Source organism: Hyperolius riggenbachi, chromosome 5 (assembly GCF_040937935.1).
Source record: "Hyperolius riggenbachi isolate aHypRig1 chromosome 5, aHypRig1.pri, whole genome shotgun sequence".
Classification (NCBI taxonomy): domain Eukaryota; kingdom Metazoa; phylum Chordata; class Amphibia; order Anura; family Hyperoliidae; genus Hyperolius; species Hyperolius riggenbachi.
In genome coordinates, this window is record NC_090650.1 from 52,362,671 (window position 1) to 52,434,759 (window position 72,089).

General features: G+C 44.9%; 1 protein-coding gene across 1 annotated transcript; it reads right to left on the reverse strand.

Moving 5' to 3' along the window:
- Window positions 1-22,444: 22,444 nt before the first annotated feature.
- LOC137519311 (patched domain-containing protein 3-like) lies at window positions 22,445-46,632 on the reverse strand. Its single transcript, XM_068238258.1, has 6 exons — window positions 46,306-46,632; window positions 45,422-45,850; window positions 42,542-42,663; window positions 31,255-31,400; window positions 29,163-30,344; window positions 22,445-23,100 (listed from the first exon to the last, which is right to left on the reverse strand). The coding sequence occupies exons 1-6, from the start codon at window positions 46,630-46,632 to the stop codon at window positions 22,445-22,447; spliced, it is 2,862 nt and encodes a 953-aa protein (XP_068094359.1).
- Window positions 46,633-72,089: the final 25,457 nt, after the last annotated feature.

The window sequence follows — 72,089 nt, forward strand, 5'->3', positions numbered from 1 at the left end:
CATTATGAGGCTCATCACACATGAAAATCACTCATATATACACATATAAACTAAGTTTGGGAAGTTGCAGCTGTAAATAAGTAATACGTTTGAAATGTGTTCTGTACTATTGCGTCATCATTAAGCATGCATAGGTGTCTTAAAGAGGAACTTTAACCCAGGATTGAACTTCATCTCAGTCAGTAGCTAATACCCCCTTTCCTGCAAGAAATCTTTACCTTTCCTCAATTAGATCAGAGGGGTCTGTATGGCTGATATTGTGGTGAAACCCCTCCCACAGTGTGATGTCAGGACCATGGTCCTGACAGTTTGCTCTCTTTGAACCTCGTTGCATTGTGGGAAATAATGTCTTTTTCTACCTGCCAAGCAAGCAGTATCTCCCTCTGTGCATAGAGACTCTCAGTGATGAACGTACTCTCAGTGATGAACATTCAGTACTGATTACCTGGCTGGACTTAAGATGTCGCCACCAGTGATAAAGTTCAGAATGTAAATCAGGAAGAGGAAAGATTTTACAATGGACAAACACTGACTAAATAAGTTATAAATGAATCTTTTAAAATTGCATTCATTTTGTTATTTTTACCACAGTTCCTCTTTAAGTCATTGTGGTATTTTTGTTTTTTGTCTTAAGTAAAAAATATTTTAAATAAAGCTATATAAAGATTATATCATCAGATACTTGTACTGATTTTACGTTGTAAATACACGTTAGTGAACAATTTAACTTAACATTATCAGATATCTATTTATAACTGGGTTATAAAAAGATTAAAAAGGAATTCCTGATTGGCTTACAGTAACTATGGTGTATAAAGGTCAAGAAATTAGAGGAATTTAGAATTACTATGCTGTATAAAGGTAACATGGTTAAAGGAGAGCATTACAACAGTGTACAGAGGTCAGCGTAATAAGCGTCTGGAAACACAGCTATAGAAGCAGTTTATTTATTTATTATGATTAGTCCCAGGTTTCAATATCCTCCTGTTGGATTTACACAAAATACTTCTTAAAAACGGGTTGAAATAAAATAGCACAAAAATAAACTACTAGGTTATATTAGCTTTAATAATGTTTTTTTACAGACTTAAAGGACAACTGAAGTGAGATAAATATGGACGCTGCCATATTGTAACGATCTTACCTGTCAGCAGCTCCAGCGAGGTCGCAGCCAGTTCTGGAAACGGAGCTTCGTCCTGCAGCGGCATCCCCGGCTCCCCTGCGGTAGTGACTGAGCGCTCCTCCAGTTTCCCCAAGCAAACGCGCGCATCTCTCAGAGGCTCTTATACTCTCAGACGGCCTTGTGTAATTAGAGTCAGCTGACATGATTGTCAGCTGACACCTTGCTTGGAGATTGCATTTTGTCAGCTGGTTCTGTTATGCTGCTCTGATTGGTTGTTTCCTTTTGGGGGTTGGTCTATGTTCCTTTCTGTCTGTATTTAAAACCCCTTGCTGCAGTCTCTCGCTGCCCGTGATAGCAATCAGTACGCTGGTTTTGCTGGCCACTTTGTCACTCTGATAAACGTATTATTGAATTTCAATGCGACTTTCATTACTCAATTGTTGTATTTCAATGTGACTTAGATTTGACTTTAGCTTTACTGACCACTCTCTCGTCTAGTCCATTGTACTGCAGCCATGTGATCAAACGTGTATGACCTTAACCTGTTACCGACTCTGATTCTGCCTAGTCCTCTGTACCGCAGCCATCTGATCACACGTGTATGACCTTAGCCTGTTACCGACTCTGATTCTGCCTAGTCCTCGGTACCTCAGCCATCTGATTTTACTGTGTATGACATCAGTCTGTTACTGACTACGTCTGTCTCTTTCTTGTGTATTTCTCCACATAGCACCTAGCGTGATACATATTTATTTCCTTTTAAACAACATCTGTTGCCTGGCAGCCCTGCTGACCTATTTGGCTGCAGTAGTGTCTGAATCACACCAGAAACATGCATGCAGCTAATCTTGTCAGATATTACAATAATGCCTGAAACACCTGATCTGCTGCATGCTTGTTGAGTGTCTATGGCTAAACGTATTAGAGGCAGAGGATCAGCAGGACAGCCAGGCAACTGGTATTGCTTAAAAGGAAAAAAATATGGCAGCCTCCATATCCCTCTCACTACAGTTGTCCTTTTAACTGAATGTCTCATGGCCCTACAAAATAGTAAATTAACATTAATTTCAAATCTTCTTAAAGGACCACTATCATAACAAATTTTAAATACATATTATGCATATAAAATGTGCATTTCTCCCAGAGTAAAGTGCACTATATATGGCTCTTTTCCTATGTTGCCATCACTTCCAGAAGGTATTAAAAATGGACAGATCTGACAGATTTAAGGCTAATCCATCTCCTCAGGGGGAATTCTTTGTATAGATCCTTTACAGGTATTGCTATTGTAAAGAATAAAGGAAATACTAACATTCCTTCATATATATATATATATATATATATATATATATATATATATATATATATATATATATATACATAGATATATAGATATATGTATATATATATATATATATATATATATAGTGTACGATCCTCCCCATAGAGAAGACCGGAGCTGTATGGCTGTATGGGGAGGCTGCGGCGATAGCTGGATAGAGGCTTGGTACAGTATGTAGATAGCTGTGACCCAGCCAGGTTGGAGCTTTTAAAGAGGGGCCACAGCAGCATTTAGGAAAGAAAGAAAATTATATTGAATGTTCACTTAGATTATAGTGGCCTTGAAGAAGCCCAAGGTATGCCTTATTCTTGTTTTTTTTTTCCCCAAAGTTCAGGTGAGCTTTAACCACTTAATGACAACTGGATGTTTATAAATGTCCAGTGTATTTGTGAAGAGTGCACCACCAGTTTGTTACTAAATGAGGCACATATGGTATAATTTTAACCGTGACAAGTTGTAGAATACATCTTGGTGTGTCTTAAAGCTTGGACACACACCACATAAAAATAGAGGTAGGGACAAACTCAATCCATCATAAAAAAAGTCATTTTCAAAATTATGATCAAATTTGTGAAAGTTTTAGCAAAACTACAAGAAACATATGTGGTAAGATTTTAACCCTGATAAGTAGTAGAATAGAGTTTAGAGTGTTTTAGGGTTGAGGCCCATGTCTTGTGTATTCTTTTTACTCACAAACTGAATCAAAGGCAAATACATTTTTACTTATTCTGTACCTAAATAAAAGACTTGTAAAATGAAAACAAAGTGACAGAATATGAAAGAAACAACATATATTGTTACCATAGGAACTTGGCTTTTTAAATATGTATGCCATACAGGTATATTACTATTATTTTTGCAAATAAGGTCTCGTAATCATCAATAGTGTACAATGAGAAAGCAAAAAATGAAAACAGAAAAACACACCTTTATTTCCAAATACAATATTGTCGCCATACATTGTGCTTGGAACATAATCTAAACTTTGTTATAACCAGGATGAATAAGCAAACAAAATGTGTGGGTTTAACTTATAGTTAGCTCTGTTTATCGTAAAGCTATAATGGATGTAAATGGAGAAAGTGTGTTTCTATGGTTTTTTTCCCCCTTTCTTTTCCCTTTAAAATGCCCTGAAAATAAGGTAATTACTAAACAAAATTATCACACACCAAAAAGCCTAATTTGTCTTGAAAAAAAACAATATATAGATCATTTAGGTGTGATTAGTAGTAATAAAGTTATTGGCGAATGAATGCGAGCAGTGCTGATATGTGAAAATTCGTTTGGTCCTGAAGTGGTTAAAGGACCACTAAAGTAAAAAAATAACTTTTATAATGTACGTGAATGTATATGTGCAAAATGTAAATTTTTTTTCCTGATTAAAATTAACTATACATTACTCTTCTGCTATGTTGCTGTCTCTTAGAGTAGGAATAAAAAATCTGACAGATGTGAGTAACTCAGTTATAAACTAAGGGACTCATTTAATCTCCACCATTGCCCTGGTTGACACACTGGTCCTGCTGCCAGTCCCGCTACCACACTTGTCCTCTGATCTTCCCTTTCCCCATGGTTCTGTAGTCAACGGTCCCCCGCCAACCCACCCTATGGTGTAACTATAAGGGAACAGCACCTGCAGCAGGGGTCAGCAGCAGGGGGCCTAGAGCAGTGAGGGGCCCCCAACTATTACTTTAGTTACAATTTACATCATTGGATAGCTAATTACAATCTGGATACAGAAAGGAACTCACTCTGGATTGACTCACTGTTACTATGGTGTTTGAAGGCCTGAGGGTAAATTAACTCATTATTACTCTGATGTATAAAGGTAATGCGGTTAAAGAGATCATTACTACTGGGTGCAGGGGTCATGGTAAAGAGAGTCTGGAATGACACAGCCTTAGTGTAGGTAACATTGATATGCATTGCTATTTAGTTATTACCATGACAAGTCACACACAAGATTAAGTTGTCATTATATATGTTACGGCCAGAACCTGAAGTCTGGCCACTTTGGGCTCTGGCCGGTCTAAACTATAAGTGTCCGTCTTACTGCGGTCAACGTCAAAAATGAATTGAACCCTGCCGGAACCCTGCTCCTCTCTGCAGCTATGGATCCTCCCCCTGCCCCCCCCCCCCATTGACTTCTGGCAGTCGGGGCCACACACATGCACACAGAGTCGTTTGTCGCAGCAGGGTAACACAGCAGGAACACTGCAGACATTGCTTCTGCCAGCACCTGCAGTGACGAACGACTCTGTGTGCATGTGTGTGTCCCCAGCTGCCAGAGGTAAATGGGGATGGGGGGAGGCAGTGGCCAGGGGGAAGAGCCAGAGCCAAGGCGAGGAGCACAGAGCCGCCCGGCAGTGTTGCCAACCCCCCGTAAATTTACGGGCATACCGTAAATTTTGGTAGAAATTTAGCTGCCTGTGAATTCCGTAAGGAATTCATCAGCGTCCGTAAGGGCAGCCGCCCTGTGAGAAAGAGGGGAGCAGTGCAGAGAAGAGGGAGAGCTGTGGGCACAGTGGGGAAGGGGGGACATCTCCCCCCTCCTTCCCTCACCTTAGGGCTCTCCCCCTTTCGCTCTCCCCTCCAGAACGAAGTCTTGTGTGGCGGCTGGCAGCGGGCGGAACTTAACTCCGACTCGTTCCAAGCGCCGGAAGTTCTGGTGCCGCTGCTCTGGTCTGGACCAGACCAGACTAGCGGCAAATCAATTAGACCATCCCGCGCCTGCAACGAGATGGAGGTAAGTTCCGCCAACTGCCAGCCGCCGCACAAGACTTCGTTCTGGAGGGGAGAGCAAGGGAGGAAGAGCCCTAAGGTGAGGGCTCTCCCTCCCCACTGTGCCCACAGCTCTCCTTCTCTGCGCTGCTCCCCTCCTGCTGGGAGCACACTTGGCTACCTATTCTGGGGACATATACCCCTGCCTACATATACTGGGGACATATACCCCCGACTACATATACTGAGCACATATACCCCTGCCTACATATACTGGGGACATATACCCCCGACTACATATACTGGGCACATATACACCTGCCTACATATACTGGGGACATATACCCCTGCCTACATATACTGGGGACATATACCCCTCACTATACAGTATATACTGGGCACATATACCCCTGCCTACATATACTAGGGGCTATATACCTCTGACTACATATACTGGGCACATATACCCCTGCCTACATATACTGGGCACATATGCCCCTGGCCCTGCCTACATATACTGGGGACATATACCCCTGCCTACATATACTGGGGACATATACCCCTGCCTACATATACTGGGGACATATACCTCTGACTACATATACTGGGGACATATACGTCTGGCTATATATACTGGGCACATATACCCCTGCCTACATATACTGGGGAGTGGGGACATATACCTCTGGCTACATATACTGGGCACATATACCCCTGACTACATATACTGTGCACATATACCCCTGACTACTTATACTGGGCACATATACCCCTGCCTACATATACTGGGGACATATACCTCTGGTTACATATACTGGGGACATATACCCCTGTCTACATATACTGGGCACATATACCTCTGGCCCTGCCTACATATACTGGGGACATATACCCCTGCCTACATATACTGGGGACATATACCCCTGCCTACATATACTGGGGACATATACCCCTGACTACATATACTGGGGACATATACGTCTGGCTATATATACTGGGCACATATACCCCTGCCTACATATACTGGGGAGTGGGGACATATACCTCTGGCTACATATACTGGGCACATATACCCCTGACTACATATACTGTGCACATATACCCCTGACTACTTATACTGGGCACATATACCCCTGCCTACATATACTGGGCACATATACCCCCTGCCTACATATACTGGGCATATATACCCCTGCCTACATATACTGGGGACATATACCTCTGGCTATATATACTGGGGACATATACCCCTGTCTACATATACTGGGCACATATACCCCTGGGTCCTGGCTACATATACTGGGCACATATACCCCTGGCTACCTGTTCTGGGGACATCTCTACCCCTGGCTACATGTTCTGGGGACATCTCTACCCCTGGCTACATGTTCTGGGGACATCTCTACCCCTGGCTACCTGTTCTGGGGACATCTATACCGCTGGCCACCTATTCTGGGGAAACCTATAGACCTGGGGCTACCTATTTCTGGGGAACCACTGCTGTCAGATTAAGTGTATTTTGGGGAACTGCTGCCAGATTATGTGTATGTTGGGGGAATCGCTGCTGCCAGAATACATCTATTTTTAGGGAACCACTGCCATATTATCTGTATTTTGGAAGAACCTCTGCCAGATTACGTGGATTTTTGGTGAAATGCTGTAAGATTACATGTATTTTGGGGGAGAGGGGGGACACTATGGCAGAGCTCAAACTTCCCCGGCAGACCTTTTATAGCCCTACTAAAATCATGTATATTAGGCCCCACCCATGACCACGCCCACATTCTGTTGCGTGACCACAGCCATTTTTCGTGGCACAGGGGTTTTTATCAGTAAAAACAATCTTTTGTCAGTAAATTTTTAGGTATTTGTCAGTAAAAAAAATAACGTGAAAGGTTGGCAACACTGCCGCCAGGATTCAATTCATTTTTCACACTGGCTGCAGTAAGACAGACACTACTAGTTTTGACCAGCCAAAATTCGAAGTGGCCAGACTTCGGGTTCTGGCCGTAACATATACAGTATAAATATCTGATGATGTTATTATGATTTGGAGGGGGGATGTGGATTATCTGGGTCAATACCACACCTCCTTGAATGAGAGTGATCTGGGAATTAGAGTTATACCAGAGTGGGGTCAGCATAGGTTCAACTTTTTTTATTTTTTAGAGCTTTGTATCTATAGTGATGAAGGTGTGCTTAATACATGCACACTGTAAAACAGTTAAGGTAGCCATACACTGGTCGATTTGCCATCAGATTCGACCAACAGACAGATCCCTATCTGATCTAATCTGATCAGAGAGGGATCGTATAGCTGCCTTTACTGCAAACAGATTGTGAACCAATTTCAGCCTGAAACCGTTCACAATCTGTGGTGGTGGTGGTGCTGCCGCCGCTTCCCCCCATCCCGCATACATTACCTGCTCCGCCGGCGCAACTCCCGGGTCTCCGCTCTTCTTCTCCGCTCTGGTCTGGTCTCCGTCATGCTTCCCTTCTTCCTGTCTGGGGGAAGTTTAAACAGTAGAGCGCCCTCTACTGTTTAAACTTCCTGCCGGGACAGGAAGAAGGGAAGCATGCCGGAGACCAGACCAGAGCGGAGAAGAAGAGCGGAGACTCGGGAGTCGCGCCGGCGGAGCAGGTAATGTATTGCAGCTCTATTGCGTCGGTCGTCGGGCACTCGAACGCCGCTAGCGATGCGCTCTTTACCCGCGGGCGATCGACGGTTATTTTCCGCACTGCACGATCGACGGGATCGGACGGAATGGATCGAAATTCGGCGTGTAGTGCGAACGATTGGCAGCAGATTCGATCCCAGTGATCGAATCTGCTGTCGAAACGGCGGCAAATCAGGCCAGTGTATGGCCAGCTTTATGTCTTAAAGGAGATCTGCCACTTACCCATGTGGTTGCAGAATATTCCCAGTGGCCAACTGTTCCAACATCATTGTAACTGCAGGAGGCGGGAGCAGGCTGAAGAGGTAGTAGGGGAATTTGTGGATTAGGGGTATTATTATTATTATTTAGTATTTATATGACGCCGACATCTTCCGCAGCGCTGTACAGAGTCTTGTAACTTAACTGTCCCTCTGAGGAGCTCACAATCTAATCCCTACCATAGTCCTATGTCTATGTGTGTATCGTTTAGTGTATGTATTGTAGTCTAGGGCCAATTTTAGGGGGAAGCCAATTAACTTATCTGTATGTTTTTGGGATGTGGGAGGAAACCAGGAAGTACCCGGAGGATACCCATGCAGACAAGGGGAGAACATACAAACTCCTTGCAGATGTTGACCTGGCTGAGATTCGAACCGGGGACCCAGCGTTGCAAGGCGAAAGCGCTACCCACTACGCCACCGTGCTGCTGGGTACAATGAGGCATACGTATATGTACGCGGCCGGTAAGCAGGGCGCGTCGAATGATGGTTCACTTTGCTGCCGTTCAAATCGCCAGTGGCGTTAATTACTCTCCCTCCTCCAAGTTGAAGCAACGCAGAGGAAGGAGTAATTCGGAGTCCGGAGATCACCGGAACCCCAAATTAACTTTACGCGCGCCACAAAGTATAACATCAGTGCTATGGCGACGCCTAATATTAGTGCTCAGCAATGAGCGTTGTGCAGCATCATGACGCATTCCGGCGTGCTTACGCCATCTGATGAAGGTGTAAGCATGTCGAACCGCGTCATGATGCTGCAGGCACTGTGAATGAGGCCATTTCTACCCTACCCCGACCCGATGGTCTGTTGTAAACCTGGACACCCTTGCTATTGGCCACAGCTACAGGAATCGGAGAGAGAAGAAGGGATTTCTGAGTACGCTATATAGGAGACATGCTTTGAAATCATTTGCATCTTGTAAGTGCCATTTTTATCCTTTTTTTATGTACACTAAAAGGTTAATGCACCATAGAGCGCTTTTCTTTTATCTTGTAAACTAGTGGTCAGGTTTATTAAAGCACCAAATTTGGGTTTGACGGTGCCTTCTATTGTACCAAAGCCTTGGCAAGTCTCCATTGCCAATGACCTTGGGTTGGAGAATGGCTTTCGGATGCGGTAGTTGTGTGAAATGCAAAGCACAATGAGACAACCAACTTTATCTACTTTTTATTGTGCAGTAAATCGTAAACAGTTTCAAATTGAATCAGTGATTATTTGTAACACCAAGAGTTGTCATATAATGTGTTCAATGCCCATGCAATAAACAATATATACAAGAGATTATTGCAGGACAGATTGGGGTAGTATGTCAGGTACAACATGAAAGGATGGGATAACATCCACTATGCAAAATTTTGGTTTCAAGATTTTTTATACATTTTTGTATACAATATATTTAGTGAACATTTTTTATGGTTTAATCAGTGCAACATAACCTGGCACCCCACCTGATTACACTGTGTGCAGTAGCGTAGCAATAGGGTATGCAGAGGTTGTGACCGCACAGGGGCCCTGCCTCAATGGCAGTATTAGCTCTTTATTGGTCCTTTGCTGATAAATTATAATTATCACTTCTATAAATGCTTTGAATGGTGGTAATCATTAAAAAATGGTTCCCCATCCCCTTCTTGCACCTCTAATACTGTGATTGTCCTTGGCAGGTTTTGCTGCCCCAAATCAATTGCTGTGTATAGAGTGCTTGGGGGTGGGGCAATGTAAAATTTGTATTGAGCCCAATGCTCCCTAGCTACGCCACTGACTGCGTGTGTGTGTGTGTTGTGTGTTGTGTGTGTGTTGTGTGCGTGTGTGGTGTGTGTGTGTTGTGTGTGTGTTGTGTGCGTGTGTGGTGTGTGTGTGTTGTGTGTGTGTGTGTGTTGTGTGTGTGTGTGTTGTGTGTGTGTGTGTTTGTTTTGTGTGTGTTTTGTGTGTGTGTTTGTGTTTTGTGTGTGTGTTTTGTATGTGTGTGTTGTGTGTGTGTTGTGTGTGTGCTGTGTGTGTGTGTGTGTGTGTTGTGTGTGTATGTGTTGTGTGTTGTGTGTGTGTGTATGTGTACGTGTTGTGTGTGTGTGTGTGTTGTGTGTGTGTGTGTGTGTGTGTGTGTATGTGTTGTGTGTGCATGTGTGTGTAAGTGTGTATACCAGCACTGGCAGGACCAGTAGGGAGAGGGGGGGAAGGATGCTCTGCAGTCAGTATATAATAGGGAAGGAGTAAGAAGGCAGTGGCTGCAGAAGCAGTGGAGGGAAACAGCCTAGTGCCCACTCTACATTAGCCCAATATACTTGATTACAAAGTATCACACTTTTAGAGATGATAATTATTTTGGCCCAAGTAACATTTTTTACATTATCTCATCTAAAGATTATATAACACTAGTGACCTTAGCCCGTTTAAAAACGGTCTAGGTCTGTCATTACTCCGCCGCGCACGCCAGTGACGCTCACACACCTGCCGCCTGCCGCACGCACGCACGCCCGCCCCTTCCGGCCCCGTCCTCTTTCAGCTCTCGGCAGTGTCTCTGCGTCTTGTCCCTGCACATGCGCAGTGCAAAAAAGCACTGACACAGGGACAAACGCAGGGACACTTGCAAATTATATACAGAGATTGGACATTTGGACACTTGTGTTTGTTTACATTATAATTAATCAGTGGTGTCAGTGTTCAGCTTAACTTATCAGATAAGTAATTACTGCAAAGTCTGGTTATAAAAAGAGTTAGAAAGGAACTCTGGACTGGTTCACCGTTACTATGGTGTATAAAGGTCATGAGAGTAAAGGCATTATTACTATTATGTATACAGTCATTAAAGTTAAAGGAGACAGTTAGTACTGGGTACAGAGGTCATGGTAATAGAGTCTGGAATGACACAGCCTTAGAAGCACGTGTCATTGATATGCATTGCTATTTATATACTATTAAAGAGAATCTGTACTCTAAAATTCTTATAATAAAAAGCATACCATTCTATTCATTATGTTTTCTTGGGTCCCTCTGTGCTGTTTCTGCCACTCCCTTAGAGTTGAGCCGAAATTTTAGTAATTTCGCATTACTATAATTACGCATGCGAAATTTGCGATTACGATGCGAAATTACGGTAGCGTAATTGCCATTAAAATCGTAATTGAAAATACCGTAAGCGTAATTTTCAACGCGTAATTTCGCGTTTCGTTCATGCCGTAATTTCGCATTAAACGCTACCGTAATTTCGCGTTAAACCGTAACGCTCCGTATAATGTAAAAAAGCCGCAGATTTTAAGGGTTAATAGCAAAGCCCCGTTAAATGCCAAGAGCCTCAAATTTGGAGAATATATTAAGGAGATCAGGAGGAATAAGAGGGAATTTTTTTTTTTCAAAAAGACCTTATAGTTTTTGAGAAAATCGATGTTAAAGTTTCAAAGTAAAAATGTATACATTTAAAAACCCGCCGACTTTAACGGTTAATAGCAAAGCCTGCTTAAAGTTTAGGAACACCAAATTCCCAGGGTATATTAAGGGGATCAGTGGGAATAAGAGGAAAAATTTTTTTTTCAAAAAGACCTTATAGTTTTTGAGAAAATCGATTTTTAAGTTTCAAGGGCAAAAATGTCTTTTAAATACGGAAAATGTCAGTTTTTTTTGCACAGGTAACAATAGTGTATTATTTTCATAGATTCCCCCAAGTGGGAAGAGTTTTACTTACTTTGTTCTGAGTGTGGGAAATATAAAAAAAACGACGTGGGGTCCCCCCTCCCAGACCTCTTTAACCCCTTGTCCCCCATGCAGGCTGGGATAGCCAGAATGTGGAGCACCGGCCGCGTGGGGCTCCGCACCCTGACTATACCAGCCCGCATGGTCCATGGATTGGGGGGTCTCGGAAGGGGAGGGGCAGCCAAGCTTTCCCCTCCCCCTCCGAGCCCTTGTCCAATCCAAGGACAAGGGGCTCTTCTCCACCTCCGATGGGTGGTGGAGGTGGAGGCCGCGATTTCCTGGGGGGGGGTTCATGGTGGAATCCGGGAGTCCCCTTTAAAAAGGGGTCCCCCAGATGCCCACCCCCCCTCCCAGGAGAAATTAGTATAGAGGTACTTGTACCCCTTACCCATTTCCTTTAAGAGTTAAAAGTAAATAAACACACAAACACTTAGAAAAAGTATTTTAATTGAACAAAAAACATAACCACGAAAAAAGTCCTTCAATATTCTTAATTAACCATTAATACTTATCTGTCCCTTTAAATAAATGATCCCTCGAAATAGCCTCGGAAATGTTCTATCAGTTACAATGTAACAAAGTTATTACAATGTAACAACTTTGTTACATTGTAACTACGCCGCACCCGACGTCACTCGCCGCTCAGCCGCCGCATACGCGTCTGCGCTGCACAGACCCGACAGAGCTCTGAGCTATATAGCTCAGAGCTCTCTAAGCATCTTTGAATTTGGGCTCCAAGGAGCCCCATTGGTCCTTAGCAGACCAATGGGGTTCCTTTTCTTAATTAACCATTAATACTTACCTGTCCCTTTAAATAAATGATCCCTCGAAATAGCCTCGGAAATGTTCTATCAGTTACAATGTAACAAAGTTATTACAATGTAACAACTTTGTTACATTGTAACTACGCCGCACCCGACCTCACTCGCCGCTCAGCCGCCGCATACGCGTCTGCGCTGCACAGACCCGACAGAGCTCTGAGCTATATAGCTCAGAACTCTCTAAGCATCTTTGAATTTCGCGTTAAACCGTAACGCTCCGTATAATGTAAAAAAGCCGCAGACTTTAAGGGTTAATAGCAAAGCCCCGTTAAATGCCAAGAGCCTCAAATTTGGAGAATATATTAAGGAGATCAGGAGGAATAAGAGGGAAATTTTTTTTTTCAAAAAGACCTTATAGTTTTTGAGAAAATCGATGTTAAAGTTTCAAAGTAAAAATGTATACATTTAAAAACCCGCCGACTTTAATGGTTAATAGCAAAGCCTGCTTAAAGTTTAGGAACACCAAATTCCCAGGGTATATTAAGGGGATCAGTGGGAATAAGAGGAAATTTTTTTTTTTCAAAAAGACCTTATAGTTTTTGAGAAAATCGATTTTTAAGTTTCAAGGGCAAAAATGTCTTTTAAATACGGAAAATGTCAGTTTTTTTTGCACAGGTAACAATAGTGTATTATTTTCATAGATTCCCCCAAGTGGGAAGAGTTTTACTTACTTTGTTCTGAGTGTGGGAAATATAAAAAAAACGACGTGGGGTCCCCCCTCCCAGACCTCTTTAACCCCTTGTCCCCCATGCAGGCTGGGATAGCCAGAATGCGGAGCACCGGCCGCGTGGGGCTCCGCACCCTGACTATACCAGCCCGCATGGTCCATGGATTGGGGGGTCTCGGAAGGGGAGGGGCAGCCAAGCTTTCCCCTCCCCCTCCGAGCCCTTGTCCAATCCAAGGACAAGGGGCTCTTCTCCACCTCCGATGGGTGGTGGAGGTGGAGGCCGCGATTTCCTGGGGGGGGTTCATGGTGGAATCCGGGAGTCCCCTTTAAAAAGGGGTCCCCCAGATGCCCACCCCCCCTCCCAGGAGAAATTAGTATAGAGGTACTTGTACCCCTTACCCATTTCCTTTAAGAGTTAAAAGTAAATAAACACACAAACACTTAGAAAAAGTATTTTAATTGAACAAAAAACATAACCACGAAAAAATTCCTTCAATATTCTTAATTAACCATTAATACTTACCTGTCCCTTTAAATAAATGATCCCTCGAAATAGCCTCGGAAATGTTCTATCAGTTACAATGTAACAAAGTTATTACAATGTAACAACTTTGTTACATTGTAACTACGCCGCACCCGACGTCACTCGCCGCTCAGCCGCCGCATACGCGTCTGCGCTGCACAGACCCGACAGAGCTCTGAGCTATATAGCTCAGAGCTCTCTAAGCATCTTTGAATTTGGGCTCCAAGGAGCCCCATTGGTCCTTAGCAGACCAATGGGGTTCCTTTTCTTAATTAACCATTAATACTTACCTGTCCCTTTAAATAAATGATCCCTCGAAATAGCCTCGGAAATGTTCTATCAGTTACAATGTAACAAAGTTATTACAATGTAACAACTTTGTTACATTGTAACTACGCCGCACCCGACCTCACTCGCCGCTCAGCCGCCGCATACGCGTCTGCGCTGCACAGACCCGACAGAGCTCTGAGCTATATAGCTCAGAACTCTCTAAGCATCTTTGAATTTGGGCTCCAAGGAGCCCCATTGGTCCTTGGCAGACCAATGGGGTTCCTTGAAGGAACCCCATTGGTCTGCTAAGGACCAATGGGGCTCCTTGGAGCCAAAATTCAAAGATTTAGTATAGTAGTAGTTAGTATAGCAGAGAATGCGTCCTCGGAAGGAAGTGAAGCTGCTGGCTCCCGCTGCTGTCTCTCCCCACCTGCCTGCACCTGTCAACCCCGACCTAGGCTGGCACCCAGCGCACCCATGGGTGCACTGGGTGCCAGCCTAGGTGGGGGTTGACAGGTGAAGGCAGACAGGTGGGGAGAGACAGCGGGAGCTAGCAGCTATGCATCCGAAAGGACGCATTCTCTGCTATGTGGGTGGGGGGCTTCGGAGATCTTCAATCAACTTAATAGAACATCGCAACATAAGAGGATACAGTTCGTTGGATCAATTACCGTGGATATTGGCGTGGGAATTTTTTTTAAAATGTACAGGTAAGTATTTCTGGTTAATTAAGAAAATTAAAGGACTTTTTTCGTGGTTGTGTTTTTATTTCATTTAACCCTTTGTGGATATGGGTAGGGGTACTTTGTACCTCTATACTCAATTCTCCTGGGAGGGGGTGGGCATCTGGGGTCCCCTTCTTAAAGGGGACTCCCAGATGCCACCATGAACCCCCCCCCCCCCCAGGGAGTCATCGACCCCACCTCCTCCTGGGGCACCGGAGGTGGGGAAGAGCCCCTTGTCCATGGATTGGACAAGGGCTCCGGGGGGGAGGGGAAGGCTTGGCCGCCCCTCCCCCCCCCGGAGCCCCCCATACCATGTACCATGCGGGCTGGTATAGCTCAGGGTGCGAAGCCCCAGTCGGCCGGGGCTCCGCATTCTGGCTATCCCAGCCTGCATGGGGGACAAGGGGTTGCAGAAGCTCGGGAGGGGGGACCCCACGTCATTTTTTCAGATTTCCCACACTCAGCACATAAAAATAATAGATGCGATTGTGGCTGCACAGCTCTAGGTCCTCCTCCCGATGCGTCCGATGTATGCACACATATTGATGATGCGGCAGGAGGAGGCCCTAGAGCTGCGCAGGTGCAATCGCGTCTGTGCGGACTGCGCAGCTGCGGCAATCTGTGGCGGCCATATTGAGGAGGGAATGAGAACCCGACCTGTTCGGAGGGGTCGGGAGTCGGGACCCGACCGGGGCCGGTATTACTGCGGGAGCCATGGGGGAATGAACGGGAGGGCGCGGATGGCGTCCTCCATGGATCTGGATTATGAAAAGGTATTAAACTTTTTCACATTTGTGGCCTAGGAAGTCCGTTAAATATTGTTTCCTGCTATCTTTTTAACATATCCTGCAAATTTGGTGTTGCTAGGATGTAAGGGGCCTTTGCTATTAACTGCTAAAGTCGGCGGGTGATGATAACCAACCAGAATTATAGGGGTGCAAAAGTGCTGAATTCTGCTAAGGCTTCCATTAGGCTCCCTATTTCACTTTCCAAAATCTCACAACTTTTCAAAGGGCAATTGCTCAGCAGTGGCAAATTTTCTAGCATTGTAGGAACTGTTAGGGGGATCATAGCTGGTGAGTTTCGGGTCCCTAGGCCGAAGAGGTCATAGCCTAGGGTCACAAAAACCTGTTTATTTGGGCAATTTCAATGGTGGCGAGTCTGACGTACATAAATCGCAGCCATGGCCGTTAGCAACGTCTGAATCTCACGAAATGTCTCATGCAGGTAGAAGACATATTGTTAGACTTGGGCTCCAAAGATGGGTTCCATACATCTCTGCAAACCAGAGTTACAGGGGTCCAAAACTGGTAAAATCCCCCATAAGCTTTCATTGGCTCCCTATTTCACTTTCCAAAATCTCACATCTTTTTAAAGGGCAATTGCTCAGCAGTGGCAAATTTTCTAGCAGTGTAGGAACTGTTAGGGGGATCAATACTGGTGAGTTTCGGGCCCCTAGGCCGAAGAGGTCATAGCCTGGGGTCACAAAAACCTGTTTATTTGGGCAATTTCAATGGTGGCGAGTCTGACGTACATAAATCGCAGCAATGGCCGTTAGCAACGTCTGAATCTCACAAAATGTCTCATGCAGGTAGAAGACATATTGTTAGACTTGGGCTCCAAAGATGGGTTCCCTACATCTCTGCAAACCAGAGTTACAGGGGTCCAAAATTGGTAAAATCCCCCATAGGCTTTCATTAGGCCTCCTATTTACAGTTCCAAAATCTCACATCTTTTCAAAGAGCAATTGCTCAGCAGTGGCAAATTTTCTAGCATTGTAGGAACTGTTAATGGGATCATAACTGGTGAGTTTCGGGCCCCTAGGCCGAAGAGGTCATAGCCTAGGGTCACAAAAACCTGTTTATTTGGGCAACTTCAATGGTGAAATTGTGACGTACATAAATCGCAGCCATGGCCGTTAGCAACGTCTGAATTTCACGAAATGTCTCATGCAGGTAGAAGACATATTGTTAGACTTGGATTCCAAAGATGGGGTCCCTACATCTTTGCAAACCAGAGTTACAGGGGTGCAAAATTAGTAAAATCCCCCATAGGCTTTCATTGGCTCCCTATTTCACTTTCCAAAATCTCACATCTTTTCAAAGGGCAATGGCTCAGCAGTACCACATTTTCTAGCATTGTAGGGACTCTTAGGGGGATCATGACTGGTGAGTTTTGCCACTGCTGAGCCATTGCCCTTTGAAATGGTGTGAGATTTTGGAACGGTAAATAGGAGGCCCAATGAAAGCCTATGGGGGATTTTACCAATTTTGGAGCCCTGTAACTCTGGTTTGCAGAGATGTAGGGAACCCATCTTTGGAGCCCAAGTCTAACAATATGTCTTCTACCTGCATGAGACATTTTGTGAGATTCAGACGTTGCTAACGGCCATTGCTGCGATTTATGTACGTCAGACTCGCCACCATTGAAATTGCCCAAATAAACAGGTTTTTGTGACCCTAGGCTATGACCTCTTCGGCCTAGGGGCCTGAAACTCACCAGTCATGTTCCCCCTAAGGGTCCCTACAATGCTCGAAAATTTGCCACTGCTGAGCAATTGCCCGTTGAAAAGATGTGAGATTTTGGAAAGTGAAATAGGGAGCCAATGAAAGCCTATGGGGGATTTTACCAATTTTGGACCCCTGTAACTCTGGTTTGCAGAGATGTATGGAACCCATCTTTGGAGTCCAAGTCTAACAATATGTCTTCTACCTGCATGAGACATTTCGTGAGATTCAGACGTTGCTAACGGCCATGGCTGCGATTTATGTACGTCAGACTCGCCACCATTGAAATTGCCCAAATAAACAGGTTTTTGTGACCCTAGGCTATGACCTCTTCAGCCTAGGGGCCCGAAATTCACCAGTTATGATCCCCCTAACAGTTCCTACAATGCTAGAAAATTTGCCACTGCTGAGCAATTGCCCTTTGAAAAGATGTGAGATTTTGGAACTGTAAATAGGAGGCCCAATGAAAGCCTATGGGGGATTTTACCAATTTTGGACCCCTGTAACTCTGGTTTGCAGAGATGTAGGGACCCCATCTTTGGAATCCAAGTCTAACAATATGTTTTCTACCTGCATGAGATATTTCGTGAGATTCAGACGTTGCTAACGGCCATTGCTGCGAATTATGTACGTCAGACTCACCACCATTGAAATTGCCCAAATAAACAGGTTTTTGTGACCCTAGGCTATGACCTCTTCGGCCTAGGGGCCTGAAACTCACCAGTCATGTTCCCCCTAAGGGTCCCTACAATGCAAGAAAATTTGCCACTGCTGAGCAATTGCCCTTTGAAAAGATGTGAGATTTTGGAAAGTGAAATAGGGAGCCAATGAAAGCCTATGGGGGATTTTACCAATTTTGGACCCCTGTAACTCTGGTTTGCAGAGATGTATGGAACCCATCTTTGGAGTCCAAGTCTAACAATATGTCTTCTACCTGCATGAGACATTTCGTGAGATTCAGACGTTGCTAACGGCCATGGCTGCGATTTATGTACGTCAGACTCGCCACCATTGAAATTGCCCAAATAAACAGGTTTTTGTGACCCTAGGCTATGACCTCTTCAGCCTAGGGGCCCGAAATTCACCAGTTATGATCCCCCTAACAGTTCCTACAATGCTAGAAAATTTGCCACTGCTGAGCAATTGCCCTTTGAAAAGATGTGAGATTTTGGAACTGTAAATAGGAGGCCCAATGAAAGCCTATGGGGGATTTTACCAATTTTGGACCCCTGTAACTCTGGTTTGCAGAGATGTAGGGACCCCATCTTTGGAATCCAAGTCTAACAATATGTTTTCTACCTGCATGAGATATTTCGTGAGATTCAGACGTTGCTAACGGCCATTGCTGCGAATTATGTACGTCAGACTCGCCACCATTGAAATTGCCCAAATAAACAGGTTTTTGTGACCCTAGGCTATGACCTCTTCGGCCTAGGGGCCTGAAACTCACCAGTCATGTTCCCCCTAAGGGTCCCTACAATGCAAGAAAATTTGCCACTGCTGAGCAATTGCCCTTTGAAAAGATGTGAGATTTTGGAAAGTGAAATAGGGAGCCAATGAAAGCCTATGGGGGATTTTACCAATTTTGGACCCCTGTAACTCTAGTTTGCAGAGATGTATGGAACCCATCTTTGGAGTCCAAAGTCCAAGTCTAACAATATGTCTTCTACCTGCATGAGACATTTCGTGAGATTCAGACGTTGCTAACGGCCATGGCTGCGATTTATGTACGTCAGACTCGCCACCATTGAAATTGCCCAAATAAACAGGTTTTTGTGACCCTAGGCTATGACCTCTTCGGCCTAGGGGCCCGAAACTCACCAGTTATGTTCCCCCTAACAGTTCCTACAATGCTAGAAAAGTTGCCACTGCTGAGCAATTGCCCTTTGAAAAGGTGTGAGATTTTGGAAAGTGAAATAGTGAAATAGGGAGCCAATGAAAGCCTATGGGGGATTTTACTTCAATTAAGTTGATTGAAGATCTCCGACGCCTCCCACATAGCAGAGAATGCCTCCTTTTGGACGCATAGCTGCCGACTCCTGCTGTCTCTCCCCACCTCCTCACCTGTCACTCTCACCTAGCCTGGCATCCATGGGTGCGCTGGGTGCCAGGCTAGGTGAGGGTGACAGGTGCAGGCAGGTGGGGAGAGACAGCAGCGAGCCGGCAGCTTCGCGTCCTGCTCAGGACGCATTCTCTGCTATACTAACAGTTCTTGAATCATCCGGTTCTTTTTAATGAATCGGTTCTTTTTTTTATGAACCGGCTCATTTTACTTTGAAACTTTAAAATTGATTTTCTCAAAAAGTATAAGGTCTTTTTGAAAAAAATTTTTTTCCTCTTGTTCCCACTATTCCACTTAACATTCCCAACAATTTTGGTGTTTCTACTATGTAAGGGAACTTTGCTATTAACCGTTAAATTCGGCGGCCATTAAAGTCTATGGGGCGAATCGAAGTTCCGCAAAAGTTCGCCTGGTGCAGGCGAACGCGAACCCCCAAAGTTCGCCTGGAACCGTTTGCCGGCGAACCGTTCGCTACATCTCTAGCTGTGTGTCTCTGGAACTGGTCTTTCCTATCATGTCACATGTGAAGAGATGTATCTCTGGCCACCTATAGTATGAGGGGTGAACGACTTGGTAACTTGTGGTTGAGCACTTTACAGCTTACAATCTAATCCCTACCATATTCATAGTTAAAGGACACATCCAAGGGTTTAAAAAAAAAAAAGATCCACTTACCTGGGGCTTCCTCCAGCCCGGGGCAGCCGTCCTGTGCCCCGCCGCAGCTCCTGTGTCTCCCGGTCCTCTTCGTCTGCGAAACCGACCTCGCCAGGTCGGCCTCTTCTGCGCTCCACCGCGTGGGTCATGTGGTCCGGCCAACGTCAACTGGACGCTACTGCGCAGACGCAGAACTACTGAGCCTGCGCAGTAGCGTCCAGATGATGTCGCCAGACCACGTGACCTACGCGGTGGAGCGCAGAAGAGGCTGACCCGGAACCCGACCTGGTGAGGTCGGCTCCGCCGGCGAACGGCTGCCCCGGTCTGGAGGAAGCCCCAGGTAAGTGGATTTTTTTTTTTTTACCTTGGATCACTCCTTTAATAATATTATGTATTTATATAGCACTGACATCTTCTGCAGCACTTTACAGAGTACATAGTCATGTCACGGGCTGTTCTCAGAGGAGCTCACCATCTAATCTCTGCTATATGTATAGTAAGTAGGGCATTATTTATTATTAGGAGAGGGGGCTTCTTTAAAAGTTTTGCTGTTTATGTCCACTGTCTGTGAATTACACTGCTCCTAAGTTCATGTACGTTTCGCTCCAGCCATTACCACGCCCACTTTCCTGTGCATAGACACACCCATTTTTTGCCACAGGTCGGTAGCTACCCGCCACCAGTGGATCCAGCATCTGCATAGCACCCTCAATAAGAAAATCCTGGAGCCGCCCCTGGAAAACATGGTCCCCCATTCCCCCTCAGTCCAGTTTCTTTGCTCTTGGCTGCTGACACTGGACCAGCTCAGTTTTGCAAATAACACAAGGAATATGACTAGTTATTATTAGGGATCGTCAACAACATGCAAATATGCAAGATTATGTAAAGTTTTGCATGCAGATTTGTGCAGCTTGAAAATGGACCAATCGAATAAAGCCAAAGTGGAATCTGATTGATACATGTTCAAGCTGCAAGTAATTGCATAAAGAATTTGCATAATTTTGCATCTGCTCCAAATTATTTGCACTCTATGACCATCTTTAGTGATTATGAGCAACAAGCACAAATACCTCCCACACATGTGGTCCTGGCTTACAGATATATTTAATTACACAATTTAACCCTAATTAGGAGGAGACTAAGGTCTTAAACTTAACTTTTAATTAATAAATACATTAAAACCATTGATCATTACAAAACATCAATTGTGAAAGTGACTACACAGTGGATTGAGGTGTAGGTACTGTCTGCACCCCTAATGGCTATACTTGGGGTTTGCCTCAATTCACCCTGCCAGATAGACAAATTATTACACCACCCAACAAAAAAACCTTAAAAAAGGGGGCTTTGTCAGGGGTACATAAAAGTTCTCGTGCCAGAGTGCCTAGTGCCAAAGTGCAATAAATCTATCTAAACAGCAAATCACTTGAAATCCCATTATACCCCAGACGAAGCCCACATCTGAAAGGGGTAAAACATGTAGGGTTTTTTTGTTGGGTGGTTGTTTTGGAATGGTTTTAACTTATTTATTTATAATTAAATGTGAAGTTTTAGGCTTTAGTCGCCTCCTAATTAGGGTGAAATTGTTTAATTACTTTAATCAGGTGTGCGTTTCAGATTTATTACTCACAAGTGCTAATTAGGCTAATTGAGTAACAGTGCCTTCTAGTCCTGTCACAGCTGCCCCAGAACTAGAGATGGTGATAGTTCCCCAATGGTAGAAGCTTATGCCTAGTACACACCATACAATTTTCTGTAAGATTTTCTGTAAAGCCCCATCTAGACCATACAATTTTTTTTCCGATTCGATTCAATTCGATTAGATTCATTGATTCGATTTGATTCAATCGGACATGTCAGATCGGGATTCAATTCAATTTGATTCAATTTGCCATTGCAAAACAATGGCAAATTGAATCGAATCGAATCCCGATCAGACATGTCGGATTGAATTGAATCGAATTGAAACGAATCGGACAAAAAATTGTATGTTGTAGATGGGGCTTTAAAGTGGAGGGAAGGGACAACACAGTTGATGACAAAAATCTCAGTTTCACTCTGTACACTTGAAAAAAAACCTGCAATTTTAGAGCAAATAAAGATAACATTGCAGCCAGACATATAGCAATTATTGGACAGAAATATTTAAAATATTTTCCAATGTTGGTTTCATTGCTTTTAATTTAAAGGACTTGGAAACAGGTTCACTTTAAGGTACCAAAAGAAGGAGGAGCCTGAGAAGGCATCTTATGAGGGAAATAATTTTTGAACTTGCCTAACCCTTTAAATAATTTTATCTAAATTTAATAAAGAAAAATTGAGCCAATATTCTAAAATATTGATTGATCAGCTTTATAAAAATAAAAAAATGCACACCTAATTAGGATATGCATAGTTAAAAGAAATAAATTATGGGCAGTCAGGATCTGATGAGAAACCTGTATTGATACAAATATGTGTTGTATAATTATTGGTCCATCTTCTAGGGCTGGGTTCCCTACCACTGTTAACGTTTTTCTCCTGTTGGTCTGAGGAACGAACCTGATCCCTGGTTGCTGTCACATCCATCTTGTGCTGGTCCTTGCAACCCATTGTATAATTAGTGGACTCAGCTGATGAAACCATATTTGGCAATGTTAGGTTATTAACGTAAAGGTCACATACAGATGAATTTACTTTTGTGACTTTATCACGGTTTCTACCACAATTTCCAAAAAGTGTTAACAGCACAGGAAGAAAAACCAGCCCATGAAGCATTCCCAATGCGATAACCAGGAATATGATCTTGAAAAATGTTCTGAAGATGTAACTATCTGAGGTGGAAAGCACCACCACACCTAGGATGGTGGATACACCTCCCTGCAGGATGGGGTAGCCAAGAGAGTGCAGAGCATCAACCACCCTCTCACTTGATTTGGGTTTCTTGCTGGAAACAAAGGCGTATGAAATATGAGCTGAGAAATCTACAGAGAACCCAATGCAAATAACAAGGTTGATCATCGATATGGAGTCTAAGTTGACATCCCAATAGGCCATAAAGCCAGTGACCCCCACAATAATAGAAGCTATGGTGATGTCACGCACCTGGTAGTGGAGGAGACCGTTGTGCTGAGGGTAGCAACTCTTGCAGCTTGACACCTGACACCCCTGGAGTGGGAACAGAGGTACCAAGGTGTGCAGGAGGCAGGAGTGCTCGCAGAATCCGATGAACCGTTGAGCAGGATGAAACCACGGCACTCCTCTGGTCTGAGTCGGGTAGTGCAAGGACTCAGCAACCAGTGTGGACAGCAGTAGAAATACTCTCAGGGTAAGCAGAAGTCGGCAGCGGGACGGGTCCTCATACAGGCAGGGTTCGGCAACAGAGCGGGTAGTCAGAACAGGCGGAGGTCGGCAACGGGGCAGGTTCTCATACAGGCAGGGTTCGGCAACAGAGCGGGTAGTCAGACAGGCCAAGATCAGATTCCGGAATAGACAACAGACAGGCAGACACTGGGTCATGGCACGGGAGTACAACACTAGCTGCAATACTACAGCAAGGAGGCAATGCACTCTCCAGGTTTAAATAGGCCATCTTTGGCGCGCACAGCGCGACGCACCGCGCGCGCATGCGCACAACGCACCGCGCCGCGCGCACATGCGCAGACGCGCACGTGAACGCGCACGCACGCGCGCACGCAAAAACGCGCGCACGCGCATGCGCGCAAACGCCCGCGCGCACAAACGCCAGAACAAGATACACAGCAGCCATCCCTGTGCACGCAACACCACACAACGCTCACGCCAGCGCCTCCTGACGCCAACGCTTACGCCGTGCGATGCAACGCCCACTGGTGAGCACCGACAGGTCGCCCCGCCGAGACCCACCAGGACGACCGCCAGTATTCGTGCGTACTGGCCGCCTCCTCTGAACAGGTAACTGACCGTGACAATGCCCTCCCCTAAGGGGCAGCCTCCGGATGCCCTCAGGGGCTGGCTTCTCCGGGAAATCCCTGTGGAACTGCTTGACCAGACGGGTGGCATGAACGTTACCTGCTGGTTCCCAGGTGTTTTCCTCTATGCCATATCCCCTCCATTTGATAAGGTACTGGATCTGGTTATATCTTTTCCTGGAGTCCAAGATTGCCTCCACTTCGAACTCTTCCTCCCCTTCCACCAAAATCGGTGGTGGTGGATTTGTTCTTCTATGAGGAAAGGGGTCCAGAGCAGTAGGTTTTAGCAGCGCGGAATGGAATACCGGGTGAATCTTCAAGCTATCAGGGAGATCCAATTCATACGCCACCTGTCCAATTCTTCTTTTGATGAGAAATGGTCCAACAAACTTGGGACCCAATTTTTTGGAAGGACAGGCCAGTTTGAGATTCATGGTAGATAGCCAGACTGAGTCCCCCACTTTGAAATCTGGATTGTCCCTCCTGTGAATATCAGCCTTCCTCTTGTAGATTTCCTGTGCTTGGGACATGGTTTGCTGCAAAATCTGATTATTGTCATGTAATGTTTTGATCAGGTTATCGGAAGCAGGTACTGATGTTTCTGGAAGAGTATTTGGCAGGAATGATGGATGGAACCCATAATTAGCAAAGAACGGAGATTGTTGTGTGCTTGAGTGAACAGAGTTATTATAGGCGAACTCGGCTAAAGGCAGAAGCTGGACCCAGTTATCTTGTGCTGATGATAGGAAGCATCTCAAATATTGTTCTAATGTTTGATTGGTGCGCTCTGTCTGACCGTTTGACTGTGGATGGTAGGCAGATGAAAATTGTAGTTGAATGTCCAAGGATTCGCACAAAGCTTTCCAGAATCGGGATGTAAACTGCGTCCCTCTGTCTGAGACGATGTCAGCTGGAACCCCATGAAGGCGTACAATCTCCTTTATGAAGGTCTTGGCCGTTACTTGCGCTGAGGGGGTACCCTCCATGGGTGAGAAGTGTGCCATTTTAGATAGTCGGTCTACCACAACAAAGATGGTGTTGTGCCCTTCCGATTCCGGTAATTCTACAATAAAGTCCATAGATATGGAGTACCAGGGTCTGGGTGGCACCGGCAGTGGGTTGAGTAATCCCCAAGGCTTGAACTTCGACCCCTTAAATCGACAGCAAATGGGGCAGGAAGTCACATATATCTTGCAGTCCCTTCTGAGCTTGGGCCACCAGAACGAGCGTTGTACCAGATCTAGAGTCTTTGTTACACCAAAGTGACCTGCTAACTTGTGGTCGTGACAAGATTCGAGTACTACGGGGCGCAAATCTTCTGGCACAAACATCTTGTTGCCACACCACCACAAGCCCCCCTTTTCTTCCAGAGAATTCCTGATGGATTCTGGTGGATTGACTGATGCCTGACGGAGTTGACTGATCAATGCTGGCTGAATAATTAGGAAGTTCTGGTCAGACAGAATTGTGTCAGGTGTGCTTGGGTTCTCATCCTCTGGAAACATCCGAGATAGGGCGTCCGGTTTTATGTTCTTTGATCCGGGTCTGTAGGTGATGTGGAATGAAAACCTCGAAAAGAAAAGAGCCCACCTGGCCTGCCTTGGATTCAGCCTCTTTGCGGTCTTCAGGTATTCAAGGTTACGATGGTCCGTGAAGATGAGTATAGGCTGTGCTGCGCCTTCCAGGAGGTACCTCCACTCTTCCAATGCGACCTTGATAGCCAGCAATTCTCTATCCCCTACATCGTAGTTTTTCTCTGCCTCTGAAAGCTTCCTTGAATAGAACGCCACCGGGTGAAGTAAAGCCTTGATTCCCTGTCTTTGTGATAGCACCGCCCCTACCGCAGAGTCAGATGCATCCACCTCCAATACAAAGGCCAGTGCTGGATCCGGATGTCTAAGAACGGGAGCGGATGTGAAGTGTTGTTTTAGTTTATCAAATGCTGCCTGGGCCTCCTTATTCCATACAAAATGACTGTTCTGACGTGTGAGTTGAGTGATGGGCAAAACTATTGCGGAAAAGTTTTTAATAAATCTACGGTAGAAGTTGGCAAATCCCACAAACCTTTGAACTGCCTTTCTATTAGAAGGAGCTGGCCAGTCCAGGATCGCCTGAATCTTCTGTGGGTCCATAGTAAATCCTTCATCAGAAATAATAAGCCCCAGGAACTGTATGACCGTCTTCTCGAACTCACACTTCTCGGCCTTGACGAATAGGTTATATTGTCTGAGACGAGCCAGTACCTGACAGACCTGATTGCGATGATCTTCCAATGATACTGAGAAGACTAGTATATCATCTAAATAGACTATGATGAATTGGTCAATAAAGTCTTTCAGGACGTCATTGATGAAATACTGGAAAGTCGCCGGGGCGTTGCAGAGCCCAAATGGCATTACCAGGTATTCGAAGTGACCGTACCGAGATCTGAAGGCAGTCTTCCATTCATCTCCAGCTCTTATTCTGACCAAGTTATAGGCCCCCCTTAAGTCTAGTTTAGAAAAAATCCTGGCTTCACGGAGTTTCTGGAAGAGTTCCGGAACTAGGGGTAGCGGGTAGCGATTCTTGATGGTCACTTTATTTAGTTCTCGGTAATCTATGCAGGGTCTTAGTGTTTTATCTTTCTTCTGTACAAAAAAAATTCCTGCTCCAGCTGGAGAGATGGATGGGCGGATAAACCCTTTCTTGAGGTTTTCTTCGATGTATTGCTTGAGGGTTTCTTGTTCAGGATCAGAGAGAGGAAACATACGCCCAAACGGAATCTTGGCTCCCGGGACTAGATCAATCGGGCAGTCATACGGCCGGTGAGGTGGTAAACAATCTGCCCCTTTTTTATCGAAGACATCGAGGTATTCATGGTACTGTGATGGAACAATTTCTTGAAGTGCTTTTGATGTGCATAGTAATGGGCCGGAAGTAGCCGGACTGACGGATAAACAGCAACTTCCACAGTAAATTGAATTGAATGAGACAGCCCCTGTGATCCAATTGATAAGTGGGTTGTGTGCTTGCAGCCAGGGTAGTCCTAGGATTACTGGAAACATTGGAGAAGCTAGAAGATCGAACTTAAGCAGTTCTTGATGAGTTTCAAGGATCAGGGCACTGGTAGGAATAGTTTCCATGGTGACCGGCCCTGAGCAGACAGTTGACCCATCCGCTAACTGGATGTGGAGTGGTTCCTTGCGAGGTTGTATTGGAAACTGATGATGAGTGGCAAATGCAATGTCCATGAAACAACTGCAGGCTCCGGAGTCAATAATGGCGGTGGTTCTAATGGTTCTTCCTGGGAACTGAAACGAGATAGGGATGGTCAGGTGATTAGTCATCCTTTGGGAGTAGCTAGAGGGTACACTTCTAGATGAAAATTCCTTACCGGTGGGTCGAACTGGGCAGGTCCTGATCAGGTGGCCAGCGGTTCCACAATAGAAGCATAGATTCCCCAGTCTCCTTCTGTTCCTCTCTTCTGTTGATAAGGGGGAGCGCATGACCCCCAACTGCATAGGCTCTTCCTGATCCCCTATTGCAGTAGGAACTGTGGTTGAGGCAAAAGGAAAGGTAGGTACCCAAGATGCACGAGAGGAACTGCCTGCCGCTCTTTCCATCTGGCGTTCCCGCAACCGTCGATCAATTTGGATTGCCAGGTCAATCAGGCCATCAAGGGTAGCTGGTACTCCCACCCGGGCTAGTTCGTCCTTCAGAGCTTCAGAAAGTCCGAGGCGGAACTGGTGCTTCAATGCACCCTCATTCCAGTCAGTGTCAGCTGACCATCTGCGGAATTCAGATGTGTAGTCCTCTACCGGTCTCCGACCCTGGCGTAGGTTCCTTAGTCCCAATTCAGCTGTAACTTGTCGCTGCGGGTCGTCATACACGGCAGCCATGTGCGTAAAGAAGGTTTCTGTTGATGCCAGAGCGGGATTTTTCTGGTCCATCAGCCTGTGGGCCCAGGTTTGAGGATCTCCTTGTAACAACGAGATGACGTAACCCACCTTGGTTTCTTCATGAGAGAATGTGCGTGGTTGAAGCGAAAAATATAGCTGACAAGCATGTTTGAAAGCCTGGAACTTTGATCTGTCTCCTGAAAATCGTTCCGGCGTGGGAACCCGTGGTTCGGGGACTACTAGAGCAGGTGCAGAGGCAAGGTTGCTTGTTGCCGGGAGTTGTATTGGTGGTACTGCGGCAGGGGCAGACGGCTGACTAGGTGCAGCTGCTGAGATGACATCCATGCGACCTTCCAGCCGTTGGTGACCTGCTTGAAGATCCTTAATAGCATCCGTTAGTGTAGCCATCTGATTGCAGAGGGTGGTCAGTACGGTTGCTACCTCAGCGGTCTCCATTGTTGGCTGTAGTATTATGTCACGCACCTGGTAGTGGAGGAGACCGTTGTGCTGAGGGTAGCAACTCTTGCAGCTTGACACCTGACACCCCTGGAGTGGGAACAGAGGTACCAAGGTGTGCAGGAGGCAGGAGTGCTCGCAGAATCCGATGAACCGTTGAGCAGGATGAAACCACGGCACTCCTCTGGTCTGAGTCGGGTAGTGCAAGGACTCAGCAACCAGTGTGGACAGCAGTAGAAATACTCTCAGGGTAAGCAGAAGTCGGCAGCGGGACGGGTCCTCATACAGGCAGGGTTCGGCAACAGAGCGGGTAGTCAGAACAGGCGGAGGTCGGCAACGGGGCAGGTTCTCATACAGGCAGGGTTCGGCAACAGAGCGGGTAGTCAGACAGGCCAAGATCAGATTCCGGAATAGACAACAGACAGGCAGACACTGGGTCACGGCACGGGAGTACAACACTAGCTGCAATACTACAGCAAGGAGGCAATGCACTCTCCAGGTTTAAATAGGCCATCTTTGGCGCGCACAGCGCGACGCACCGCGCGCGCATGCGCACAACGCACCGCGCCGCGCGCGCATGCGCAGACGCGCACGTGAACGCGCACGCACGCGCGCACGCAAAAACGCGCACACGCGCATGCGCGCAAACGCCCGCGCGCACAAACGCCAGAACAAGATACACAGCAGCCATCCCTGTGCACGCAACACCACACAACGCTCACGCCAGCGCCTCCTGACGCCAACGCTTACGCCGTGCGATGCAACGCCCACTGGTGAGCACCGACAGGTCGCCCCGCCGAGACCCACCAGGACGACCGCCAGTATTCGTGCGTACTGGCCGCCTCCTCTGAACAGGTAACTGACCGTGACAGGTGAAGGTGACCCACAGGGAACACAGAAGGCTTGGAATTAGCAGTATTGAGATAACGAGCATGACGGCAACAGCGACACCAACATTTTGGACAGTGTTCTTGGTGATGACGGCATATTGGTCATAGTATATAAATGCTGGGTGGAACACAAGAACGGGGATCTCACAGTTCTTAGCTGTGTGCCGAACCTGATTTAGCATGTCTCTTTCATCAACTGCAGAAGCCACATTCATGGTCTGGATAAAGAATCGAGAAGCTCTTATAGCTCCTTCCTGAATCTCCACATCTTGGTAGTAGTCTGTGGTGTTGAATATTGATAACATCTCTATAAAATGGTTTTTATCACTTATGTTTAGTCTCTTTGCTCCAGCCACCCTTAAGTACATTTCCAACCATGACTCTGATAGGTTGTTGCTGACATAGCAAGTTGATTCAAATGACTCCAAACACCAGGAAGATGATCCAAACGACTTTAAACACCTGCTAATTTTATCACGGCTTTCCGAATCCCAGTATGCAGTTTCGTTGGTCACCACAACCATGACTCTGGGACCATACTCAGAAAAATATAAATCTTCATTGTCGTAATAAGAACGAACATAAGATCTGTCAGTGGCCAAGTTTCTTAAATCGATTCCTTCCTGAACCTGGAGACACCAATATATGCTGCCACCCAAATATCCACCATACAGAACTAATACAAGGATCTTGGTACACATGTTTGTTAGGAATGGGCCGTATTGTTCATGGAAAAAATTTGTAATAGGATGATCCTCCTCTTTACCAGTGTTTTTATTGTATCTTCCTCCAATACAACATATGTTATATAAAGAAGAACGGTGGTCTTCTTCTTGCTCTCTTACTTTTTTACAGTTGAACCAGTGCTTGTTACTCTCTTCCCTTCTACCATTCAGGGCTAAAAAGGCTCCAAAAAAAGTAATATTATATAGGAAGCAAAACAAAATGGCAACTCCAGTATAAATACAAAACAACTGCACTGATTGAAAGGGGGTCAGAATGCCGATGTAGAATGCAACGACATCTGTGAGAGTTGTGATTGCTATAGAGACGGCAGCTTCGGAGTAGGTCTTGGCCATTCTTTTTTCAACTTTCTCCTCTACTTTAGTTTGTTGCCAACTGGAAATCATGATAAACATGTCATCCGCTCCAACGCCTCACATGAAAAACATAAATACAGATTAAGCATGAAATAAACATTTAAGAATCATGATGTTTGCCACATTCACACATTGGTCTTGTATGCTCTGCTACGCCCCAGGCTCTTCTCAGTGAAACAGGTCATTTTGGCACCTGCTCGGCACCTGCAATGCGGTAGATTACGGTGCCCAAATAGGCCATAAAGTTAATTACGCCTATAGCAGTACTCACTGTGCAATAGCTGGAGCAGAAATTACAATAAAATCACTGTAATTCGGGTGATGACAAATAGGGAAAGGACAACTCTGGTCCTTAAAGAGGAACTTTAACCATGGATTGAAGTTTATTCTAATCAATAGCTTATAATCCCTTTCCCACCTTAAATCTATACCTTTTTTTCAAATAGATCATCAGGGGGTCTGTATGGCTGATATTGTGGTGAGACCCCTCCCACTGTGTTATGTCAGGGCCATGGGCCTGACAGTTTCCTGTCTGTGAGCCTTGTTGCATTGTGGGAAATAACAGCTGTTTCAAACTGCCAAGCAATCAGTATCTACCTCTGTGCATATTTACAGTATATCTATAAAAAAAATAACAGCAACCTATTGCATTGTTAGGGGGTGTGGTTATAGATAATGGCAGTTGGTGCTGTCTGTTTTTTATGTCTGTCAGTAGTAAAGATGATGATGTGCAGGCTGATTGTGGATCAAACAATATGAATGAATTACATGGCGAATATCAATCCTTTCTTGATCTCTCTTCTATTTTTTATTGTCTCACTTTGCAATGTAGTGATTTATTTTTTTCCCATTTTCGCTAGTCCCTCTTAAAGACGTCACAACCGTCCAGTCCAAAAATAGTTAATGTGCACTTATTGCCACTGATTCAAACCAATCTACCAAGATATGAACACATGTAAAACTTACCTAAAATTAGAAATGGAGCGTTTCCCACTGTGATGACAAAAGGCAGGCCACATATTAACAAGAGTCCAAAACTGGAAAGTATAGCTAGTCCAGCAGTAAGGACTCCAAAATTAGCAACCCAAACTTTGTTCCTCACACAGTCAAACCTATAAAGAAATAAACATTTGAGGTGTTGGTAAATGAGTTGCCCCCATAGAAATACACAATTTCCAGACTGAAAGACTTACAAATTTCAATGATTAGACCCTAAGAGAGGTGTAAAACTATAATGTATCATGACAACTAATAAAACTATGCTAGCAAACAAGTTCAAACAATAATGGCTATTTTATTGGTCCATTGGTCCGTTAGGTACACAGCAACCATTTGGGGGACAAAGAGAGCACGAGGGCTGGCGGGTGGGGCCCATTTGGGTGATCAAAATCGATGTTTATATGGCGAGCTTTAGATATTTTGTGCCTAACTCAGGTGATAAAATTAAGGCTAACTAGTTGCGCAATGATAGGAACCAAATGTTAACATCACAAGCAGAACTCTGAGGCTTTCGAGCAGAGCAAATTGTCCCAATAATGGTGCTATTATGGAACAAAAGTTACATTCAGATGTACTTGCCAAGTTGGCTGACAAGCTTTAATCTTTACTTACTAACAAGCTGCTCCTGTATGGACAGATCACAGACAAATCATTCCAGCCACCAGCGTGTGTCTGACGACTCTACAAACAAGGGAAAGGGGAAGAGGCGGGAGGGAGAGAAACACTGTGTGTGTAATTCCTTATCTTAGAAGTAGCCAAGCATTGCTGCTGGAGACTAGAGCTTGTATTTTACAGACACAAAGTTTTGAATCAGGATTATTATCATGATTCAGAACTTCTTGTCTGTAAAATACAAGCACCAGTGGTTTATTGGCTAATGTAAAAGAAAAACAGTAAGCTTTTAGCTTGTAAGCCTTCTATAGTCTCAGAAGCCTTCTATAGTAATCAGAAGAATGCATAGAGAGAATTGTTTTGCAAATATAAGTGTCATACAGATACATTAATTACAAGGGATCTTGTAAGGATTGTGATGTATTTATGGCAAATAGATAAGACCCTTGGTTTACTTATGCCTACATAGACTCAGGCGGACATGGAGAGTTTTTTTACAGACCCTATCCTGTTCACTGTACGCTGCTGGAGCTTGAAAACAGTTAACTGTATGTTACTGAGCAGGAAGGGGAGGCACTCGGGGGGGCACAGTGATTCCCGGGGGGGGGGGTGCCCCAGTTTAGCGCCGCCCATGACAGCAACTCATATGCTGTATCCCATGTTACAAAGTCAAGAATACTTGATTCATCCAATCATAGGTACGGTCTTTGGTACAAGACAAGGCGACCCTTCCTCAGGCACAATGAAAAGACATGGATTGGATGATGGCATGCAAGTCAGTAAAAGTGAGTATCATATCAGTGTAGACAGAATAAGGGCCAGCTGTCAGATAATGCACAAGCATGCTCAAACTTATCTGCTTGCGCACCGATTATTTTATATTTATATACAGTATACTTAAAGCAAATCTGTAATAAAGAAAACTTCTTCTGGGGGGTACTTACCTTGGAAGGGGGAAGCCTTTGGAGCCTAAAAAGGCTTCCCCCATCCTCTTCACTCTCCGGGATCGAGTGCTGGCAGCCCCCGAAAAACTGCCATGTAAATATTTACGTTCCCCGGGTCCAGCACATGTGCAGTAGCAGCTTTCTGATGGGCTCCAGCAGAAATAGATCGGGTCCACTTTACTGCACAGGTGACTGAATTTACTTCAATGTCCAATATATGGATATAAACGTGGGGAAAACTAGCAAGTGGAGAACACTGATTTGAATTGACCTTATGAGTTATTAGTTCTTCCTAAGTACCTTTACCTAAAAACTAGCAAGCAGTCAGTTTCACTGACATGCATAATGGTAAAGGACTACTAGTTTCAGTGGTTGCATATTGCTTTTTTTTTTTTAAACTGGTGACTTAACCAAAAGTTGAAAATGTTTTTTTGAAAGAAACAACATTACTCTTCATTGGTCACAAATAAGAAAGTGATAATGAGCCTTGTAAAGTGGCGGTTACATTTTATATTCACTGTATAAATGCGCCAGTTGGCACAACAATAATGAAAGATATTGGCAAGTAACGCTAATTTTAAAAGTAGTGATGTCACTGAAAAGAGTTGTAGTTTTAAAGGATATGTCTGAGGGCATTAAAAAAATGAGATCTACTTCCTTGGGGCTTCCTCCAGCCCCTGGCAGCCTATCTGTCCCTCGCCGTAACTCCAGTGTCCTGGGGTCCCCTCAGTTGCAGATGCCGACCTTGCCAGGCTGGCATCTATTGTGCCTGCTCACGGCTGATTGTGCTCACAGGGCCTGGAGAGTTCTGTACAGGAAGTACTGCACCTGCGCAGAACGCTCCCAGTCACGGGAGCACAACCTCAGCAGTGCCTCCACGTGCTCGCACAGGTGCAATAGATGCCGACCTAGCGAGGTTGGCATCTGCAAGGGAGGGGACCCCGGGACACAGAGCTGCAGCGAGGGACAGATAGGCTGTGAGGGGCTAGAGGAAGCCCCAGGTAACATACCTCCCAACTTCCTAAGATAAGAAAGAGGGACACTTTAAGACACAACCCTGCCACACCCCTAATCATGCCCCTGCCACACTCCTTATCAATGATACCAGAAAGAATTTAGAAGCAAAAGACAAAGTTTTAACATTCAGATCACACTGGTTCTGTCTATCATCATTAGTTCTCCTATTTAAAAATAAGAAATATATTAATCAAATAATAGATATGTGAATTGAACACATTCTCAGTAAAAAAAACAAACAAACATATAGTTACAGAGATCTGTACAACAGTCCTGAAAGAGGGACGAATGAGAAGAAAGAGGGACAGAGAGTTCCCAAAGAGGGACTGTCCCTCTGAAAAGGGGACAGTTGGGATCTATGTCAGGTAAGTAGATCTTGGTTTTTATTTTCCTTGGATGTGTCCTTTAAGGTGATTGCTTATTTTATATATAGAGAGATCTGTGAAATGCTGTTATTTCAGAATAAATGGCACCCCCGGAATTTTAAATTTTTACTGCAAAAAAAAAATAAAAAATAATAATCTTGGCTAATCTATATATATATAAAATCGGATGTATGTGTGTGTGTATGTATGTATGTGTGTGTGTATGTGCCGCGATCACGCAAAAACGGCTTGACCGATTTGAACGAAACTTGGTACACAGATCCCTTACTACCTGGGATGATATGTTCTGGGGGTCTCGCGGCCCCCCTGCACACCTGGGCGGAGCTACAAACAGCAAATCAGATTCCACCCATTCAAGTCAATGGAAAAAATGTAAAAGCCTGCCATTCTCACAGTAATCAAGCCAGAGTCCCCACACATGGCACAGTTGGTCACTTGGTGACCGAGGTTACAAATCCAGGAAAAGTGGGCGGAGCATAAAACAGCCAATCAAATTTCAGCCGTTCATTTTAAATGGGAAAATGTAAACTGCAGCCATTCTTAGACTGTTAATCGCAGGGTTCTCAAACTTGCCACACTTGGTCACTGGGCGAATGCAATTAAGATTCAAGAAAATGGGTGGAGCCTAGAACAGCCAATCAAAATTCACCTATTGATTTTCAGGGGGAATATTTAAACTGCTGCTATTCTTACTCTGTTAATGGCAGAGGCTTCAAACTTGCTACAGTGGGTCATTGGGTGACTGGGGTCAAAATTCACTAAGGGGGCGTGGCCACATACAGCCAATCAGATTTCCTTGGTGGATAAACTGCTTCCATTCACACATTTTTGATTCCAGGAACCTGAAAGCTCACAAACTTGGTCATTGAGTGACTGTGTGTCAAGGTTACAAAAAGTGGGCGGAGCCAAAACAACTTTTACTGGGAAAATATAAACTGCAGCCATTCTTACACCGTTAATGGCAGGGTTCTCAAACTTTGCACAGTTGGTCATTGGGTGACAGATTAAGATTTTGGAAGGTGGGTGGAGCCTACAACAGCCAATAAAAATTCACCCTTTGATTTTCAAAGGGAATATCTCATCTGCTACCATTCTCTTATACTGGTAAAAGCAGATGCCTCAAACCTGGTACAGTTGGTCACTGGGTGACTAGGGTCAAAATTCAGGAAGGGGGCGGAGCCACAAACAGCCAGATTAGTTCATTTTTCAATGGGAATATACAAAGTATTGATACCAAGGACCCCAAAGCTGATAAACTTGATAATTGAGTGACTGTATGTCAAGGTTAGAAAAAGTGGGCGGTGCCAACAACTTCATTTTTTTACATTGTAGGGTTCCCAAACTTTACACAATTGGCCACTGGGTGACTGGGATGAATATTCAGAAATGTGGGTGGAGCCTACAACAGCCAATCAAAATGTACCTATTGATTTTCAAAGGGGAATATTCACATTGCTACCATTCTTACACTGTTAGTGGCAGAGGCCTCAAACCTGACACAGTCAGTCATTGGGTGACTGGGGTCCAAATTCACTAAAGGGGTGGAGCCACAAACAGACAGTCAGATTTGTTAGATTGATTTCAGCCATTCTGTTATTGGCAGGGTTCTCAAACGTGACACAGTTGGCCACTGGGTGACTTGGACTAATATTCAGAAAAGTGGGTGGAGCCTACAGCAGCCAATCAAAATTCACCTTTTGATTTTCAAGGGGAATATTTACATTGCTGCCATTCATGCACTCCTAATGGCAGAGGCCTAACATCTGCTACAGTCAGTAACTGGGAGACTGGAGTTTAAATTCTGAAGGGAGCGGGCCAAAAACAGCCAATCAGATTTGTTTAATTTCAAAGGTAAAATGCAACTTATTGATGCCAAAGACCCCAAAGCTCATAAACTTGGTCATTAAGTGACTGTATGACAAGATTAGAAATAGTGGGCGGAGCCAAAAACAACTAACTTTTTACATGGGGAAATGTAAACTGCAGCTTTTCTTACACTGTTAATGGCAGGGTTCTCAAACTTCACACAGTTGGTCACTGGGAGACTAGGATTAATATTCGGAAAAGTAGGTGGAGCCTACAAGAGCCAATCAAAATTCACTTATTGATTTTCAAGGGGAATATTGAAACTGCAGCCATTCTCACACTGTTAATAGCAGAGGCCTCAAACCTGCTACAGTCGGTCGTTAAGTGTTTGGGGTTCAAATTCAGTAAAGAGGCAGAGCCAAAAACAGCCAGATTTCTTTGCTGGATAAACTGCTTCCATTAGCACAATTTTGATGCCGGGAGCCCAAAAGCTCACAAACTTGGTCATTGAGTAGTCACGGTGTGTCAAGGTTACAAAAAGTGGGTGGAGTTAAAAACAGATTTTTCTGGGAAATTGTAAACTGCAGCCCTTCTTCACTGTTAATGGCAGGGTTCTCAATCTTAGCATAGCTGGTTACAGGGTGACTGGGATTAATATTCAGAAAAGTGGGTGGAGCCTAAAAATGCCAATCAAAAATCACGTCACTTTTCAAGGAGAATATTACAATTGCTGCCATTCTTGCACTGTTAATGGCACAAGCCTCAAACCTGGTACAGTTGGTCATTGGGTCACTGAGGTTCAAATTCAGAAAAGGGGACAGAGCCACAAACAGTGAATCAGATTTGTTTCATTTCGTGGGAAAATACAAATTATTGATGCCAAGGACCCAAAAACTCACAAACTTGGGCATTGAGTAGTGACTTTGTGTCCAGGTTACAAAAAGTGGGCGGAGCCAAAAACAAATTTCACTGGGAAAGTGTAAACTGCAGCCCTTCTTACACTGTTTATTTCAGGGTTCCCAATCTTTGCCCAGATGGTCACTGAGTGACTGAGATTAATATTTAGGGAAGTGGGTGGAGCCTATAATAGCCAATCAAAATTCACCTGGTGATTTTCAAGTGGAATATTTAAATTGCTGCCATTTTTACACTGTTAATAGCAGATGCCTCAAACCTGCTACAGTTGGTCATTGGGTGACTGGGGTTCAAATGCTATAGAGGGGTGAAGCCACAAACAGCCTATCTGATTTGTTTAATTTCTATGGGAATATACAAATTATTGATGCCAAGGACCCCAAAGCTCACAAACTTGGTCATTGAGTGTTTCTGTGTTAGGGTTAGAAAGTGGGCGGAGCCAACACCAGTCAAATACATACCCGGGCAACGCCGGGTCATCAGTGGGTGGAGACAAATACAAATTTCACTGGGAAAATGTAAACTGCAGCCATTCTGTTAATGGCAGGGTCTTTAAACTTTGCACAGTTGGTCACTGGGTGACTGGGATTAATATTCAGAAAAGTGGGTGGAGCCTACAAAAGTGAATCAAACTTCACCTGTTGCTTTTCAAGGGGAATATTTAATTGCTACCATTCTTGAACTGTTAATGGCACAGGCCTCAAACCTGGTACAGTTGGTTATTGGGTGACTGGGGTTCAAATTCAGAAAAGGGGGTGGAGCCACTCACACCCTATCAGATTTGTTTCATTTCAATGCAGATTATTGATACCAAAGACCGCAAAGCTCACAAACTTGGTTAGTGAGTAATTGTGTGTTAGGGTTAGAAAAATTAGGCGGAGCCAACACCAGCCAAATACATACCCGGGCAACGCCGGGCAATCAGCTAGTTAGTTAATAAATCCACTCTGAACAAAAATGTCCCTGTCAGTGGACTTGAGAAGATATTTCTCAACTTCCCTTATTACAAGATCACCATCTAGTGGGCAAAAATAAAATGTCATGTCATTTACCAGTGCAGAGGACCACATTGAATTACAATACCCTACCTAGTTGGTAACATTGCTGCTTCTGCCCTGGTTAGCATCAAATTCCTTCTAAACATTGCAGGCTTGAAAAACAAAAAAAAAGAGCCCAAATAGTGTAATATGTCAAAGTAATAGGCATAAATTTGTATAAATGTGGCATACCTCCCAACTTTTTGAGATCGAAAGAGGGACAGTTAAGCCACACCCCTGTCACACCGCAAATCATGCCCCGACACACCCCTCGTCACACATATTATAAAGATTTTATAAGAAAAATATGTTGTTTTATACGGTAATTCAAACCACACTGGTCCATTCTATCCTGGTTCATTATCCTTCATGTTAAGATTTGTAAATAAGATATATATATATATCAATTTAAAGGATGGGAATAACGTTTAGAGTCAATTAAACACATTTTTCAGTAGAAAAGTACATATATTTACACAGATATTTACATCAATCCATAAATGGGTACACATGAGGAAGAAAGAGGGACAGAGGGACATGGCTCTCAAAGACAGACTGTCCCTCCAAAAGAGGGACATTTGGGAGCTATGAATAGATCCTAGGTTCTCAATGTAGTTCTGCGCCTGCGCAGTAGAGACCTGATAACGTCAGCTACACCACGTGACCCGCGCTGTGGAGCGCACATGAAGCCTACCCGGAAGCCAACCTGCCGAGGTCGGCTTCTTCAGCGGAGGACACCGGCAGTGAGAGGAGCTGCGGCGAGGGCACAGGACGGCTGCCAGGGGCTGGAGGAAGCCCCAGGTGAGTGGATTTTGATTTTATTTTTACCTTGGATGTATCCTTTAAACAACACCAAATTAGTGTTTTAGCTAGTTAAAGGCAATAGTAAATGCTCGGAAATTGTTTAGAAACAATTATCATGTACTACAATTAAATATATATTTGCCAAGGGGTAAATCGTGTTAATGTTTACTATGCTAGGGGGTACTTGGTAAATACAGGGTTTTAAAAGGGGTACATACCAATCAAATGTAGAGAAACACTGATGTAGATGTACTCACAAAAGTGGGTTACCACTAAGGCAACCACTGAAATTGCAGGCGAGGACATTAGACCCGACCCCACACAGGTTTAAAGAAAGCCCGAGGTGGGATCATAAGATAAAAAAAACTAGGCGACCTGATCCGATCAAGTTAACTGCCGCTCTCCACCGCTCCTGTGGGCCGCACTGGCCCACTTTTACTTTTGTGACCATGGAAGGAGAGATTGTGACTCTCATTCGCAGCATGCAGGTAGGCGGGAGAGCAGCAGAGGCAGCTCTGGAAACCCTTCAGCAATGCCCTTAGTGGGAGTTTTAAGCAGGGAATCCCTCTCCCCTTCGTTTACCTCCAAGATGGTGACAAATAATGTTGCTGATTTCAGCGGGCCATATTGCGGCGGTGGGGGGCAGAGAGCAGCGGGGGGGGGGGGGATTACAGAGGCATGTCATGAGCCCCCCCCGCACACACACAAAGACACACAAACCACCTCGGGTCCTCTTTAAAGGATGCCAGAGCCAAATAAAGCTAGAGAAACGGGTAGCAGGTACAAACTGTCACCTATCCTGAATCCTGATGCCCACCGCTCTCCTCGTGCTCCTCTCTGCCTCCCGTATCTTACCTAAAAGCCTCCCAGGATCCTCTTTCGGGCCACCGGAGTTGGGTTTTACTGTGCATTGCGCATGTGCATGACGTACGGTAATTGTGACGTCATGTGCATGAGCAGTGTGCTCCGGCCATGGGCCCACTCTGTAGGATGCAACCTGGAAGAGGATCCCGGGGGGCTTTTAAGTAGGATAACCAAAAACTCTGTATACAGAGGCGCCAGAGTAGAGTAAAACGTTTTAAAAACCGCTTAAAAGCAGAGGGGGATGTTAAGGTGGACTCACCTCCCTCTTACAAAAAAAAAGAAAACTCACTTGAGTCTCGATAAAACAGAATTGACAAAAAATGTATTCAACTCCACAAATGCAACGCGTTTCGCAGGCATGACCCCACTTCCTCAGGCAAAAATGGGAGCACAACTCAGTGGGTCAAGCAATAGGTTTGAGCGCCTTTGTGAAGGTTTAGGTAGGATAAGGGTAGCAGAGAGGAGAATGGGGGAGCAGTAGGCATCAGGACAGGTGATAGCATAAGCCTGCTCCTCCCATTTCTCTAGCTTTATTCGGCTCTAGTATCCTTTAAGAATGTCATGCTGTGTAGATGGCAGGTGCCAGATAAAACAATTAAAAGTAGTTTAAGGGGAGGTAGTGGTGGACTTACCTCCCCAAAGTTGACTCAAGAGCCAAGGGTCCACTGAAAAATGTCTTCAATCAATAACTCCACACGTTTCACGGGCTACAACCTGCTTCATCAGTCAATAAAAGGAGCTAAATCACATTATCAGTAGGTATAAGCGCCTCTGCCTCGAGTCTACTTTGGGCAGGTAAGTCCACCACTACCTCACTTCGTAAACTGTTTTTAATTGTTTTATGCTCATCTTACAGTATTTAGACTGGAACTGGGCTTATTTAGACTGGGGAAAAGACGCCTTAGAGGAGATCTAATTACCATGTCTAATACATCAGAGGGCAATATAAAAGCTTGGCAGATGAGCTTTTTGTCCCTAGGCTTTTGCAAAGAACTTGAGGACATGATCTGCGCATGGGGGAAAAAAAGTTTTAAGAAAAGGTTCTTTACAGTAAGAGAGATTAAAATGTGGAATGTATTGCCACAGGAAGTAGTTATGGTAAATTCTAAGGGCTTGATTCACTAAGACAAAAAGCATGCCTTAAAGTGGACCCAAATTAAAAATACAAGATTTCAGAAATAAAATCTATTTTCTAAATTATAATAATAAATAGCAGCCTTTTTTCAGCTGCATGATGACAAATATAAAATATTTTACATTTATTGGAGGAACCCCTCCCTTCCTTTCAAATTGCCGGGATTTTTCCGGCAAACTGGTGGAGTAGATGGTGTCCAGCAATGGAGGAATTGCTAATGGCTGCCCCCAGTATAACCCTAGCTATGAAAAGAGAAGGGTGAAAAGCATACACTGAAATGCTCATAGGCTTGAAGGAGTGTTTATTTATCTTTGTATGTGTCAGAGTGGTGCAACTAAATATTTTTAATTAAAAAAATGTTTGGTTTGGGTCCGCTTTAACAAAGTTAACAAGCTTTATCAAAGTAGCATAGCGAGCCCTACGAACCCGCAGGGCAGGGCAACTTATGCCTGCTAATTGGAGTTGCCAATTAGCAGGCATAAGTTCGTAGCACTCGCTATGCTACTCTGATAAGGCATGTTAACTTTGATAAGGCATGTTATCTCTGATAAGGAATGCTATTGCCTTAGTGAATCAAGCCCTAAATCTGCGTGTAAGAGGGGGCTTATATGCTTTCCTTGCATTGAAAGACATCCATGGCGATAATTACTAGGTAATTCCTGGAGATGTTGATCCAGGGATTTTATCTGATTGCCATCTGTCAGGAAGGATTTTTTTCCCTTTTGGGGCTAATTAGACCATGACTTGTAAGGGTTTTTCGCCTTCCTCTGGATCAACAGGGATATGTGAGGGAGCAGACTGGTGTTGTACTTTCTTTTCTGGTTGAACTCGATGGATATGTGTCTTTTTTCAACCCAAAAAACTATGTAACTATCTGGCGCCTCTGTTCTAACCATATTGCAGGCTTGAGTTTGGGTATCTAGTATCAAACATCGATAGTGTTGAACTTGATGTTTAAGCTTACAGTGCATTCAGGCTTTACAGTTGTCAAACAATGGGCAGTACCATGCTGGGCAATGGAATCCATAATAATTAAAAATTAAATGAAAAAATGAGGCTGACCCTCCCTTAAAGGGACTCTGAGCAGTAATTAAAAACAAAATTTGGACTTAACTGGGGCTTCCTCCAGCCCATCGTAGCCCGCGAGTTCCTTTTGGCATCCTTTTCTTCCCTCTCCTGGTCCTGCTGGCGGCTCCAGTAATCAGCAACTTCGAGGTGAGTCACAAGTGCACGCCCCTGCCGTGCGCCTGTCACGTCATCACGGCGGTCACCGTAAATGTCCTGCACTTGTGCGGTTTAGTCTTTAGAAGGCTTCTGGCGACCGGCGTGATGATGGGAGAGGCGTGCAAAATTGCCAATTACCGGAGCCACCAATGAGACCAGGAGAAAGAAGAAGAGGATGCCAAAGGACCGCGCGGGCTATGGCGGCTGGAGGAAGTCCCAGGTAAGTCCAAATTCCATTTTTAAAAACCGCTCAGTGTTTTTTTAAAACTACAACCAACCCAACCAATCTATGCTTACTATCACATTTGGAAATTCATAACAGGCTGCAAATTGGAATTGAAAGATCATTTTGAATAACAAAATAAAGATTTTTGAGCAACTGAACTGACAGCTTTATAGCAAATATGTAGCACAAGTGGATTCTCACGTTAAGCTGGAAGGCTGAAATTCACCTTAATGTGTAACATAAAAAATAGCAAAGAGTAAAAACATGTTCTTATAATAGCTTACCTAACACATGATGTAATAGAAAAGCATATGGTGATAAAATATGTAATAGAAAACAGAGGAATCACAGACTTTGATGATGCTTCAAACTCTTGCTGCCTCGACACGGATGAGAAGTAAGATATCTATATTAAAAGAAAAATTAGCAAACTATGACTTTATTAATGGAAGGAATTATTGAAGTCATAAAACACGCATTAAAATGTAGTAACTCAGCTGCGTGGGGCTTCGTTATAATAGCCACACTAGCCCAGATGGTACATAATGTGAGGGGTTCTGTAAGAGAGGGGCTACAAAGCTTCCCCCTCTCCTACAGAGCCCTTGTCCATATCATTGACAAGGGGCTTTTACCCACCCAGGAAGAGGTGGAGGTGCATATGTCCTGGGGGGCTTATGTGGTATTTGGGAGCCCCCTTTAAAAAGAGGACCCCTAATATCTAACTGGGGTTAACAATTTTCTGTTTTGCATAGCACTTTAGTAAGAGGGCTTTTTTAGTCCTTCTTAGCCCCCTACACACTCCTAGAAGTTCTGGATCACCATAAGCTTGCTGGGCTGGCCAATCTGTTACAAATAGAATAACTCTAATAGGGGAAAAATATTTCTGCTGTATTCTTGTTTTTCATCTGTCACTTAGTTTTCCTTGTACTTCTTTCTGATCCAGAGGCGGAGCCAGCAGCGGACACCGACAGGTAAAGTATACTACTGGGGGGGAAACATTTTACATTGGGGGAGTAGCACCGGGGGGGTTCATGTTCGTTGCCCCAATCCCCTATATCGCATGCCGTTACCACCTTGCACTTGATCGAGCAAGTCGGCCCTACAATTTCAGCCCGAAAATGGTCGCATTGTCGATTGGTCATGTCTTGCGGCACTAATTTTCATCCAATTAGATAATTATCGAATCGCATGGTCTAGCGGCTGGCAAGTCGCCTGATGTATGGCCACCTTAACTGTAATTAGACTTTATGCATGAGATAAACAAATAAGGGCCCATATGCAATTAACTTTTTCTCCTTAGTTTTCTCCCAGGTGATATTTTTATAACTTGTCAGAAAATGCCCTTTGAGCTCCAACAAACAAGAAAATACTCAAAATAAATTTGTTGGTACCTTTTCACCAACTTTTGGGTACTTTTTCAATTGTTAAATGCTGAAACTTTAATTTAAAGAGAAGATAAAAATTATCTCCTGGGAGATAACTCAGGTGAAAAAGTGAATTGAATATGGGCCCTTATCTGTTTGAGAGATTAACCATAGGCCATATGCAATTCACCTTTTGTCCTAAGTTCTTTCCTGAGAGATCATTTTTGATCTTCCGTTTAAATTAAATTTTCAGCACTCTGCAATTAAAAAAAGTACCACAAAATAGGTAAAAAATAGTTTTTTTCTTGCTTGCTATCACTAGTACCTTAAAAGGCATTTTATTGATAAGGTGCGAAAATATCACCCTGGAGAAAAAGTGAATTAAATAAGGGCCCATATGCAATTAATTTTTTATCCTGAGTTTTCTTCTAGAAGAAAAACTGACACTTACCTGGGGCTTCCCTGCAGTTGTCATGTCCTGCGCCGTCCTCCTAAGATCCTCCATTCCCTGCTGCGGCTCCGGTCAATTATTCGTCTAATTAGACAAATAATGGTTGCTCCTGCTCGCGTCTCCGGGAGCTTAGTAGGTTTTCTCATACTGCGCAGTAAGCTCCTGGAGACACAGCGGGAGCGAGCACGTGCGGCCACATCCATGCAGCTGCAGTTGCGCCAGACGGCTAAGTGAACCGGGACCGGCGGCGGGGAGTGGAGGATCGTAGGAGGACGACGCAGGACATGACAGCTGCAGGGGGGCGATAGAAGCCCCAGGTAAGTGTCAGTTTTTGTTGTTTTAATAATCCACAGAACCCCTTTAAAATAACGTAAACACATACAAATAAGAATTACTCTTCTTCCAGAGTAAGTTGCAGTTTGTGCAATTTATTGGGGAAAGGGGGAGGGGTGACTTGTAAAATATGTATGTTGAACACTGATTGCTTTGCATGTGCGGGATTGTTTCAGGCTGCTGAGAAAAGTGGTTAACAGGTGGAGGGGATACGTTTTTGGTGGCATACTATCTTCACATGCTTTGTTGGGGGGCATATGTCTGCACATGCTGTGTTGGGGGTCATACTAGCTTCACATGTTGTGTTGGAGGATATAGTATCTGCACATGCTGTGTTGGAGGTCATACTATCTGCACATGCTGTGTTGGAGGTCATACTATCTGCACATGCTGTGGTGGGGGTAATACTATCTGCACATGCTGTGTTGGGGGTCATACTATCTGCACATGCTGTGTTGGGGGGCATACTACCTTCACATGTTGAGTTGGGGGGCATACTATCTGCACATGCTGTGTTGGGGGCATACTATCTACATATGTTGTGTTGGAGGGCATACTATCTGCACATGCTTCGTTGATGGGGCATACTATTTTCACACGCTGTATTGGGGGCATACTATCTCCACATGCTGCGTTGATGGGGAATACTATTTCCACATGCTGTATTGGGGGTATAATATCTGCTTTGGATAAATGGGAGACACAAGGGCTACACGTGTTAACAGGTAATAATTTACCCTACCTATGTTCAATGTAATGCTTTCTACATCATTTTATGTGTACTCTGGCCCTCCAGCAGTCTGAAGTTTGTTGACCCGGTCCTTGACCGAAAAAGTTTGGGGACCCCTGCTCTATAGGATCCAGAGCCTTCCCTGACTTTTTTTTAGGTGACGGTTCCCATTGACTTTAAGTTGAGATAAATTGTCAGTTAATAAGTAATGTGAGATAATTGGACAGAAAATCTTTGTGAATTAGCCCCTATGTTTTTAAAAGAACAAATACAATACTTTTCTTACCTTTACATGCTGCAGGTTTAACGTCTCTATCATCCTGGAGAATGATCTGATAAAGTTTTTGATCCATTTGTGGCTGTTTTTGTTTAGTTCATTGTCTTCCCTCAAGTAGTAGATTAACCTTATGGCTTTTGCGCTCTTCACAGTGTTGTCAGGGTTTAGTTCCACCCCACCCAGGAATGATCCAAGGAATGTTTTATCCTCAAGCAGCGGGTAACTTATACTGATCTTCTCTATCAGACTTGCATTGCTATGTACTGCAGAAAGGAGTGGATTGGCTGGAGAACACTGATCAACTCGGGTCTTGGGACATAGATGTTGATAATCGGTTCTCACCTCAACCTGATGATGATTCATTATTACGATACTAAAATTCTTCACCATCTCATCGAGCTTCACCAACTCTTTGAATGTATCACTATTAAAGAGAACCTGTACTGAGTAAAAATATTTAAAATAAACACATGAGGTAACTTCAAATGAACATTACATAGTTACCTTGCCATCAGTTCCTCTCAGAAGCTCACCATTTTCTTCTGACAATGATCCCTTCCAGTTCTGACAATATTTTGTCAGATCTGAAATATATCAGTTGCTGTCAGTAAAATATCAGTTGCTGTCAGTTATAGCTGAGAGGAAAACTGATGTACCAGGTTTCCCTATGGCTCAAGTGGACGATGTTACAGTTTAACTGTGTGTTGACCAGAAAGCTGTTATGAGTAATGGCTATTTTCAAAATGGAGGACGGAAAATTCGCTTGATCACAGTGAACAAACAGGACGTGGGACAGGAGAAAGACACTGAGGAGTAGACTACATGGAAGTTAAGTATGACTTGTGTATGCTTATTCTGACTTTTAATTTTCAGTTCAGGTTTTCTTTAAGAACATTGGAACACTCACTGATAGCGATGAATGAGACGTAAGAACCTTCTGTGTACAAACGCTGTGCGGAGAACTGAGCCGAATCATTGGTTGGAAAGTGTTTCCTCACAAATTCTCTCTCCAGTTTAGCTGGACCTCCAACCGGTGTGAACATGGCTTCAATGTCATTATCCTGCCTGCCAGGTAAAAAGTAAAATCCAGACCCCAAACCAATAGAGATAAACATGGGTATAAAAAGGAACCACCAGGGGTATCGACCTACCACCATCCCAAGCTTATAGAATGCAGCAGAGAGAGGTCTCTCTATGCAGTCTGTCCGACATCGAGTCATTTCTAATGCTGCCGGCTTACTGATTGATGTATAAAGCAAGGAAAGAAAAAACAGATTATTTATACAGAGTGAAAACATAATAAATTAACTACAGATTAAAGTAGCATTAGTCATTGGTATAACTAACTCTGAGACTGCTCATGCAGAGACATAAAAAATTTCACTTTCAAGGAAGTTTCCTCATGCTTTGCTGAGATTGTCACCACGGATGGATAGCGATGATTGACCTTCATACTTACACTCCACAGGAGAACTACAGCATTTAAAGTTAGTTATGGTACATTAAACTTTTCCTTAAGTGCTATGCTGTGTCATAGGCATCATGCTTTAGTTTATAATTAGTCCTCTGAAGTAACTTCCTGCTCTCCTCTATGCAAATATGTAAAGTGTAAAGGGAAGAAGGCTGAGAATATAGGACTAAAAGATAGGGCAGCAAACTTGATTGCAGATAACCGAATTAAGGTTGAGATATTAAATTAATGCTTTTATTCTGTCTTTATCAAGGAGATCCTTTTGTATCATAATACCGGGGCGGGTTGTTCCTTGTCTACTGTAACAAACACAAAAATGGCAGCTGCGGTGAACAGAGATATCACCGCAGCTGCCTCCATCTCTTTGCCTAGCAGTCTGTCCGGTCCTCGGACGTCTATCACGCTGAGTACGGGTTTGTCAGCAGCACATAGGGTTGCAATGTCGCGTGCGCGGGCGCACAGATGAGACCTTTATGCGGGGTGGAGGCGCGTCAGCTGACCGGCCGGTCGGCTGACGTCAGAGAAGACGCTCGGCGCTCCTCATTGGTTGATGAGAAGGGGCGTACCGGAGGGGTCTCCTCTGCTTCTTAAGCCTCTCGGAATCACTCGTCTGCTGTTGCGAATACTTCGTGTTAGCGCTCGGACCTTAGATAGATCCGGTGTGCTTTGATCCGGGAGGAAACCGGGGATTTCACACAGTGTTAGGCTTTTGATAGCCATAATCATTAATTAATATTGTATTATCTGTGTATGACTCTTGCTTATTCTGACCATTCTTACTCTCAGTGATTCTGTACTTCTGCTCATCTGATCTAGTTGCTGACTCTGCCTGTTGTAACCTTCTTGCCTTTGTCTTCTGACTTTGTACCGTATCTACCAGTCTGTTGCCAACTCGTTTAGTCTGACTACTCTACTCTCACCATAGGGCCCTTGTCTCTGGTGAGGGGTTCAGTACTGTTAGTGCCCACCAGCTCCTCTGGTGTGGCATAGCTAAACCTATCAGTACTACTGTTGCACCAAGCACTATACTTCACCATCACAGTAACTGTCTGAATACTTGTATTATTGGTGATTTTGCAGATCATCATATAATCAGGTATCTATCTGCATTATAGGTGATACTGCAGATCACCTAAGAATCAGAATTCTGTTACTTGCTGACACCAATCGTTACAGAACAGCAGACCATAATGTCTATGGACGCACTGTGCAGCCAAGTTGAGGCCTTGACCACATCAGTAAACAATTTAACCATGCTGGTCAATACCCAACAGACACAGATCACCCAGCTGTCTGGAGTAGTGCAAGTTCTCCAGCCAGCAACCGTATCAGTGCAGTCCCCTCTTGTTTTTGATCTGAAAATGCCTCTCCCTGCAAAGTTTTCAGGGCACAAATCTGACTTTCAGAATTTCAGAAATCGTTGCCTCTCTTACTTTGAGATTATTATTATTTATTATTATTATTTAGTATTTATATAGCGCCAACATATTACGCAGCGCTGTACAGAGTATTTATATATCTTGTCACTAACTGTCCCTCAAAGGAGCTCACAATCTAATCCCTACCAGATGAGATGAGACCTATTTCATCAGGAACAGAAAGTCAGAGGGTGACCCTTATTAAAACCTTATTATCAGGGGATTCACAGACATGGGCATACAGTCTTCCCAGTGAACATGAGGCACTATCTTCAGTCCAGGAATTTTTTAAGACTATGGCTATAATATACGATGATCCAGATATCGCAGTTACTGTTGAAAGGAAGCTAAAATCCCTCAGACAGGGATGTAATACGGTGGAAACCTATGCTGCAGAATTTAAAAATTGGGCTGTGTCAGCTAGATGGGGACAGTTCGCTTTATTAGATTGTTTTTAACGGGATTGTCTGACCCGGTCTCTGATGTGATGTTAGCTCATCCTGAGCCTAAAACTGTCGATGAAGCGATTGCATTGGCGGTAAAGATTGATCGCCGCATTCGTTATCAGAGGCAGACTCGTGGGAAATACCCTGTGAGATCTGGTGCTAGAGTCTTTCCGGCACTTTCTCCTCCTCTGGATGAACCGATGCAAATCGGACATTCCAAATTGTCAGAGGTAAAGAGAAATCGCAGACGGACAGAGAGACTGTTTATACTGTGCAGAAAAGGGTCATGTAGTACAGAACTGCTGTAAGAAGTCGGGAAACGCTGCCGCCTAGGTGTAGTTAGAGGTACTACCCTAGGCGAGCCAGCATTACCTCTAACAGATAATCGCTTACTCCTCCCCTGTTCTATCACCTGGGAGGGTCAAGTTCAGTCCACTCAGGCATTTGTGGATTCAGGCTCTGCAGCCAATTTTATAGACTATGACTTCGTTAAAAAATTGGGAATTCCCCTAATCCCATTAGACAGACAGATCTTGGTGACCGCTGTGGTTGATTCTCCCCTGCAGTGTAAACAGCCTCTTTCTCAGACCCCTGTACTGTTGTGTCATGTAGGGGTATTACATAAAGAAAAATTACAGTTTTTTGTGCTTCAAATGGCAACCTCCACTGTGATCCTTGGGATGCCGTGGTTGCAAAAGCATTCTCCTCAGATTGACTGGGGTTCCGGCCAGTTGTTAAGCTGGTCCTCCTTTTGTCATCATCATTGTATGGAGAAAGTTGCTGTTTGCGCCACCATGGTTCAGGTGGAAGGGGTGCCTAAGCAATATGCAGAATTTGCAGATGTGTTCTGTCCCAAGTCTGCAGACAAACTTCCCCCACACCGAAGTTTTGACTGTCCTATTTAGTTACGGTCAGGTTGTATGCCCCCTAGGGGTCACTTGTATAACCTTTCCGGTCCTGAAAAACTTGCTATGCAGGATTACATTAAAGAAAACCTGGCCAAAGGGTTTATCCGTCCTTCTAGGTCTCCGGCCGGAGCAGGGTTCTTTTTTGTCCAGAAAAAGGATGGTGGCATTCGGCCGTGTATTGATTATCGGGGATTGAATAAGATTACCGTAAAAAATCGTTACCCACTCCCTCTGATTTATTATTTATTCTCGCAGGTGACTAATGCTAGTATCTTCTCTAAACTCGATTTGAGAGGAGCATACAACCTGTTACGCATAAGGGAGGGTGACGAATGGAAGACGGCGTTTAACACGCCCGACGGGCACTACGAGTACCTTGTCATGCCCTTCGGGTTGTGTAACGCCCCTGCCGTTTTCCAGGAGTTCATCAATGAGGTGTTCAGAGAGGTCCTGGGGAAGTTCGTTCTAGTATATTTGGATGATATACTGATCTTCTCACCTAACTTGACAAAGCATAGGGAACATGTAAAGTTTGTTTTGAGAAAACTTAGGCAGCATTCCCTGTATGCTAAGTTAGAGAAATGTCTTTTTGAAGTGTCTGAAGTTCCATTTTTGGGGTATATCATTTCTACCTCTGGTCTTTCCATGGATCCAGGAAAAGTCTCTGCTGTCCTGGAGTGGCCACAGCCCGTGGGGTTGAAGGCACTCCAGAGATTCATAGGCTTCGCTAACTATTATAGAAGATTTATTAAGGGATTCTCCTCTGTAGTGGCACCTCTCACCAAGCTCACCAAGAAAGGGGCGGATACTTATAATTGGTCAGCAGAAGCACACTCTGCTTTTTCATCATTAAAGCAGCTGTTTTGTTCCGCTCCTATCTTGCGGCATGTGGATATCACTCTCCCCTTTATTTTGGAGGTGGATGCATCAGAGGTTGGGGTCGGGGCTGTACTGTCACAACACTCTGGTTATCAAGGCAGGTTGCACTCCTGTGTTTTTTTCTCACATAAGTTCTCCCCTGCCGAGAAAAATTACGATATTGGAAACAGGGAGCTTCTGGCCATTAAACTTGCATTTGAGGAATGGCACCATTGGCTCGAGGGAGCAGAACATACAATCACGGTCTATACGGACCATACGAATTTGGAATACATAGAAGGGGCTAAGAGACTTAGTCCTCGACAAGCTTGCTGGTCCCTATTTTTCTCGAGGTTCAGGTTCGTGATTATCTATAAGCCAGGTAGTAAAAATGTTAAAGCAGATGCCCTGTCTAGATGTTTTGAGCCCGAGACAGTTCAGTCATCAACCCCTGAGAGCATTCTTCCAGAGAAAGTGGTCTTAGCGGCCACTGAGACTTGGGAAGATTGGTCCACCACTTTAGGCCCCTATCAACAAGATGTTCCCGAAGGGAAACCTGAGGGGGTTCTATTTGTACCACTTCCCTTTCGCCTGCAGATCTTGCAGTTGTTTCATGCACATAAGAATGCAGGGCACCCTGGGGCTGCTCGGACACAGGATTTGCTTTCCAGATGTGTCTGGTGGCCATCTTTGGCTCTCGATTGCAAAGAATTTGTGAAAGATTGTTCCACTTGTGCCAGGAACAAGCCGTCCCGTCAGGCTCCTGTGGGCACTCTGCAATCATTGACGGTGCCTAAGGAGCCATGGACCCATTTGTCCATGGACTTTGTGGGAGAACTCCCCAGGTCTGAAGGAAAAACGGTCATATGGGTGGTAGATAGTCGACAGGTTCAGCAAGATGGCTCATTTCATTCCTCTGGACGGATTTCCCTCTGCCCAAAAATTGGCGGATCTCTTTATTTAGCACATTTTCCGGTTGCATGGCATCCCGCAGAATGTGGTGTCAGATAGGGGAGTTCAGTTCGTGTCCAGATTCTGGAGAGCCTTTTGTCATCATCTGGGGATGGACCTGTCATTTTCCTCCGGCTACCACCCACAGACCAATGGACAAACTGAAAGGGTTAACCAATCCTTAGAACAATTCCTTAGATGTTATGTGGCTGATGCGCAATTGGAATGGGCGAAATTCTTACCATTCGCAGAATTCGCGCATAACAATTTGAAAAGTTCTTCTTCTGGCTTTTCTCCCTTTCAGGTGGTAACGGGGAGATCCCCAAAATTTTCCCCGTTGTCAGTGGTTTCTTCTCCTTTTCCTGCTCTGGAAGATTGGCAGGGAGCATTAAAGGAGACTTGGAGTATGGTTAAGAGAAGTTTGGAAAAGGCCTTTCAGACCCAGAAAAAGCAGGCAGATAAAAAACGGTCAGTGGAATGGGAATTCGTGCCAGGAGACATGGTGTGGGTTTCAACCCGACATCTGGCCCTGAAACAGCCTTCAGCTAAACTGGGTCCCCAGTTTATAGGCCCATACCCTGTTTCTAAAAAGATTAATAATGTCTCTTATGTCATTTCCCTGCCACCCAGTATGAAAGGTGTAAAGACGTTCCATTTGTTGAAGCCAGCTGTGCATGTGGATTCCTCTTCCCCCCCGTGGTGATTGATGGTAAACCTGAGTGGGAGATTGAACAGATTTTGGATTCTCGTCGGGTGCGTAACTTGGTACAGTACCTTGTTCATTGGAAGGGGTATGGGCCTGAGGAGAGGTCTTGGGTGCCGAGTTGTCGCATGCATGCTGAGGAACTTAGGAAAAAGTTTCATGAGTTGCATCCTGAGAAGCCATGCAGGACGTGTCCGGAGTCCACGCCTCGAGGGTCGGGTACTGTAACAAACACAAAAATGGCAGCTGCGGTGAACAGCGATATCACCGCAGCTGCCTCCATCTCTTTGCCTAGCAGTCTGTCCGGTCCTCGGGCGTCTAGCGTATGACTCTTGCTTATTCTGACCATTCTTACTCTCAGTGATTCTGTACTTCTGCCCATCTGATCTAGTTGCTGACTCTGCCTGTTGTAACCTTCTTGCCTTTGTCTACTGACTTTTTACCGTATCTGCCAGTCTGTTGCCCACTCGTTTAGTCTGACTACTCTACTCTCCCCAGAGGGCCCTTGTCTCTGGTGAGGGGTTCAGTACTGTTAGTGCCCACCAGCTCCTCTGGTGTGGCATAGCTAAATCTATCAGTACTACTGTTGCACTATACTTCACCATCACAGTAACTGTTTGTATACTTGTATTATTGGTGATTCTGCAGATCATCATATAATCAGGTATCTATCTGCATTATAGGTGATACTGCAGATCACCTAAGAATCAGAATTCTGTTACTTGCTGACACCAATCGTTACATCTACCACATTCAGTATACATTGCCTAAAGCTACGTACACACCAAAAGATCATATAATGTGACAGATAAACGATTGTTTCGCAATCTATCTTTGAAAATGTCCACACAATGTGAACAACATTAGAAGACTATAAACAATAGACTTAATGATTGGACTGAAAAACAATGCTAGGAAATGCATAGGGGGGATTGTTGAAGCATTGAACATAATACTCTTAACCACTTCACCCCAAAGACGTTTTTACCCTAACGGACAAGAGCAATTTTCCCCATTCAGTACTTATCCCTTTCATTTGCCAATAGCTTAATCACTACTAATCCCAATGAAATGATCTATATCTTGTTTTTTTCACCACCAATTGGGCTTTTTGGGGTTGATATTTGTTTTCAGTAATTACTTTATTTTCTATGCATTTTAAAGGGAAAAACAAGGAAAAAATGAAAAAAGACACTATTTCTCCAATTTCACCCCCTATAGTTTTAATATTAACACTGCTACTGTGCATAAAACCCACACATTTTATCTGCCTATTTGTTCTGGTTATCACAAGATTTTAATTATGTCCCTAGTACAAAGTATGGTGACAATATAGTATTTGGAAATAAAGGCGTCTTTTTTTGGTGTTTTTTTTCACTATTTTCACGTGCACGTGGATGCACATGCATGCGCACAGCAGCAGCAACACTGTCTGACTTATAAAAACGTCCTGGAGCCATTAAGAGGCTCTAGCAGGACGTTTTTATAAGTTTGTCAAGTTGACAGGTTGTCATAAAGTGGTTAAGCTTAATACTCCCCACCCGACGGAGAAAGATAGTTCCAGCGAAGTCCCCTCACAACAAGCATTCTACGATCCATCTTCCGGTGGGAACGGAAAGTCAAGCAATTGTTTTTACTTTGCGCAGAGTCGTCGGGGATCTTAAAGATCCGATCCACCATGATGGTCGTTATTGCTACTTGGCACTAAATGATGTTCGTGTGTAAATCATCTGTAAAATCTCATTGTGGGTACGGGCTTTTAATAACTTATAAGCATTTTACAATTGAAAAAGTACCAAAAAGTAAGTGAAGAAATACTAGAGTAATACAATTATTTTGAGTATTTCCTTTTTGCTGGTTGTTTAAAAGGCATTTTATTGACTGGGTGGCAAAATATAATCTAGGAGAAAACGCAGGAGAAAAAGTGAATTGCTTATAGGCCAAGGACCCTTATTCAATTCACTTTTTCACCTTACTTTTCTCTTTGGAGATCTTTTGTTTAAAGGGACCCTGAGCAGTGGCTAAAAAATGAAATCGGGACTTTCCTGGGGCTTCCTCCAGAACAACCCCCCGCCCCATAGCCCGCGAGGTTCCCCGGCATCCTCTTCTTGCCTTTCCTAGACCCGTTTCGGCTGAAGATGCACATGCGCATCATCACAAGGTCACCGTAAGAGTCCTGCACATGTGCAGTTCTCTAAAAATTGAACCGCGCATGCGTAGGACTCTTACCGCGACCAACGTGATGATGCGAAGAGTGTGTGCCAGGGGAGTGCAAGCGGGACTTAAGCCAAAGTCGCAGGATTACCAGAGCCACCAGCGGGACCACGAAAGGGAAGAGGAGAATGCTGGGTGATCTCGGGGGCTGGAGGAAGCCCCTGGTAAGTCCCAATTTCATTTTTTAGCCACTGCTCAAGGTCCCTTTACAATAACTTTTCAGTACATGAAAATATGAATATTAAACATGAATATTCACTTTTTCTCCTTAGTTTTTTCATTTTGATACATGTATACCTTGCCAATGAAATGCCTTTTAAACCCCAGCAAGTAAGAAAATACACAAAATGATTTCGGTAGTACTTTATCTACTGCTTTTGGTACTTTTTGAATTGGGAAATGCTTAAAAGTTATTTTAGAGAGAGAATAAAAGATGAAAAGCTATCACCTAAAGGAACATACACACGTCGGATTTTTACAAAGGACCGATCATTTGGACGTTTGAACGTCCGGTCGTTTGTACGTGAAATCGAAGTGTTATTTGAATGATCCGCCAAATGTATCCGTCAAAACCCATCTTATCAGCTGAACGACTGACAGTACACACGCCCAATTTGACGTCCAAACGACCGGACGTTCAAACGTCCAAACGACCGGTCGTTTGCAAAAATCTGACGTGTGTATGAGCATTTACAAAAAATGTAGGAGAAAAAGTGCATTGCATGTGGGCCAAGGTCTCTTTCCACATGAAATGAAATTTGCATAATCCTTCAACTCAGAATTATTAGCATCTCATTGACTATCCCTAGCCATGACTCATATAAATAAGGCAGTCAGGGAAGCCACATAAGCAAGACCTTCCTTGTTAGCACAGATCAACCAACTCCTGCAAACTCTTGCCATTGCTGGTAAGAGATTTACTCTTTGTGACCAGCACTGCAGCTCAGCAGATTCTCAGCAGTTCACACAGAAAAGGTATAGATTTCTGTTCCATTCAGATAAAACTGATAGTAAATGAATGAAAAACTGAGGCAAAACTGACAGGACAGGCCAGTACTGGACCAAACCGGATATGTGCAGATTTATGTGTGAACCAGGCATAAGTTGGGGCTTTATAAATACAATAAATAAATAGGCTCTAATTTTATGTAGATTCTGCATCATTTCATGTGTATACAATATGGAAAGTCTTACATAGGCTTATTTTCCAATGATCAGGAGCAGCCAGCTATGATTAGGGCTGGCAGCATGGGGCACAGAAAGTACTTCAGTACAGAGTAAAAGGAGGGGTGGGGGAGAAGAAATTCTGGACTGCTGGCTTAGGAGGAGCTATGCATGCTCTAGTTTGGAGTTAGGGGGCAACAGTGGTGCTTTAAGCATACAGATACAGTAGATTATTCAAGTAGATACAGTATATTATACAAGGTTAGACCAGGGCCGGTTTAAGCAACAATGGGGCCCCAGGGCAAAATAAACCTGGGGGGCCCCCCCAACATATACCCCGGAACAAAAATCGACATTAGGGGACCTTTTTTACAGCTGGTATAGTCAGGGTGTGAAGTCCCAATCGGTCGGAGCTCCACATTCTGGCTATACCAGCCTGCATGGGGGACAAGGGGTTAAAACGTTTCAGGAGGGGGGACCCCACATAATTAAAAAAAAATAAAAAAAAAAATCCCACACTCTAAACATAATAAAAAAAAAAATTGGGAAAATAGGAAAAAATGCCAGGGATCTTCATACAGCCATATTGCGGCTGTATAGCGAACCCTGGCTAAAGCGCTGCGTATAGACCCCCTGGAAACCCCGTCAGGAAATTTATTGCGCTTTCGTTTGATGCCTGTAAAATTACACTACCGTTAGGTTTACTACTAAAAGTGACATTTGCGCAAAAAAGTGGGATCCCACTTTTTTGCGCAATTTTCAATTTCACTTGGTAGCGCGCCCAGGCTATGCATATGCATAGGTAGGATTTAGTTAGCGTTAGGTCCCCTCCCATGGAGGAAAGACTTCTTCGACAGTGGGAGGGACAAGTACTTAACAAGTTGCATGCAAGCTGTTAAAGGAAACTAACATCCTCCAAGTGGTAGACAGGTCATGTGTATGCTCAGTGTGTATTTTATCCCATAAGTGGGGCTTGCACTCTTTTGCAGGTAAGCACTCATCTGTTTTTAAGTAGCGCTGTTCATTTCTTTGCTAAAAGTGACATTTACCGCATTTAAAAGTATACTTTTTTCCTGCGAAACTTTAAAATCGATTTTCTCAAAAACTATAAGGTCTTTTTGAAAAATTGTTTTTCCTCTTATTCCTAATGATCTCCTTAACATATCCTGCACATTTAGGGTTTCTAGCATTTAAGGTGGATTTGCTATTAACCATTAAAGTTGGCAGGTTTTTAAATGTGTATTTTTTTTTTCCTTTGAAAAACTTTAAAATCGATTTTCTCAAAAACTATAAGGCCGATTTGAAATTTTTTTTCCTCTTGTAGCCACTGGGGGCCCCTACTAGCTCTGGGGCCCTGGGGCAGCTGCCTCCTTTGCCTTAATGGTAGCGCCGGCCCTGGGTTAGACACAGAAAGAAAGTTACATAAAAGATGGATCCAGACCAGGAGAAGTACCGGGGAGTAAACTGTTGCAGTGTATGGCACTCAAAATGCTTCAGTTGCAATAAATGATTCAGATGCCCCACAGTCTGTCTCTGGGGAGAGAAAAAGGACAGAAAATAAAAGAGAAAGGGAGAGAGGGAGAAGAGTACTTTTGGGGTTGCAGTGGAATCTGGTCGGTTAGTGTCCTGGCTCAGACAATAAGATGGGAGTTCTTGCACTAATGATCCACAGGTGTCAAGAGACAGGAGATGGTAGGACACACTGGCAGCTCCTTGATGCCCGTCTGAATGGCAAACTTGGATAGAGCAAACAAAACTAAGGAGAAGTGCTCTGTAGTCTAATACTGCTTTAATGTTAAAATCATGCAGTCCGTGGGGGGGCAGCCTTTCTGCTGTTGTGGCCTGCCACAGTAGAGGTCAGTCAGGTGGTGGTGGAGCATAAGTTGGAGACCCCTGCCAGAATGTGCCAATGACGTCACTACGTGTTTCGGCATATCCATACCTTCTTCGGGTGACGAAGGTGCGTAGTGATGTCATTGGCACATGGAAGTCCGGCAGGGGTCTCCAACTTGCCCTCCACCATCATCCGATGGACCACTTCCGCTGCAGTCCACAGTGGCAGGAAGGCAGCCCCCCACATGTCCAGGGCTCATGCCCAGCTACAAGCGTACTACTTTTTGACACTCAGTAAGTGTATTGGTGTTTGGTGTTTTTCTCTATTGAGAGAGGGGAGGCAGGGCCACGGGCCGAAAGCCGGGAAATCTCTGAAGCCACTAACAGAGTAACTCTTTCACATCACCCCTGAAAAAGGAATATCGACTGCCATTGAGAACTGTGGCTACTCTGCCAAGCGAGGCAGAGTTTATATCTATGGATCACTCTGCAAAGACCTTGCAATAATATGCTAAGGATGCTAATTCCAATCATCTAATGTATGAAAAGGAAGAAGAGAGAAAAGGCAGAAAAGGAAGATGGAAAAGCAAAGAAAAAAAACAGGGAATACAGAAGATGGAAGAGACATGATGGAAGAAGAACTAGAACTGGCATTGGGTGCCACACTTGCTTTGGTGGAAAGGAGGATGGTTTTATGTTGCTATAAGGCTGGGGGCCACCAGGCGGTTGGAATAGAGGGGTGAAAACCGACGGATGAAACCACGTCAAATTTTCATTCTGTACCCCATGGTGTGTAGTTATGCCCTGGCAGAAAGAGACCAAGAGTGCAATGTGCAGCATAGAGATAGAACACAAATTCCTGCAGCAGGGTCGGATTTACCATAAGGCACTGTAGGCACATGCCTACAGGTGCCTTTTGTGGCGGAGGCAGCTCCCCTCTCTTATGTCCCCTCTCTCAGCAGCGGAGGAGGACGATGTCACTCACCACCCAGTTCCAGTCTGGCAGCAGCTGCAGCTGGCATGTAGTTAGGGGTGGAGATCCGAAGCTTAATCAATACCTCCTGTGACAGTGAGAGTAGTGTGGTGGGTGGTGTGGGTATTGCATCCTCCTCCCTCTGTCCCTGCACTGCACCAGTAGCAGTGCAGATCAGCTGTACACTCTGGCCACACACACTCTGGCCACAGTAAGCAGGTGGAGACAGCAAACCCGACTCCACTAAGGGTGGTCCAGCCGGACCTGGATGCAGTCGCTCTCCTTGGTAAAAATGACAGATTTCCACTGTGGTTGTGTAACGATTGTGGAACTTTCTCCGTGATCAGCGCACAACGCGTGCACTGACACAGCGGAAATCCTCCACAAGCGTGTAATTGCAGGCACCCAGCAAAAGGTGCTACGCACCTGTAGAGGGAAATTCCTGTCGGCAGATGGCGCTGGGGAGTGCAGAGGAACCAATCCTCTGTACCTCCACAAATGCCAGACAGGAATTGTACGAAGCGCAGAACGCATTCGCAAGAGAGGCGATTGCAAATGAAAATGAGCAAAGGGACAGGTTGTATGTGTGTGCGCCAATCCAGTCGCCACCCCGCGACCGCGCACACACAACAGCAGATATGAAATAGGAAAGCGATCGCGAGAGGTGCGATCGCCAGACGTGACACAAGGCAGATCAGGACAGAATACAAGGGTAGCAAAGGCACAGTAAATAATATAATGAGAAGATGCGGAAAACAACAAACGCTAGCTAACTGCGAACACCGCACTCATTCGCAACAGTGCACGCGGTTATGCGCGGTCTCCACGTGATAAGCACAATAGAGACAAGCACGCCTAACCTACCATCGACAGACAAACATGAAACAGAGGACGCGAACGCTTGCTTAACGGTTACCTCACCGAGCCTCCAGCAAGTGGTCGTAGCAGATAAGACAGACACACGAAAACAGGGACAAGCGAGAGATAGGATCCACAGCACTAGCGAAAAGTGGCTAGCGCGATCCAGGTACAGAGTAGCAGAACAGAAGGATCCCCAGCGCTAGCGAAAAGTAGCTAGCGCGATCCCAGGAGACAGAACAGAAGGATCCCCAGCGCTAGCGAAAAGTAGCTAGCGCGATCCCAGGAGACAGAACAGAAGGATCCCCAGCGCTAGCAAAAAGTAGCTAGCGCGATCCCAGGAGACAGAACAGAAAAGATAGCTGGTAGCAACCACTGCACCAGCTATACTCCAAGAACAGAGATCAGAACCATTTCCTGTCAACCACCATAGGGACAGGACAATGGCAACACAAGACAGAACAGGCAATACAGATAATACAATCCTAACTGCACTAGGGAAATCTGCCTAGCGCAGATTCAGGAATTACTCTAAGCTGATGTTCAAACAGAGAGCAAGGCTGACACCCCACCAGGAGTGTTACATAGGACAAAATCCTTATGAACAGCGAAGCATTGTGGGAAAGACATAGTACTTATAGTACACGCCTCCAATGAATGTGGCCAGGCAATTTTGCATGACAACGTATGCAAATTCCTCTGCAAGCACAAGCTGCAAAACTGACAGAAGCTCTTCTTTCCAGAGTCCTGCAGCATGCAAATCAAAACAATGGTCAAAAAGCTGCCTGCCTGCACAGGCAGCTGAGCAAATCATTACAGGTTGGAACCGCATGTAGTCTGTTTCACCTCCTCCAACAGGGTATGTTCTGGGGTATATAAGAACAATTTGGGGAAAGAGGCACCCTGGTGTATATAAAACTCATTAAAAGCAGATTAAAATACAAAAGAATTAGGTGGCTTACCTCAAATTACAACATTTTTTTATAGACAAAATATTTTTATGTAGCACAGGCAACGCGTTTCGCAGGTCTAAGCACGCTTCCTCAGGTCAATAACAGTGCCAATATAAAATAGCCGATCAGCAAAGGGAGCTGATCAGCAAAGAGAGGCTTCCTCTGCTGATCGGCTATTTTCTATTGCCACTGTTATTAGCCTGAGGAAGCAGTCTTAGACCCGCGAAATGCATTGCCTGTGCTAAATAAAAATCTTTTGTCTATACATAGATTTCATCATTTGAGGTAAGCCACCTAACTTTTTTTTTAATTTTAATCTGCTTTTAATGAGTTTTATATATGACAGGGTGCCTCTTTCCCCAAATTAAGCTCCTGAAGTGTAAATCTGACCCTGTCCTGCAGAAAGAGTGGGAATTGCATTAGAAAGTGCTAAGTGCCACAAAGAAAACAGCTTAAGTTGTTGCAAAAAGTGCCATGCCATACACAAAAAAAATGTGCAATGTGCTACGGAGTATAAGCGAAGAGAAAGTGAAAAATCTCACCAATAGAAAGAAAAAAGCACAAGAGCGCAAATTGTCCAGCAGAGGGAGATCTGTAGTCAGATGCGGCCAGCAGAGGGAGATCAGTAGTGAGATGTGGCCAGGGAAGGGAGATCTGTAGTCTGAAGTGAACAGCCAGCAGAGGGAGATCAGTAGTGAGATGTGGCCAGTGAAGGGATTTCTGTAGTCTGAAATGAACAGCCAGCAGAGGGAGATCAGTAGTCAGATGTGAACAACCAGTTAATGCTGTGGATTTATTGAAACCACTGAATGGTTGCTTGGAAAATCCTACCCACTGCAATTGTTGTACAAGTACAAACAGATACATCCTGAATTGGAAGCTGGCTCAAGTAACATTTCTGGGATGGAAGGACTTTGGCTTCTGTTTTTCTTTCAATTAGCGTCAGCTAAAATATTGAAGAATCTGACTTGAAGGACAAATGGCATTCTTGTTTAGGTGGCCTACTCAGTGCCACCCAAGTGATACTTCACTAATGCGGACGCTACTACATATGTGAATTATCACGGTCGCGCTACTTCACATCGCATGGCAGATGAAAGAAGCGTGCAAACCTAGAAGTGCGTGTAACTTAGGAACGCACTCTACGCAGCAGCACATCTTTGAGAAGCGTGCGCTTGCTGAATTTTAACTCGCGCTTAATGTCGCTTATCAACAAACCCTTATAATGAATAATAATAATGAAACCCTAATCAATCCCTTTATGGGATCAATCAATAATTACCTTCTGATTACTTACAATCCCGCAAATCCGTTAATGAGCACACTAAAACATTTAGCACCAGAGAGTAAAATCTCTACATCCACTCCAGGGCTTACATGTCAAACTCTGTCCAAATCGGGCCTGCAGAGCTATTAAATTTGACCTCAAAGTGGTTTACCCACTTTGCATTATGTTTGGCCCACTGTAGACCACCATGGGGTAAAGGGTCTGGAAGAGGCACACCTTGCCGCCAGTAGTTGTAAACAGAGTCCTACTCCTTGGTTGGTTAGCACACCAGAAGTAAGTTGCAGAACATATTTATTCATCAATGCATGTGTCAACAGGAAATATGACAATTGTTTCGGGGCCACGGAGGGTCATATGTATATCTGCACTTTCTTATGAAGGGGACCATTTATGGTGACACATACATTGAGGAATAAAATCTTCTGCCACTATAGGCCACCAGGGAATCTATATTGGAGGTGAAGCCTTAGGTCTTGTTCACACAACGAAAGCTTTTTAATCGCTAGTGATTTTGAAAAGCTCTTGCTAATACAATGATATGAGGGATTTTTACAAGATCCCATCGCTCCAGTGTGAACACACGCATAGCATTACATTAGCAAGAGCTTTTAAAATCACAAAACGCTCAGAAAAGCTCTTGTAGTGTGAATAAGCCCTTAGATTACCTGGCAACTCATATGTGGGAGGGAGGGGAAAAGCACTGTACAGGTAGTCCCCGGTTTACAGACGCCCGAATTACGAACGACCCGCCAATACGAACGGCCCGATCCCGTCGCGATGATGTCATTTCCATGGGAGAAGTTTGAAGAAGCGGTTTTAAACATCCTGACTGATGAACGGATTCAAGTTAAGAACAAATCTACAGTCCCTATCTCGTTCTTTAACCGGGGACTACCTGTATAGGGGAGGGTAGGGGGCACTAGACACCAGGGAACTGTATAGGGGAGGAAAGGGGCCACTGGACACCAGGGGACTGTATAGGGGAGGAAAGGGGCCACTAGACACCAGGGAACTGTTTGGGGGAATGGGGGCACTAAACAACAGGGAAAAGTATATGGGAGGGAAGGGGCCTCTAAACACCAGGGAACTGTATAGGGGAGGGAAGGGGGCACTAAACACCAGGGAAATGTATGGGGAAGGGGGGGGGGGGCACAAAACACCAGGGAACTGTATAGAAAAGGGAGGCGAGCCAGTAGACACCAGAGAATTGTATACAGGACCAATAAACACCAGGAAACTTTTAGAGAGGGAGGACCACTAGATACCAGGGAACTGTATAGGAGAGGGAGGAGGGCCACTAGACACCAGGGAACTGTAGTTGGGAGGCATGAGGGGGCCACAAGACATTGAGGTTAGCCTGCGACTTGATCTCGGTGTTCATTTTTGGCCCACTTTGTATTTGAGTTTGCATTGTGTCGGACAACATAATTGCATTGCTTACCCCATGTAATTATATTGTAATGATGCATTCACATGGGCACATTCAGGTATGTAAGGTGCTCAAACAGGGCCGCCATCAGAAATTTTGGGGCCCCTCACACATCATCAGGCCTGGGCCCACGCACTGGTTGCTGTGCCTGCCCACTAGCCACCCCACCCATGTCCGTGTGCACGAAGTGGGCTGCGGCGAAAAATGTGCATGTCTCCGACACTGCAGAAAGCGGCATGCACAGCGTGATGCGGCAACAAGTGGGTGTGACCATGGTATGTTGTGGGTGGAGCCAACTACTTGCAAAATACAGGTAGTTCCTGGTTAACAAATGAGATCGGGACTTGAAGGTCCGTTCTTATCCTTTATCCATTGTATTTTGTCCCCCTCTGTTCCCCCTGTGCCTCTTTTATCCCCCTGTGTTACCTCTTGTCCACTTCTGTCTCAGCTCGTCCCCCTGCCCTAGACAGGTATAGGTACCCCCAGTATAGGTAGCCAGGTATAGGTTCTCCCAGTATAAGTAGTCAGCTATAGGTGGTGCCCCAGTATAGGTAGCCTGGTACGGCTGGTTCCCCAGTATAGGCCAGAAAGTTATAGGTGCCCCAGTACAGGTATTCAACTATAGGTGGTGCCCCGGTATAGGTAGCCGGTAGCCTGGTATGGGTGGTGCACCAGTATAGGTTAGCCAGGTGCAGGTGCCCCCAGTACAAGTAGCAAGCTGTAGGCGCCCCAGTATAAGTTGCCAAGTATAGGTGGTGCCCCAGTATAGGTAGCCAGGTATAGGTGGTGCCCCAGTATATGTAGCTAGGTATAGGTGGTTCCAGCCCCAGTATAGGTAGCCAGGTATAGGTGGTGGCCCAGTATAGGTAGCCTGTAGCAACATATAGGTGGTGCCCCAGTATAGAAAGTCCACTGTAGCGGGCTCACTCATCTGCTCCCCACGTTCAAGCACTGATGTCACTATTCTCTCAGTGCTGGAACGCGGTGTGCTGGTTAGTGAGTCACAGGCCCGCAGCCAGCACATGTGACCCTTCCAGCACTTTGGGGGGCCAGGGCCCCCATAAGCCCTGGGCCCCTCACTGCAGTGTCAGTTGTCCCCCCCTGATGGCTGCCCTGTGCTCAAAGAACACCCTGGAAGGAATAAAAGCACAGAGACAACAGGAGCCCAAATGGTGCAGTATGTCTCAACTGTGGTTAAATGGCAACGAGGCACTCAAGTTATGATAAAACTGTGTTAAAAACAACTAAAATGTAAAAAGTGAGTTGAGGTTCGGCACCGTATTCGGCCTGAGGAAGTGGGCACAGCCCCACGAAACGCATTTTGCAGTGCAAATTAACCAATTAAAGACCAGCTAACGCCGATAGGCGGCGCCTGGTCGTTAGTGGTATAGCATGGATTTTCCATGCCAGTTCACGGAGGGTGTCTCCGTGAACAGTGTGTGAGCCGCTGATCGCGGCTCGCACACGTAATGTAAACACACGGGGAGCAGCGCCGTAAGTCAGATTGGCGATCCCCGGTCTCTGATTGGCTGAGGATCGCCGGCATATGATAGGCTGAAGCCTATCCCACAATGCGCAGGACAGATATCCGTCCTGCGCAGCCTGGAGAGGGCGGATAACGCTGCGGAGGGGGGCTTTGAGGAGCCCCCCCCCCGCTACTCACCAATGGCCGGCGGCGATCAGATCCCCCCAGCAGGACATCCCCCTAGTGGGGAAAAAAGGGGGGAAGTCTGATCGCCCTGGTGTAATCCTGATCGGTGCTGCGGCCTGTACAGCCCACGCAGCACCGATCATTAGAAATGTGCCTGGTCCTTAAGTGGTTAATGTTCATTTTTTATTATACGAATTTGTCTTTATCGAGGCAAGCCACCACACGTTTTTCATTATGTTTGTTTTTTACTCAGTTTTATCTAATCTTGGGTGCCTCTTTTCCCCTTTACATTTGCACATTAGCAATGCGGTGTGGTGGAATCCCATGTTAGAATAACATGATGCAGCATGCAGTGTGGTACTGCATAACATGAGCAGTTGCAGAGAAGCACACTTTGAGTTGTACTGAACGCATAACGTGCAGTGTGACTTTTTCCTTCCATTGAGACGCTGTTTATACGGGACGCGCAATATCACAGTTTGAATCTAGCCTAAGGCCCTTTTCACACGGCAGCCATGCTCAGACTCAACATGTGGCGGTCCTCTGCCACCTAGTAACACCACCGCATGTCAACGTTTGACAAAAGCTGCATTTAAATTGCAACCGAATTGCACTGGCAGGCGGCAGATAGGAGACTGAACTGCTTGGCAAGCGCGTAGTTCAGTCACCTGTCTGTAAGAGGCCTAAAAGACACTATTACTTTTTCCAAACAAATGGTTTTTTTAGCACCTGCAGGTTATGTGTGCTATGATAACCAGGTTCCAGCTCACATAACATAGCTTTACTTAGGCATGCAGTAAGCTATGACATCTGGTGTTGATGTATGCGCAAGATTACAAAGCTTACTTTTTGAATCAACTTCATTGTCCTTAATGCTGGGAATACACAATGAGTTTTTTCGGCAGATTTACTGACCGAACGATTTTCCAATGGATTTTCATATCTATTTCCATTTACTTCAATGAGAAAATCGATGAGACAGATGATCGAAATCAGATCCGACCTGTTGGAAATTATCTATTGAGCCATCTAACTACCAAAAAAACCGAATTGGGCGTGATTCACAAAGCTTTTTCACCTGTTTTCACCTTATCTATGTTACTTTTGTAAGCTCCCAAAGAGCAACAAAATAATATAATTAAGTTAAGAAAAGTAATATTGAAATGAAGTTAATCAGGAACAACTTACTTTGAGTGATTATTTTGCTTGTAAATGTGCTGAAAGGTTAATTTTTATCAATTAGGTGATAAATAAGTCATGTATGAGACGTTTTGTGAATTGAGTCCATAGTGTGTATTCCCAGATAAACAATTGTATCTATTCTCCTAAAAATGTTTTTTTTTTTTAATATCTGACAGTTGATTTTATTTTTAATCCTACTTTTTAAGTCTTCAGTGTCTCATTGTTTCTGCTCAATGACACATGCATTGAAGTATACCGGAGCTAAAATCTATGAACTATTGACCCTTTTTATCTCTCTTGTGCTCTCAGAAGCCATTTTCTGCCAGGAAACTGTTTTATGGTTGTAATTCCTTACAAGTGAGCTTTATGATCTAATTCGACCCGGTCCTGACCCAGACCAAAATATCACTTGCATACTTGATTTTAAACCCCTTCAGGTAGAGAAGTAAAAAAAAGGAACACAGCATAGTTATTTGTGTGCTGTAGCACTCTCCATACACATGCCTATCTCATCATGTCACCTCGGGTATCCTTTAAAGAGAGTCTGAAGCGAGAATAAATCTCGCTTCAGACCTCATATATAGCAGGGGCACGTGTGCCCCTGCTAAACCGCCGCTATCCCGCGGCTTAACGAGGGTCCCTGTCCCCCCAAATCCCCTCCGTAATGTGGGGGAGCGCTTCCTGGTTGGGGCAGGGCTAACCGCCGCAGCCCTGCCCCACGCGCGTCTGTCAGCGCGTATCTCCGCCTCTCCCCTCTCAGTCTTCCTTCACTGAGAGGGGCGGGGGAGAGGCGGCGATGCGCGGCTGACAGACGCAAATGGAGGCAGGTCTGCAGCCGTTAGCCCTGCCTCCAGGAGCGACCAAGCCTGCGACCAAGTGTCGCAGTGGGGGGTTTGGGGGTGAAGGGACCCCCGTTTAGCGGCGCGTATACAGCATTTTAGCAGGGGCACACGTGCCCCTGCTATCTATGAGCTCTGAAGCGAGATTTTTTCTCGCTTCAGAGTCTCTTTAAAGGCTACTCACGTGGTGGTACTCTCACCGCCACAGCCTGTCGGGAGGGCAGTGTGTGTCTATGGGGACTTACACACTATAGCGACATGGTGCGAGGTAAGCAGGAAAATTGACACAAGGCCCCTGCAAACTCTGCAGTGCGTTGCCACGTGATCTGTGCCTACAGTGACACAGTAAGTGTAAATGCCCAATTACAGTTGCGGCGTGGCGCACAGATGCAGAGCAACAAAAACATCAGTGACGTACTTCCTGTCGAGCAGGGAGCACATGACTGGCCGGGGCGGAGCTATGCATATTACCCTGTCGGCGCATTCTGCCGCAGTGTAATGTGCATGGGAGAATGGTGCTGTGTGATTGATTGTCCTGCCCGGGCTCTCCTTTCGCAGCACAATCGCACCACAAAATGGGCCATGTGCAATTCTCTTTTTCTCCTGAGTTTTCTCCTAGGAGATAATTTTTCATCTTCAATTTAAATTAACTTTTTGCAATGGAAAAAGTACCACAAAGTAGGTGAAAAGTAATGTCCAAACTATTTTGAGCATTTGTTTGCTTGCTAGTGGTGTAAAATGGATTTTATTTACAAGTTGAAAAATATCACCTAGGAGAAAATTCAGGTGAAAAAGTGAATTACATAGGGGCCTGTATGTCAAAGCCTGGTGCCCAGTTCACATAAATGGCTGCCATGTAGAATATTCAGTGCTTTTAGCTGCTGCTGTGAACCCGCATTTTGAAGACATCTGGGGGTGGGGGTGGTATGGTGCTAGAAACTAATTTGGTAACATTTCACTGGGTGACAACTGCCCACCAGATGTTACAATCGATAGTTTTCATCCACATGGTAGCTGCTCAGTTGATAACAGCCCCACATGTTGTGCATATGGAAGCTTCCATTCAGCTGCATTATACAGCAACTGAATGTAACTTGATATCTGGATGTTGGTTGTGTTGAATCACAACCAAACCAATCCTTTCACTATACAATAATGAAACAACTAAAGCTTTGTACACGTGGTCAACAAAAGTTGTTGTAGCTGCACAACAATAACGAGTAACCAATATCAGGCATTTTGCCCGATCCATCTGGCGATCAAACTCAGAAGACTGCAGGGCAGATATAGTGTGGTCCGCCACATGTCTATAATGTTGTTTTTCAGTATTTAAAACCTGACCTATCGCTGCTCAGTGCTGTTGCATCGAGACAACTGCGTTGTGTGTCCTGTCAAGCCAAAAGAAAATTAACTCTTTGCACACTCGCCTGCAAATGTTCAAACAAATGCATTCACAGATTCAAAAACAAGGAACACCAAGAGCCCCAATAGTGTAATATGTACTGGTAAATAGAGTAAATATTAATACTCACAAACCAGGGTTACCATTAGGCAACCACTGTAAAGGCAGGTGGGGAGATTTTCCTGACCCCACTCAGGAATAAGAAGTCGCTCTCTGTAGATGAGAAAAAAGGGGGTTCAACTATCCACCCAGGGTGGACTCAATATTATGCAGGAGAACAGAGGCACCAAAAGGATAAAAGGAAGCTAAAGGAGCTTAAAAACCAAATTCTTGGTAAATAGAGGAGGTAGTGGTTGACTTACCTCCTCCAAGTAGACACACAATGACTGTAGTAAAGACAGTCAATATATTTTATTTATGAACTCCAAATATGCAACGCGTTTCGCAGGTTTGATCCCCCTTCATCAGGCAATAACAACGGAGCAATAGCATATGTGGTCAGTAGAAGAGCCAGTCTACTGACCACATATGCTATTGCTCCGTTGTTATTGCCTGATGAAGCGGGATCAAACCTGCGAAATGCGTTGCATATTTGGAGTTCATAAATATATTGACTGTCTTTACTACAGTTGTTGTGTGTCTACTTGGAGGAGGTAAATCCACCACTACCTCCTCTATTTACCAAGAATTTGGTTTTTAAGCTCATTTAGCTTCCTTTTATCCTTTTGGCGCCTTTGTTCTCCTGCATAGCATTCACAGATTCCCTCATCCAGGCACCACTGTTATCCCTACAGCTAAGTTAAAAGCTGGGGTCTTAGTTCACAAAGGAATGCATTCTCTTGCTTAGTCACCTACGCTGCGCAGAAGTACCCAGGTATTCGTAGGCTACACCTACGATTACCTGGGTACACACCACCTACACACCACACCTGTGTTTTCTGGCTAGAGATGGCCCGAACGGTTCGCCGGTGAATGGGAACCAGCAAACCTCCGGGTTTCGCAATCACGGAGAACTGCAAACTTTTCCGGAAGTTCGATTCGCCCCCATAGTGCATCATTAAGGTCAACTTTGACCCTCTACATCACAGTCAGCAGGCACATTGTAGCCAATCAGGCCACACTCCCTCCTGGAGCCCCACCCCCCTTATAAAAGGCAGGCAGCGTCAGGCACGGGACTCACTCATGTGCCTGCAGTAATTAGAGAAGGGAGAGCTGCTGCAGACTCACACAGGGAAAGCTTAGTTAGGCTCTTGTAGGCTTGTTAGCTTGCTCCTTGCTAATATTATTGCTAAAAAAGCACCCCTCAACAGCTCTTTTGAGAGCTAATCTTTTTCTTGTGTGTGTGTGTCCCAGACACTTGTTTTGCATAGACAGCCTTGGTAATTCCTACTGTGCCACTGCCAGGCCCAGCACATTCAGTGACTACCTGTGTGTGTGACAGGCAGCTGCACATTTGTAATCCCAATCACTGCACCTGATCACTGTTCAGTGCACCTACCTACCTATACCTACGTGAGCGCACGCATAGTTAATACCACCAGTCATTGCACCTGTTCACGGTACCTGTGTGTGTTACAGGCAGCTGCACATTTGTAATCCCAATCACTGCACCTGGTCACTGTTTAGTGCACCTACCTACCTATACCTACGTGAGCGCACGCATTGTTAATACCACCAGTCATTGCACCTGTTCACAGTACCTGTGTGTGACAGCTGCACATTTGTAATTCCAATCACAGCAGTGCATACCTGTAACCTGTTCAGTGCACCTACGTGAGCACAAGCAGTGTAATATACCACCAGTCATTGCACCTGTTCACGGTACCTGTGTGTGACAGCTGCACATTTGTAATTCCAATCACTGCACCTGTTCACTGTTCAGTGCACCTACCTACCTACCAACATCAGCGCAAGCAGTGTAATATACCACCAGTCATTGCACCTGTTCACGGTACCTGTGTGTAACAGCTGCACATTTGTAATTCAAATCCCTGCATACCTGTTCACTGCACCTGTGTGACCGCACGCTGTTTAGTATACCAGTCCATGCATATCTGGTAACTGCACCTGTGTGACAGCTGCACGTTGTATTGTAATACCAGTCACTGCTACCTTTCACTGCACCTGTGTGACTGCACATTGTATTAGTCAAGTCAGTGCATACCTTTCACTTCATCCCCCCCGATATGGACAAAACAACAGGCAGAGGCAGATCCAGAGGCAGGCCACCCGGCAGGTCTGTTCGAGGTCGTGCTGACATGATTTTGTGCGGCCCTAGACCAAAGTACAGTGCTCAGAAGACGGCACGTCCCATCAACTCCAAAGATTGTCAGGACGTGGTTGACTATTTAACACAGAACACCTCATCTTCTGCATCCACCAGCGCTACTCCAAGTACCGCATCTGCTACATTTGACACTTCGCAGGAGTTATTTGGTGGGGAAATCACTGATTCACAGCCATTATTGTTACAGCAAGATGAAGACGCCACCTCATATGTCTGAGTTAGGCGACACTATGGACGTGGTGTGAGGAAGAGGATGATGAAGCAGGGATGCTCGGATGTGCCTCATCCACGAATTCGGAAATCCGCGTGGTTGCAAAAAAAAATCCGCATTCGGCCCCGCCGCATGCGGATTTTCGTCCGCGTCCACGCAACCACGCGGATTTTTTCCCGTGAATGGCGTAATCACGCGCGGATTCATGCCCGGAGGCGGATTTTCTTTTAACGTTAATAACAAAGCCCCCATACATGCTACAGTCCCCCAAATAGCATGGATTATCGAGGTGATAAGGGGCAACATAACTTCAACATAAAAAATTCCCCCCAAAAAATTTTTTCTAGAGAAAATGGATTTTAAAGTGAAATCAACACTTTAAATGGGGCTATTAATTGGTAATAAGTGGTTTTAAAAAGGGATATACGCGTTAAGCAGTCAAAGAGGTGAAGGCGAGTTCCAATGGCACTTGGCGGCGAAGGTACCGCCGGAGGAGGATGAGTGGCTGACGGCAAAAAGGCTCCAGAGAGGTTTTTGTAATTTTTTTTTTTTTTTTTTTTGAAGCAATTAGCAATGACATCGCAGCAGAGTTGTCAGTGGACACGGGCAGTGTGAACGCAGAGTGCAGTGGTGGTAGCGACTGAGTCAGGAGAAGGTCTATGCGGGCGGTCAGTTCAGCAGCACAGAAGGACCACGGCAACATACTGGTAGTAGTAGTAGCAGCACAGCGTCATAGTGCTGGCCAAAAAATTAAATGCACCCGGCGACCCGGGCAGTGTGAACGCAGAGTGTAGTAGCGACTGAGTCAGGAGGACAAAGCGGGCGGTCAGTTCAGCAGCAGCAGCACAGTAGTAGTAGCACAGCGTCATAGTGCTGGCCAAAAAATTAAATGCACCCGGCGACCCGGGCAGTGTGAACGCAGAGTGTAGTAGCGACTGAGTCAGGAGGACAAAGCGGGCGGTCAGTTCAGCAGCAGCAGCACAGTAGTAGTAGCACAGCGTCATAGTGCTGGCCAAAAAATTAAATGCACCCGGCGACCCGGGCAGTGTGAACGCAGAGTGTAGTAGCGACTGAGTCAGGAGGACAAAGCGGGCGGTCAGTTCAGCAGCAGCAGCACAGTAGTAGTAGCACAGCGTCATAGTGCTGGCCAAAAAATTAAATGCACCCGGCGACCCGGGCAGTGTGAACGCAGAGTGTAGTAGCGACTGAGTCAGGAGGACAAAGCGGGCGGTCAGTTCAGCAGCAGCAGCACAGTAGTAGTAGCACAGCGTCATAGTGCTGGCCAAAAAATTAAATGCACCCGGCGACCCGGGCAGTGTGAACGCAGAGTGTAGTAGCGACTGAGTCAGGAGGACAAAGCGGGCGGTCAGTTCAGCAGCAGCAGCAAAGTAGTAGTAGCACAGCGTCATAGTGCTGGCCAAAAAATTAAATGCACCCGGCGACCCGGGCAGTGTGAACGCAGAGTGTAGTAGCGACTGAGTCAGGAGGACAAAGCGGGCGGTCAGTTCAGCAGCTCAGAAGGAGGACCATGGCAACTTACTGGTAGTAGTACCATAACACCAAAAAATTAACCAAGGTAGGCACTAGGCAGGTAGTAAATGTCTTTATAAAGGCAGGCATAGTTAACAACAGCACATG

Excerpts from the sequence above, each read along its gene's own strand:
- LOC137519311 (XM_068238258.1), bottom strand. The coding sequence starts at position 46,632 with ATGACTCGATGTCGGACAGACTGCATAGAGAGACCTCTCTCTGCTGCA. Across the intron at positions 31,401-42,541 it reads TCTATTACATCATGTGTTAG|GTTTGACTGTGTGAGGAACA; the intron begins GTAAGCTATTAT and ends ATTTCTTTATAG. Across the intron at positions 30,345-31,254 it reads CGCTCCATTTCTAATTTTAG|GCGTTGGAGCGGATGACATG; the intron begins GTAAGTTTTACA and ends TTTTCATGTGAG.